Here is a 67,882-nt window from a genome sequence, read left to right on the forward strand (position 1 = left end):
CCTAGAGAGAGATCACTCACTGTCTTTTTCTTATTATTTTCTCAGTATGTCGAGTGGATGAAACACGTCTTGCCTCAGTTTTTGATCATTTCTGACGTTAATAAAACTGTTGAAGTGCTGTAGCTACGTGAGTAGGCAGACGACACGAAAACAACCAATTCAAATTATAATGATTGAATTTACATTTAATTCTTAAAATCAACACATACACATATTTGAGAAACATGATATTTTAACAGATTACTCAGGACCACCAGGGGTCGCTTGTGGACCACTGGTGGTGCACGGAACCACTCTTTGAGAAACTCTGGTTTAGACTTAATATGTTGGTAGTTTATATATTTATTCTACTGTAAAACCTGTGTCTCTATTGATTCTACTGTTTTTTTTATTTTACCTGCTGGGAATCCGCTTCACACTGAAACAGAAAACAGACGAGAATCAACGGCAGCCGGAGAGAAAAAAACATCCGTGTGCGCGCATTCACACACACACACACACACACACATACACAACACAACACCACACACACACACACACACACACACACACAAACATCCACACACACACACAACACACACAACACAGGCAATTAGAGTGTTGCATGGAAGACTAAAAATGTGTGTGTGTTCGTGTGTGTGGTGTGTGTGTGTGTGTGTGAAAGGAAATTAGGCTGCCTCATTATTCAAATTGGCTCGGAGGAGAACGCTGCGCCTCGCCTCGATTACGCCTCGACGGAGAGAGAGAGAGAGAGAGAGAGAGAGAGAGAGAGAGAGATCTCCCCCGATCTGTCACTCCTTGTCCCGCCTCCCTCCTTCCCCCTCCTCTGTCTCCTTCGTTCTGTCATTCACATCCCTTTGTCCTCCCCTCGCACCGCCGTTCCTCCCCGGCTCCCCCTTCCCGCCACCCCCCCCCCCCCCGCCCCCCCCCCGCCCCCCCCCCCCCCCCCCCCCCCTCCCCCGCCCCCCCCCCCCCCCCCCCCCCCCCTCCCCCCGCCCCCCCCCCGCCCCCCGCCCCCCGCCCCCCCCCCCCCCCCCCCCCTCCCCCCCCCCCCCCCCCCCCCCCCCCCCCCCACCCCCCCCCCCCCCCCCCCCCGCCCCCCCCCCCCCCCCCCCCCCCCCCCCCCCCCCCCCCCCCCTTCCCCCCCCCCCCACGCCCCCCCCCCCCCCCCCCCCCCCCCGCCCCCCCCCCCCCCTCGCTCTCCCTCCGGCAACTCCATCCCCCCTACTCTCTCCCTCTTTCTCTCTCCCCTCTCTCCAGTCACCTCTCACCTTCCTTGTCTGTCAAACCCCCCCCCCTCTCTTCTTCTCAAAATTACATCCTTGTTGCCGCCGTCGTTTCTCATCCGTCGCTGGGGGATGTCCGCCGAGGACGCGCAAGGCGGCCAAACGATTTGCCCACCATGCATCACTCCCGTCACGCAGCGCCACACCCACACACACACACACACACACACACACACACACACATTTCAGCTCTCTTCGTGTTGCAGAAATCCACAGCTGACTTGTTGATGGAACATGTGTGGAGTAAATTTACTGACAAAAATACAATTTCTGTGTTATTTCAGTTGAATTTTATGCTTCACAACCAGAACGTTTCAGTGACAGTTTGTCCTGACGGCGGCACCAGAGTCAACCTTAGAGTGCAAAATAGAAAACGTACTAAAAAATAGCCCTAAAAACATTTTCACCTGACCCAAAAACTCTTGAGAAAAACTCAGGATGCAACTGTCACAGCCACACTAAGCCATGAGCTCAATGTTACTCTGCTGACGTTAGCAGACGTTGACCTGATGGTGGCGCTGTAAGAGCAGTTGACTGATGTTGCCATGCCATGGGCTGCTGTTTATTGTCTAATAACCACATAGTTCATTACTGGAACCTGTTCTGTTTGTGTTCCACCAGTGAAGATTCGTCTCTATGCAGATGATGCAGTTGTCTATATCGGCCATAACTTAAATTACCAAAGATGTTACAGAGGAGTCTTTAAGTTTCATGCACAAATAAATCATAAAAGTCTATAATAATTTTCACAATCTGAATGTTAAAACTAAAATTTGTAGATTTTTTAAACGTCATTAACGAGTCGTTGACGGGTTCATCAGTTTGTAGAGTCGTTTGGAAATATTTTGAGCAATGTAAGAGGATGAGAGCGTCTCCATCACTGATGGTTTGATGAGGATGAAGATGATGTGAATCATATGTTGTGACCTTGTGTTGTGTCTCCAGATCTCAGTCCAGATGAATTATGGGAGATTTGGAGCAACATGTCAGACAGCGCTCTGCACCACCATCATCAAACACCACACGACTGTTGTATCTTTGGTTCAAAATTCATATAATTAAACAGTTAATTTACTAATTTAAATGTACATATTATACATAGGAAATCATTTATTTGCTGTATGAGGAATCATAATTGTGTACAGTGGCTAATACATGACACAAGATGGCAGAAACAAGTGTTGTAAAAATCCAGGAAGTAGAGTTTAAGAGAAAAAAATGAATAGTGCGAGCGAGATGAAACTTTGTCGACATAACGATGCAATCCCCACAGAGACTCTTCATGATGATTTGTCCTTTCATTTGTCCTGTTTTTAAACTCAGCTGCTGCAACAGGCGGCTTGAATGTGACTTAACCTCAGAAAAGAAAAACTCTGCTGCTCCACATCATGATTTACTGCCTCTTCTTTCTGTTATACAGCACAAACCACGACGACAAGAGCCACAGCAGAAAGAAGGGATGAATGAAGAAGAGGAGGAGGGAGACGCTCCAAGAGAAAGAAGAGACGAGATTAAAAGAGAAAGAGCAGCATCCGAGGAGAAAGAAAAGCAGAAAAAAGATGATGGAGAGAATAAATAGAAAGAAAGAAGAAAGAGATGGACGCTAATAGATGTCTACAGGGACACATAAATCACACACATCCTGTCTGACAAATTGATCGCTCTTCCACAAATCTCCCCTGAGTGCAGCGACTGACGGCCACTGTGTGTTTTCAGGACGACGCAGCAGAGCGGAGAAGAAGAAAAAGATGGAGGACAGACTAAGGTAAAGGTTGACGGACAAGGACAAAGATTAACTCAACTCCCTTTTTCTGTCGTCCTGACAACACATGGACTCAGGTAGAGTCACCTGGTAGGAGTTACAATTAGATTATTCTCTGCGATAAATTCTACGATGAAAGCTCCATATATAATGTTTTTTATCCAATTTTATGATTCATATTTTACTCTGATTCCACTTCTCCATGTAATACAAAATAAAATGTGAATTTTAACACTTTTTTAAAATGAATAATGTTTCATAATAATCATTAAAAGTTACAGATCCTCAACCGGAGCGCCCTCCAGTGGTTGATCCGAAGAGAAGACGCTCTTGAACAAACAAAAAGTTCATTCATCAGGATCGTTTGAGGTAATAAAGCGACACACTTTGACTTGAACCACCTGTCTGTGCATCGAAGCCTCTGCCCTGCTGACTGCGTGACCTGCCGGCTGTCCATCAAAACCATTGTAACCATGGTTACCACTGAGAGAGGCACACAGAGACACGTGCGTGTGTGTGTGAGAGACAGCAGTGTGACAGATGAATAATCAGAGCTGTAGCGCTGATCGTCACGGAAACGAGGCCTGACAGCACCGACAACGCTGGAGAGAGATCTCACACACACACACACACACACACACACACACACACACACACACACAGTATGGAAACACCACAGAAACATTTTCCTCTCACAGATCTGTCAGTGTTTTATGTTAATGTAAAAAACATTGATGTTGGTATGAGCTTCAAACATCCAGTACAAGACAGTGAACGCTCAACAGGAAGTTGGAGACACGAAACACAACACAGATTGTGCTGCATAGACACTAAACGCATCAAGTAAAAAAGTTACCCAGACTGCAAGTAAAACTGTGGAGACACTGAACGCACCACAAAAAGGTTATACAAAATTATAGGAAAATAGAATTAAACCAAAACTATAAAACTAAAAGTAAGATGAGGTAAAATCAAATAAATCTGAACTGAACTGACTTCTGCAGCACACACACACACACACACACAGTGACACCTACCTTGCCCGCCCCGACTCCTGCTGCCGACCTTTACCCTTTAATTGACACACGCTTCCACACACAAACATTTACACACTCACTAACTGTGTGTGTGTGTGTGTGTGTGTGTGTGTGTCAGACTGCCAATTAGTGGCTGACAAGTTTAGACTCAGAATAATTAACATACATACACACACACACACACACACACACACACACACACACACACACAGAGGAGATATAGTGTGTGCAGACAGGGGTGTAACCACAGTGCCCCCTGCTGGCCACAGTCAGTTTATCCCTCAGTAAATTTACTAATAAACATATTAAGTTAAGATCATTTTATGATATATTTATTTTTTAGTATTCTGGCTTTCATTTCCATGTCTTTTCACAATAAGAGCCTCCTGTGAGTATCAGTGTTTTGTCTTTCAGTGAATCTGAGGACGACTGAGCTGATTCAGTTCAAACTCAAACACTGTCACAGTTTGTTTGAAAGGTCTGAGAAAAGACAAAGACAGTCTGTGTTCTTTTGGTCTCACTTGAATTTCAGGATTAACCCTAAAATAAGAAACAACATTTTAAATTGAGTTAGAAAGTGACAACTGCCCCTTAACTAAATGCATTTATTAAGGATATATCAGATAAGTGGGCATGTATCTGCAACAGAATATGTTTCTAATTTACTAGTAACAAAATTTTAAAAAAGCAAACTTGAAATGAATTCATAAATTTAGTCTCACTCCAGTGACAATGCTTAAAATCTGGAAAGAAAACTGCCCAGACTTTCCTAAATATGTATGTATGTTTAAATCTCATGTTTTTACCAAATCAGTTTTAGAAACAAAGGTTAATATTTGTCCCAACAACAGGCCTGATGTTTTCTACATAACACAACATGCAGGAAATTCATTATGATTAATTATGTTGCAGAGACATGTATTTAGTTGTGAAAATGCTCCTCCAACATTTGAGGTATTCTTTCATCCACTGTGACATTTTTACTGTTAGAGACATTTCTAGGATAAATGTTTAATGATGGTGTATGGTAGAAGACAACAGGGTTAATACAGTACTTAATAAGTTGTTTCATATCTAACTTTGTTACATCAGTGTAACGTAGTGTTGTAGTGACTCAGTGTGACCACAGGGGGCAGTAAATACTCAGAGTATTTCTCTGTCAGTCAGTTTACAAAGAACAATTTTTATAATACATCCATGATTAGCCGTGAGTTCGACGGAGTCAGTTACTGGCAAGATTGCCACGGTGGTAGTTTACAGTTCGCGCTTCAGAAACCTATGGGTGACGTCACGGAGGCTAACATCCATCTTTATTTAGCCTAAGACTCTGACCCTTCTAATGCGATGCTGATTTGTCGTCAGAGAAACACATGGTGTTTCGGGTCCTATTTTTATCAGGAGGGGGCGCTATATTACACATTTAGTAACTTGTTCACAGTCACAGCAGCTTTTTAAAAGCAAGACTCATGTTTTTAAGGACACTGGTGACCGAGCAGCTTCGTCTTCAGGGCAGACTGGAGGCTACAGTGACAATACTGGCCGCGGCTAGCTGGTTAGCATGCTAACTTCATTTGAAGAAAAGACGTAACAGAGAGAAGAGTTGACACTGGTGTTTCTTTCAACCTCTGGAGACAGATGTTGGTGAGTAAAGGAATGAAGTTTGATGGTGAACTCACAACGTTTCTTCTAGACTGGTAAGTAAACACCTGCTAATGCTAACGTTAGCTATGTAGTGATAGCAAAAATCATACATAGCGCCTGAAACCCATAGACTAACGGATGATGGAACCGAAAGTACTATAATGCTAACTCATTCCCGCTGCACTCTGTTACCATAGCAACTATAAAACACAGTGAAAGTGACCTGGTTTCTCTCCAACAAACACCGACTTTTCACTAAACCTCCAGGAGTTTGGTTGTTTCTAAACGTTTGTGTCTCTAAACAAAGTCAAACTACAACTTAACATGTCCTTAACTTTTCTGTCGATAAGTTTCTGTTCTGTATTTTACTCTTTACTCCCCCGCCCTCCGTTCCCTAATTGAAGTTTAGTTTCACTTTCACCTACCATTGTGACGCTTATTATTTTCTCCTCTGAAGGTAATGTGAACAGTTTGTAATGGTTTACTTGTTAACACAATAATGTGTCCGCCATGTTGTGTTGATGTTTTCAGTAGAAGCGGTGGAATAAGAGTAGAAACAGAGTTAGTTGATGGTCAATAGTTGAACACAGAGTCGTTATTACTGTGTAGCTCCACTTACTGATGACTGGAGAACAGCTGTGACTTTCTCTGTGGGTGAGTGGTCTGTCATTAGATTTACATGGCAGGACTGATGTGGACTCAGTGTGGCGGGCTGAGGGGCTGACAGGGTTTTTAAGGCGCTATATGATGTTCAGAAAGACAGTTAACACCACATCACATGAGTCAGAGGCTCCTGGTTCTGCAACAGGAAGTAGTGTCGCTTCTTATGTTTCACATGAATATTAGCCTGATCAATTCTTACTGTTACTCCCTATCACTGATCAATACTGGCTGTTACTCCCTATCACTGATCAGTACTGAACATGTCATGTTGTTGTCAGAGCTTTACTGAGACTTTATTTATTACTAATTTCTCATTGCTGGATCAATAATCAGAATCAGATTCTTCAGAGTAACTGAGCACATGTACTCTAGTGCAGTTCTGAGGTACTTGTACTTCTCTGGAGTGTTTCCATGTTCTAGTACTTTATACTTGTACTGCATTAGACATAGACTGTCAGATAAACTCAGTGAGTCAGTAGATGTTAATGATCGTCCATGATCCCGTGTGTTTGCTGGGCTGCTCTTCACGTCACTGCAGCTTCATGACGCCATCTAGTGGACGGATGGTAGAAGTACAGCAGCTGATGGCAGCTTCCTCTGCCTCACACTCATATGAAACAGAGAGGAAGAGCCAATCAGTGGAGGAGCAGCTGGAGAAATGATGTACATTTGAGTTGATGTGCAGATGAATGATGTGTATTTCTCTCCACATGAAGGTAGAAAGTGTGTGTGAGCTGATGTGGATGTGAACTCAGCAGCATGGATCAGTGTGAGGACAAGCAACCATCAGACAAGAAGACATCTTTAAAGCCTCACCTGGAAGAGACGGACCAATCAGAACAGTGATGACAAAGGGAGTGGCTGGCATTGGGAAAACAGTCTTAACACAGAAGTTCACTCTGGACTGGGCTGAAGACAAAGCCAACCAGGACATACAGTTCACATTTCCATTTACCTTCAGAGAGCTGAATGTGCTGAAAGAGAGAAAGTTCAGCTTGGTGGAACTTGTTCATCACTTCTTTACTGAAACCAAAGAAGCAGGAATCTGCAGGTTTGATCAGTTCCAGGTCGTGTTCATCTTTGACGGTCTGGATGAGTGTTGACTTCCTCTGGACTTCCACAACACTGAGATCCTGACTGATGTTACAGAGTCCACCTCAGTGGACGTGCTGCTGACAAACCTCATTAGGGGGAAACTGCTTCCCTCTGCTCGCCTCTGGATAACCACACGACCTGCAGCAGCCAATCAGATCCCTCCTGAGTGTGTTGACGTGGTGACAGAGGTCAGAGGGTTCACTGACCCACAGAAGGAGGAGTACTTCAGGAAGAGGTTCAGAGATGAGGAGCAGGCCAGCAGGATCATCTCCCACATCAAGACATCACGAAGCCTCCACATCATGTGCCACATCCCAGTCTTCTGCTGGATCACTGCTACAGTTCTGGAGGAGGTGATGAAAACCAGAGAGGGAGGAGAGCTGCCCAAGACCCTGACTGAGATGTACATCCACTTCCTGGTGGTTCAGTCCAAACTGAAGAAGGTCAAGTATGATGGAGGATCTGAGACAGATCCACACTGGAGTCCAGAGAGCAGGAAGATGATTGAGTCTCTGGGAAAACTGGCTTTTGAGCAGCTGCAGAAAGGAAACCTGATCTTCTATGAATCAGACCTGACAGAGTGTGGCATCGATATCAGAGCAGCCTCAGTGTACTCAGGAGTGTTCACACAGATCTTTAAAGAGGAGAGAGGCCTGTACCAGGACAAGGTGTTCTGCTTCGTCCATCTGAGTGTTCAGGAGTTTCTGGCTGCTCTTCATGTCCATCTGACCTTCATCAAGTCTGGACTCAATCTGATGTCAGAAGAACAATCAACCTCCAAGAAGTCTGAACCAAGACGAGACGAATCTGCAGAGACAAACTTCTACCAGAGAGCTGTGGACGAGGCCTTACAGAGTCCAAATGGACACCTGGACTTGTTCCTCCGCTTCCTCCTGGGTCTTTCACTGCAGACCAATCAGACTCTCCTACGAGGTCTGATGACACAGACAGGAAGTGACTCACAGACCAATCAGGAAACAGTCCAGTACATCAAGAAGAAGATTGAAGAGACTCCCTCTGCAGAGAAAAGCATCAACCTGTTCCACTGTCTGAATGAACTGAATGATCGTTCTCTAGTGGAGCAGATCCAACAGTCCCTGAGATCAGGACGTCTCTCCACAGATAAACTGTCTCCTGCTCAATGGTCAGCTCTGGTCTTCATCTTACTGTCCTCAGAAGAAGATCTGGACGTGTTTGACCTGAAGAAATACTCTGCTTCAGAGGAGGCTCTTCTGAAGCTGCTGCCAGTGGTCAAAGCCTCTAACAAAGCTCTGTAAGTGTAGAGAGAGTTGATTTATTCATCATTATATAAAGACACTTCTGTCTTTTCAACAGGAGAGAAAATAACTTCCTTTCTTCTTTAATTCCTCATGATCATCTCTTCAGACTGAGTGGCTGTAACCTCTCAGAGAGAAGCTGTGGAGCTCTGTCCTCAGTCCTCAGCTCCCAGTCCTCTAGTCTGAGACACCTGGACCTGAGTAACAACGACCTGCAGGACTCAGGAGTGAAGCTGTTGTCTGCTGGACTGGAGAGTCCACTCTGTACACTGGAGACTCTCAGGTCAGGATCCATCAACCTGTTTATCTGATGACAGTTTAACAGAGCAGCAGGTGTTGACAGAGGGTTCCTGTGTGTTGTTTTGTGTGTTCAGTCTGTCAGGATGTCTGGTCACAGAGGAAGGCTGTGCTTCTCTGGCCTCAGCTCTGAGCTCCAACCCCTCCCACCTGAGAGAGCTGGACCTGAGCTACAATCATCCAGGAGACTCAGGACTGAAGCTTCTGTCTGCTGGACTGGAGGATCCAGACTGGAGACTGGAGACTCTCAGGTATGTAGAGGCCTGCTGCAGACACACACACTGTCTGAGAGAGGAGGGACTTTATGCAGGTGCAGACTTTACTATTAGACAAGGTGATGAAGTGTCTTCTCCATGTCTCCTCCCTGCTCTGTATCATTAAAGATGAAGACTCCGCTTCCTGTTTCTCTGTGGTCAATGTACATCCATACACACAAGCCTCCATCTGAACACAGTAATCAAACAGTCTGTGTATGAGAGCCATGTAATGTCCATGTGTGCATGCTGACAGAGAACGTGCTGGTCTGACCCCCCTCCTCCTTTCAGGGCGGAGCCTGGTGGAGTCCGATGGTTGACACCAGGTCTGAGGAAGTGTAAGTGTGTTTTTAATGTGATCGATGAAAACAAAGCAGCACATTCAACCATCTTCAAACTGTCACATCACTGATGTCAGGAGTCTTCATCAAACTGTCAATAACTGATCAGATGATCAATAACTGCAGCTGTGTCTTGTTCTCTCCATCAGATTCCTGTGAACTCACAATCGACACAAACACAGTGAACAGACAGATCAAACTGTCTGACAACAACAGGAAGGTGAAACATGTGAAGGAGGATCAGTCATATCCTGATCATCCAGACAGATTTGACCAGTGTCCTCAGTTGCTGTGTTCAACTGGTCTGACTGGTCACTGTTACTGGGAGGTTGAGTGGAGAGGAGGGGTTGAAATATCAGTGAGTTACAGAGGAATCAGCAGAAAAGGAAACAGTAAAGACTGTGAGTTTGGAAAGAACGATCAGTCCTGGAGTCTGTACTGCTCTGATGTTGGTTACTCTGTCTTTCACAATGACAGAAAAACATCTGTCTACTCCTCCTCCTCCTCCATCTTCTCCAGGTTGTTCTCCTCCTCCTCTGTCCCTAACAGAGTAGCGGTGTATGTGGATTGTCCTGCTGGCTCTCTGTCCTTCTACGGAGTCTCCTCTGACTCACTGATTCACCTCCACACCTTCAACACCACCTTCACTGAACCTCTGTATCCTGGGTTTGGGTTCTGGTCGTTTGGTTCCTCAGTGTCTCTGTGTTGAACGTAGCAGAGAGAGAAACGTTCTCACTGTTGAACAGATAGTTCAGTCTCTACATGTCTGTCTCTTTCACTCAAACACATTTTCAGGTTCATGAGTTAAAACAGGTTATTTTTCTCTCTTCTAAATGATTCTTGTAAACTTCTTTCTTTAAAGATGAAGCTACGATTATTACAGGATAAACATGTTGACTTTTATTTTTAAGATTCCGTCATTTTCTTGTCTTTTGTCTTTTTAAAGTCCAAGCACAGGTGAGTTTGTTAATAAATTATTTGCACTTTTGTCTTTTGTAAACAGGTGTTTTTAAATAAAGCTAAATCAAATTTACGTTTTCAGTGACGTAATCACGCTGTTGTGCGCAGCGGTTGTTGTCATTTCACTTCTTTCAAGTCTTTGAGGACAGCGTCGTCAGCTCAGACCGGCAGCGGACAGAAATGATAAAAATGTGGTTTTAAAATATATTTTTTTTCACTTTTTACCCAGCAGACAGCGCGTGCTTCCCACCACATGAACCTGCCGGAGAGTTTACGAGCGTTTAACAAGAAGCCAGACATCAGCTAACTTAGCTCACCGGCTAACTAGCAGCTTAGCTCCGCCGGCTGACATAAGGTTGGTAAATTTAGAGTCTGAAAGCTGCCTTAAGTTTCTGTTAACAGAGCTGTCATTGCTCAGTTTCATATAAATATTCAACTGATAGTTAACACTTTCCTTTGGCTGAGGTTTCAGTGGAGCTGGGTTTTTACTGAGGCTACCCCCCAGCAGGATCCCCGCTAACAAATATCGCCATTCAACATTTTTCCAGTAAGATGAAACAAACACACACAGTGGGATACGAGTAAAGACTTTATATTAAAGTGGAAGACCTTCTGGTAAATTCGGCTCACAAATAATCCACTAACTAGAACTTATACTGTAAAAACATGTACTTTTATACATGATTCGCGCGCTCAGCTAGCGACCGCAGCATCATATTCAGTGGTTGAACTGAGACTAAAATGACCAAGGCCTGAATAATTTTACACTCAGTTTACGTAAATAGCTGTTTTGGTGAATTTCACCCCAAACCCAAATGACAGAATAAATCCTGATAGTTCAGAATTTCAAGTTTTATCATAATGAGCGATGCTGCGTTAAAAAACCTTTTGTTTTTGAATGTTTTGTTGGGGGAACTGATCGTCTCCCTGCAGCAGCCAGATATGATTCTCCCAGTAGTTTGTGTGTTTCCTGTTAAAGGACTGGCTGCTGTGATAGGTGGCGGGAAAAGGTCTCAGGTTCAATTCCTGAGCTCCAAGAGTCCCCGAGCCAAGCAAGACTGAAACTGCTCCCTGAAGAGTAAAACTTATCTGTCAGCCTTAGTTGTAGGATAAATGTTTAATGATGGTGTATGGTAGAAGACAACAGGGTTAATACAGTATTTAATAATTCATTTCAGGTCTAACTTTGTGAGCAGAAGCACAAAAACCAGATTGATCCTCTATTGTTATTTGGTTTGTCTCATTTTTGGATTGTTATTTTCTGCGCTAGCATCTGTACAGAAACAGTTAGTTTATTGATCGAAGCGAGGTCTCAGTTTTGAGTGTTTTAACCATATTTCATTACATCCGGTAACACCACGTTACAAAGTCTGGTTTTTGTAATGGATGTTGGCATGGTGACCTCTTTCAATTGCATGATGTCCACACTGCAGCCAGATGGGACTGTTGCAGTAGTTCTGTATGTTTTCTGTTCGAGGTCTGGCCTGAGTGTGTTTTCTGTGTTGTTGACAGGATGGCGTCTGTCTTCAAAATCCCGAAGAAGAAACAGCCAACAGGTTCTGACTCCACCCATGTGCACCTGCAGTCACCACTTTCCCGCCTCCAGAGCCCTGCCCCACAACTTAAGGTGGTATTATTCATCTGTCAGTGTCTCTGTAAGGGGTCTGTCCGAACTGTAGGGTCCTTTTAAGGTGGTATTACTGATCTGTCATCTTCTCTAAAGACAGGTGGTTCCTTTAAGGTGACGCTACAGATTTGTTAATGTTTCTAAAGGTGGTCTTTTAAGGTGGTACACTGTATTTGAAGAGAACACAGAGACTAGAAAGAGTTGGATTCAGGCCCGTCTTGTTTTGTCTGAACAGGCTTATGGGGATCAGTCCAGCAGAGGGGGAGCTGACAGGATGCATGCTGGGAACACACTTGGCTCCTCTACAAACAGACAGAGGTTTGTACAACGCCTCCTATAGCGTGTAGAGTTCATCACACCAGAAAACAACACTGAAGATTCAGAGGCGTACTGAACCTGATGTGAATTAAAACACTTCTAAAGATGGTTTTTGTCATGTCCGTTCAGAACGCCGTGTAAACCTCTGTTCAGGAACGTGGTGAAAACGCTGCTGGGACTCACCTGCTCCAACAGAGGTGCAGCATCAGCAGCCAATCACAGATCACCAGGAAGCTCGAGCAGCCAGTCACAGCCGCGACAGAGAGCGGAGTCGTCTTCACTGTGAGTTCACAGAAGCTGGTGTCAAAAGTTTCTGGTTTGAATCCCTGAGCCTGGAGTCTGAAACTCTCACACCACGTCTACACAGAACCAGGAGACTCACGCTTCACTTCCTCCGCAGTCTTTACACAATCAACACAACAGATTCTCCACTGTGGAGAATCTTCATACAAAAATTCTTGTTCCAGAAACAAGTCCAGAAAACAAAGTAGGAGCGCCACAAGAGTCCAGAAACTTTAAAGTTCCTCCTGCCTCTCCTGTCTGCTATCACATTTTTAACTCAACAACTTTAGTGCTTTTCAGCAGGTTAAAGTCACATCCACTTGTCTGTTTTAAATGGAGATCTGTGCAGTGAGTTGTTTTCACTGAACCTTTGTCCCATGTTTCATCCACCAGATGGCGTCCTAAGAGAGCGTCACACCGACTGCTGCAGCCTGAAGTGACCTCAGAGCATCTGTCTCCACCACAGAAGAAGAAAACTGATGAATCCTCTGGTGAGATTTGAATTGGCAGCTTCATTAAAGAACATTAATGAAGTAGATGTGCACATAAACACATGGACATATAATATTATTATTATTATTGTTATTATTGTTACAGTATTCATTATTTCAGCAGCAGTTTTCCATAACATGTGAAAATCACTTTTCACCAGAAACATTTACACTTTCAGTTTCTGTTTCACTTGTGAAAATGAAACTTTTGACTTTTGCAACTTTATTGCAAAAAGTTTGTTTATTTGTTTGTTTATTCTCAGACATAAAAATCAGTTATTACATCTTTATTAGCTGGTTGTACAGGACGTTACCTTTAAAGTAACTGATAGTCATCTCGACTCCAGGTTCGTCCTTGTCAGGTAACAGCATCTCTGTGGCGTCCGTGGACTCTCTGGCAAAGCTGCGAGGTGAGGAGCATGCTGGGAGTCGGAGTCCTTCGCCGCTGGGAGCCAGACAGTGGAGGAGAGTCGAGTCAGGATGGGATGCCGCTGAGGGGAAGGTAACGCTCAGAGGTCGGGAGCAGGGTTTCACATGAGAGCAGATGATTGACAGCTCTGTGAACTCACCATCAAACTCTCAAACTCTCCACCAAAACTGAAATGAACTTCAGTTCAGGAAACTGATGCCAAACTGGTTTTGTTTTAGTTCAGGAAGAACAGACTCACTCACACTTCACTGGGACGTGTTTGAAATTTAAGTGAAGTTATGGTCTCAGAGAGACAGTTCATGGTTTCTCAGCTTGGTAATTAGTCATTACATTACATTACAATTATATAAGAGGGAGCTCAGTATCAGCTTTATGGGTAAAAATAGTTTTATTTTGCTGTTGTTAGAGCATCTGTGGAGCAACATCAGGCCAACAGGAGCTTTAAAGCAGTTTACAGCAGAGACTCAGATGATGTGATATTTTGACAAAAAGCTGTAGCTTTAAGGAAAAAACAGTGTTTTATGAAGAAGTTTTTTTAGTACATTTATTTTTACATGTAGAGCTGAAATATTGTGAGAGTGTTTTTTAGTTTTATGTAAAATCATGACGCTCTACAGTCATAAAATAAGAGAAACGTTAGATTTTCGTTCTGAGGTGAAGTCAGGACATTAACTACCAGAAAAAAGTTTCACTGACGTTTAACAGTTTGAGAATAAAGTTGTAACTATGCAAGGAAAACTCATCATCATGATATTAACAAGTTAAACACTAAATAGTCATAAGATGTTTAAAACAAATGAATGACATTAGATGCTGAACTCAGTGTCCACTTACTGTCTTTTTGTGGCTCTTTACACAGTGTTTTCCTCTGTGTGTAGAATAATAAACCAAATGAATGAACCCTGGTTTCAGAGCGACTCTCCTCTGAAGAGACACAACTCGTCTGTCTCGGGTTCAGATCACACGTCAGAGGATGACTCCGTCTCCCCGTCTACAAACGTCGTCCACAGACCTCCCTCCTCCTCCTCCTCCTCCTCCTCCTCCTCCTCCTCCGTCTCCTCGGTGACGGCGCCAGACAGGAGGCGGAGTCTGGACCAGACGGCGTGGATCGCCGCCGGGAGCAACCTGATGGAGGATGTGAGGGAGAAGGAGAGACAGAGGTGGAGGGAGTTCAGAGAGAGGAAGACAAACCTGCAGCTTCGACTGAGGAGGAAACCCAGACAGAGTCCAGCCGAGCCCAGTGAGTCAGACCAGAACCCAGAGACCAATAAAATAAACTGTTTCTTATTGGTATTAAAGTAGAAGAAAATATGATTGAATGGAAACAAAAATCAGAATCTCTAACCTGTCGCCATCAATCCAGTTATTGATCACATCCACAACAGACGCTCCAAGTCCCTGTAAATATTCACCTGCAGCTCTTTCCTTCAGAATTTATATCAGATAAATTAAATAAACAAATATTCACATGACTGAATCATTTATCATATTTAAAGATATTGATTTAGATTATTTGTCATTTATCTTCAGTTGTGCTGTCGAGTGAGGAGGAAGAGGAGGGGGAGGACGATGGAGACGCAGCAAAGAGGACGTCACAGAGCGCCAGCCGGGCGAACCAATCCCATGGTGGGAACTCAGACAAGATGCAGGTAGGAGACACACCTGTTCGTCCTACAGCAGAGCTTCCTGTTAGAGGTCACAGGAGAAAGATTATCTCTGCTTGTTATTCCTCCACGCCGGCGACAGTCAGAGCAGCCATTTTGTTTTCAGGTTGTCCGTCTGTCACATTCTCGTGGACACAATGTCTCAGTAACACCTTGAAGGAATACGAACATTCACCAGGACTAAAGGATGACTTGATTAGATTTTGGGGGTCAAGGTCAAGGTCAAGGTCAGTGTGACCTCAAAAAACCCTTTAACCATTACTCAAGACTTCACAGAAATTATGACAAAACTTCACACACATGGTTCATGTTTTCTCTGACTCTGGATAAATAGGATGTGACCTGGAGCTGGTCTGAGTGGCGGAGGGATACGACCACGAGGAGGAGGTTCTAGTTTTGCATTCAGATGATTTTACCTAATTCACTCTTCTGCTCAGCTGGTCTCACACAACCAGTGGCCAAGTTTCCATCCAGACTTATCCCAAAGAGTCAAACCAGAGTGAAGTCTTGACTCCTCCTCGGAGTGAACATGAGGCGACTGGTTGATGGAGGTAAACAGCAGGTGGAGCTGGTTCTCCACTCACTGCCATTAAACCACCGACCACATTCAACAGCATCCTCAGGCTAAAAGTAGCTGCTAAGATTTATACCAGTCCAGGTTTTAGTCTAATCAGCTCACAGTGTGTCAGCTGCTGCAGGTAATGCATCTCATTGTGTCTCTGCCTACCTGCCTACCTGTCTCAGGTGTTTACTAAAGGTTCTAAAGGTACTTATTAAAGGTACTAGAGGTTCAGGTTTGGTTCTTTTCACATTGCTCTTTCAAGGTTTCAAATGAGGTGGTGCCAGTTCTGCAGGTCAAGATTCAGGTATCAGTTTTAGGCCATGTCCCCCCCATCACTCACAGGACAAAAACCAAGTCTATTTTCAACAAATCTTTTAACTGTTTTGCAAACATTTTGTGGCAATATGATAAAATGTTGGTGCTGCAGGAGGATGTGATGAAGGGACGGACCTGGTCATGTAGTTCTCAGATCTTTACAGTGATGATGTAACTGATAGAAATGATGAAGAGAACTATGAAAACTTTATAGTCATCCTGGAAGTCTTTAGAGGGAGAAGGAGCGGCGTGATTATCTCTTGAAGTCTGCTGAAAAACCAGCTTGACTTTGATGCGTGCCATCTGTGTGAATAACAATTAGTATCTGGGAAACGAAGACCCGGAGTCATGTAGAGCACAGAGGCTCCAGGATTAAATAACCCAGAAGTCAGCCAGGTCGTTCCTCAGACTGGAGCATCGAAATCTCTCCGACAGGCCAGCGGGCTGCAGGTTTTAATTTACTGAGAACACCTGCAGCTGTTCAGACACCAGAGACCTCAAAACCTTCATCTGGTGGACTCATCTGATCCCCCAAACCCAGAAACTCAGTTTAGTATTCTGTCAAAACAACAGATGAAATATCTGCATCTATCATCTCTTTGTCTTCTGTATCTCAGAGCCCTGAAGTCCTGACACAGGATACTCATTATGATGATCAGGTTATGTTTGTTCAACAACATATTGATAGAAAACAGGATCATTTTGGGCTCTGGTGATTACTGTCTCTGGTCTGTGGTCTGGTCTCTGGTCTCTGGTCTCTGGTCTCTGGTCTGGTCTCTTGTCTCTGGTCTGGTCTCTGGTCTGGTCTCTTGTCTCTGGTCTGGTCTCTGGTCTGGTCTCTTGTCTCTGGTCTGGTCTCTGGTCTGGTCTCTTGTCTCTGGTCTGGTCTCTGGTCTGGTCTCTTGTCTCTGGTCTGGTCTCTGGTCTGGTCTCTTCTCTCTGGTCTCTGGTCTGGTCTCTTGTCTCTGGTCTGGTCTCTGGTCTGGTCTCTTGTCTCTGGTCTGGTCTCTGGTCTGGTCTCTTGTCTCTGGTCTGGTCTCTGGTCTGGTCTCTTGTCTCTGGTCTGGTCTCTGGTCTGGTCTCTTGTCTCTGGTCTGGTCTCTGGTCTGGTCTCTTGTCTCTGGTCTCTGGTCTTTGGTCTGCTCTCTTCTCTCTGGTCTCTGGTCTGGTCTCTGGTCTCTTGTCTCTGGTCTCTTGTCTCTGCTCTGGTCTCTGGTCTGGTCTCTTCTCTCTGGTCTGGTCTCTGGTCTGGTCTTTTGTCTCTGGTCTGGTCTCTGGTCTCTGGTCTGGTCTCTTCTCTCTGGTCTGGTCTCTGGTCTGGTCTTTTGTCTCTGGTCTCTGGTCTCTTGTCTCTGGTCTGGTCTCTGGTCTGGTCTCTTGTCTCTGGTCTGGTCTCTGGTCTGGTCTCTTGTCTCTGGTCTCTGGTCTCTGGTCTGGTCTCTGTAGACCCTGTAGAGCATCAGAACCCTGTGGGGCTGTGAGCAGATCCAAATGGACTGAATGGACTGTCTTAGTGTTTGTTGTTGTGTTTACTGAAACCAGCTGACAATCTTAATGACAGTGTTCACCAGCTGAACGTGACCCAGATCTGTTTCCAACTAAAGAAGACGAAATTCACTTTATTACGTTTTATTACTCGCATCAAGTCTTTTTCTTTTCTTACTCTGTCTAAAGTCGTTAGGGTCGTTAGTGTCTGACTGAAACACAATGGTCCTAGGTCACTTGACCTTCTGTTTGATGTCAACACTTTCCTCTGATGAAAGAAGTCATCCTCACTGTGGGTGAACTGTTAACACCTGAGGACTCTCCTCTGGTGACCCCACAGGAAACAACAGATAAACTTCTTATAGAAACTATTGATACCTGATTATTAATGTTATTGATTATTGACATTGGTAGTGGGAAACTCTGCATCATCAGACTGAATCCTCCTCTAGAATCACTGCAGTGTGAATGTGCAGCCTGACCTGAGACATCCTGAGGGAAGTACCCGTGTGTTGACTGTGTACCTGGGTGTCGTCTGACAGGGTCAACAGGTCTGTTCGTCCAGAGCTGAAGGAGGTCTCGACAAGCCGCTGCTGACGCCACCTTCCTTCCTGCAGCTGGAGTTCTCCTCGCTTCACGCCGGCCTGACACACGCCGACGCCAGCGGGACGATAATGGTGAGTACAGCTGACGTTTACCAGATTTTTACTTGACACGTTAGAAAAGTGTCTTCAGAAATCTATGAGGTCGTCTCCTCGCCGATCATGGACTGAACCACAGCGTCTTCACACCCGACAGATATTTACATTTTCTACATGTTGATTTTTCTATTTTACAACTTCTCTTGTTCTATTTCTCCAATAAATCATGTTTCATAAAGTTTTTCAGAGCAGTGACCAGGAAGAAACATTTCAAGAAAACTTTATTTATATTTTTATATATATTATCACTTCAGTCACAAACCATGTTAAATGTGTGCTCAGGTCAGTATGAACACTTTGAGTGGTGCATTTACTGCCAGGCAGCTGCTGTTGGACGTTCCAGAGTTTCTGCACCAACTCAATGTTTTCACCGTCTTTTCTTTTTCCATGTCCTGTTCCAGATCTCTCACACACACACGAACACACACACACACCCATAATTGTATTCTGTTGCTTGTACTGTAGTTTTAATAATTCACATGTGTTTTCCAGTGTTTATGTTTGTTTTATTTTGTGTGTGTGTGTGTGTGTGTGCGTGTCTGTGTGTGTCTGTGTGTGTGTGTGTCTGTGTCTGTGTGTGTGTGTTCACACCACCTCACTTACACTAAATCCGTCAGTATAATGAAACTTGACTTTCAGCCAAAACTCTGACAACTTTGGATGAACTCAGGAGTCTCATTGGAAAACACCTAAATCGTTTTGGCATAAAACACCAAACCATCGTCATGGCAACGGCACCTGAAAGCCCCTGTGGCAATGCAGCGGGAAGAGAGTCAAAGTGTGGCGTAAGAGCAGAGAAACTCCGAACTCCCACGGAGGCTGTAAAACGCTAAAGTTTCAGTCATTAACGAGCAATGAAGTCGCAGCATGAGGTCTGATGGCGCAGCGCCGGCTTTAATTAGAGCGCCGTAAAAACCAGGAGGGCAGGACAGGAAGAGGTTAGTGGGTCAGCGTGTCAGAGAATCTGCCTGACAGTATTTTATTTGATGGTCGTGATGTCTGGTAGTTTATCTAACACTTTATCCAGAGACCTACAGCCGACTGCATGAAACATCCTGAGACAAGCTGTGAAAGTCACGCCTCGGTGTGAGAGAGGTCAGAGGTCAGAGGACTGCTCACATATGTGCATTTACACATTTTAATATCCAACGAGCTCATCAACAAACAGCAAAACAAGAGGAAGAACACCGCAGCTACACTCAGACAGAAACACTAATTATAAAACACACACAACCGTAATAACGAAGACTGACATAATGACAACGACCAAAGACACGTTTGTCTTTTATGTCAAATTTCCTCCAAGAAGTTTTATTAATAATTTGATTTCATTTAAAACAGACAGTGTGGAGGATAATTAGATAACAGATTGATCTTCTCTCTCTCTGTGTAGATCACTGAAGACGGCATCACTGTTCCTCTGAAAGGTAAAAGTCCTTCAACACATTCTTTTTATTTGAGTAATACTCAGATAAATATATAATATGACTGTTTTTCTCTCAAGATATTATATTATATCTATATATTATATTTAACAAATATTTTATCTTGAAATTCTGACTTTTTCCATCAAACTATTTCAACTGAAAATGTCACAAACTTTTTCTTGAAATAATTTAGTTTTTATTTCAACATTTTCCATCAAAACATTCATTTGTTTTTCTTTAAATTAAAACTCTATTTTCAAAATATTACATTAATATGCTGTGTCACTTGTTCCCTGAACTGATTTGATTTGACTCTTTAACGACTTTTACAGAAATGTTTAAACTTAATTGGCGACAGCTGAGATTTCTTCATTCGTCTGAAGTTTAACAGCTGGTTTCATCTGAATAAATATGATGAAAGATTCAAAGAAGAAACATGTCTCATGTCTCAGTGTCAGGATTGGAGCAATGGGAAGTGACCGTGGTGGCGTCTCAGGTTCGAGGTTATGGCGTTTGGGATGGAGGCGTGGCTCAGGGCGGGGCTCTGCTGACCGGTTGGGAAGGTCCGGCCCCCTCGCTGCTCTTCCTGTGGGTGACGGATGCTCAGGCCAACCTGCTGCACAGAGAGCTGTCGGCCATGCGGACCTCCACTGCCTCAGGTAAACAAGCCCCTCCCCTCTGATACACCTGACACTTCACTTCAGCTCCTGTCAGAGTCAGAACAACACGACCTACGGCGATGGCTCAGAGCGGGTCAGATGAAGTCATTTCCATCACACACTCTGTTTTTGATCAGTCAAATAAAATGCAGGAGCGCTCACTCTGACGCCGTTTCCCTGAACCAGAAGAGTCATCAAAAACAATTTCTGCATGAACTGACATTAATGTAGTACTGGTACTGGTCAAACTGGGCTGACACTGGTTGTTGTCTGTGTAACCACTGGTTACACTGGTTAAGCTGGTCAGACTGGGCTGATAGATGTGCCAGTACGTCTTCAGACTGGTCATAGACTGGACCAGTTGGTCAAGAGATTGATCAAATTAAATTAAATTTTTGTTTAAATTTTAATGAAAAACTTAAACTTGTTTTTAAATCTGTAATATTCATGTTGGACGAAAACCTCCTGCCTCCTCCTGGTCCCTCCTGGTTCCTCTTGGTCCCTCCTGGTTCCTCCTGCCTCCTGGTTCCTCTTGGTCCCTCCTGGTTCCTCTTGGTCCCTCCTGGTCCCTCCTGCCTCCTCCTGGTCCCTCCTGGTTCCTCCTGGTTCCTCCTGGTCCCTCCTGGTCCCTCCTGGTCTTTCCTGCCTCCTCCTGGTCCCTCCTGGTCCCTCCTGGTCCCTCCTGCTCCCTCCTGCCTCCTCCTGATCCCTCCTGGTTCCTCTTGGTCCCTCCTGGTCCCTCCTGGTTCCTCCTGGTCCCTCCTGGTTCCTCCTGGTCACTCCTGGTCTTTCCTGCCTCCTCCTGGTCCCTCCTGGTCCCTCCTGCCTCCTGCCTCCTCCTGGTCCCTCCTGCCTCCTCCTGGTCCCTCCTGCCTCCTCCTGATCCCTCCTGGTTCCTCTTGGTCCCTCCTGGTCCCTCCTGGTTCCTCCTGGTCCCTCCTGGTTCCTCCTGGTCCCTCCTGGTCTTTCCTGCCTCCTCCTGGTCCCTCCTGGTCCCTCCTGCCTCCTGCCTCCTCCTGGTCCCTCCTGCCTCCTCCTGGTCCCTCCTGCCTCCTCCTGCTCCCTCCTGGTTCCTCTTGCTCCCTCCTGGTCCCTCCTGGCTCCTCGTGGTCCCTCCTGGTTCCTCCTGGTCACTCCTGGTCTTTCCTGCCTCCTCCTGGTCCCTCCTGGTCCCTCCTGCCTCCTGCCTCCTCCTGGTCCCTCCTGGTTCCTCTTGGTCCCTCCTGGTCCCTCCTGCCTCCTCCTGGTCCCTCCTGCCTCTTGCCTCCTCCTGGTTCCTCCTGGTCCCTCCTGGTTCCTCCTGGTCCCTCCTGGTCTTTCCTGCCTCCTCCTGGTCCCTCCTGGTCTCTTCAGGTCCTTCATGCTCCTTCCTCCTGGTGGTGTTGAAGGAGCAGCTGCAGGAGCTCCATGCTGCCCTGCTGGCCTCCATCCTGGACATGGAGGAGTACAAGAAGGGACGCTCCTCCTCCTCCTCCTCCCCCTCCTCTGGCGGGCCGACCTCCCCTCTGGACTGGACCGACGGGCTTCTGCTCCTTCACAGCTGTCCTCCTCCTCTGGACCAGCACCTCCTGGGACTGTTGGGACACTCTGCAGTAAGACTCCTTCCTTCCTTCACCTCCTGCCTCCTCCTCTTCCTGATGGGGGTGTGTCATCTGTCCTCCCGCCTCAGTTAAATGTTGATAGATGATGTTTTGAAATGTGATGCTGAAGTCGTTTAGAGCTGCATTGATTAGTTGATCAAAACAAACCTAATCAGCCATGTTATTGATAGTCGAGTCAGCGATTAGTAAAGTTGCTGTTCCCTCCTCTTCTGCAGGAGAAGTCCAGGGAGGTGAGGAGCAGTCAGAGGAGTAAGAAGTCCAGCCTGAACTCTTCTGGTCTGCAGCAGCTTCCTACCAGGTCAGACCAGCGAGTCCTGAAGCTCTGAGCAGGTTCTGGTTCTGGTTCTGGTTCTGGTTCTGATTGAGATTGATCCCTGTTCTTGTTCCTCAGGCTGATCCAGTATCCTGCAGCGCCCTGCAGAGGCCGGATCTCTGTGACGAAGGAGGACCTGGCCTGTTTGGACGGCGGCGAGTTCCTCAATGACGTCATCATCGACTTCTACCTCAAGTCAGTGAGAGTTCCTCCGACTGTTGATTCTCACCTGGTGCTCACCTGTGTCAGTCGTTAGAAAGTCATTAACAGGTCTGGTTTTTACCTGTTTCACTCAGAGACTGAACTGAGCTGTACTTCCTCTCAGTCTCCACTAGAGGGGGGGTCAGTGTGCTGAATCGTCTCCTCCTGCTGCAGGTACCTCCTCCTGGAGGGAGTCGGCGGCGCTGTAGCCGAGCGGAGTCACGTCTTCAGCAGTTTCTTCTACAAACAACTGAGCAGACGCAGAGTGGCCGGAGAGGACGACACCCCCTCCGTCCCGTAAGACAACCAATCCAAACCTCTCCTGACGATCTGAGGATCTTTGTGGACTCAGTGAATCTCCGTCTGTTTTTCAGAGATCGTCACATGAGGCATCAGAGGGTGAAGACCTGGACTCGCCATGTCGACATCTTCACACAAGACTTCCTGTTTGTGCCTGTCAATCAAGAGTAAGAGAATGTCTGATTGGATGTCTTGTGATATTAAAGCGTAGAGGAGCTGGGTGGAGGTGGTCTGTGGTCTGCTGGAGGTGGAAGTGGTTCCTCTACAAAATAAAAGCTGAGGGGTCCTGGATGCAGCGGCGCTGAGCTCAGCTCTCTGCCCCAGATTCAAGGAGCTCTGTCGGGACAGTTAAATAAAATCACCTCATCAGCTTCTCCCCCTGCCAGCAGGAGAACACACTGACCGCCTCAGTTGCCTCCGCTGGGTCATTACTGATGACTTTACCAGATCTTCTCTCAGCTGTTTCATCGGTGTGTCACTGAACTCTCATTTTACCAAAACCAGAAGAACCCAGGTCGTTCAGGAGCAGCTCCAAACCTTCACCTTCACCAGTCCCCTGATCATTTAGATTATTGTTTCATCTCTCTGCTGTTTTTCACCGTTTATTCTGAGATTTGTGATGTTGTTTCATTTTCTGCTGTTACATTTCAGTTTCCTGTCATTTTTAAACCATTTTTGTTCGTTTTCTTGCTCTTTTGTATCATTTCTGTAATTTTCTTGCAGGTCGGCTCCTGATGAACTGAGTTCCTGACTGACATGCTGTTGTTTTGTCGTAGAGCTCACTGGTACCTGGTGGTGGTGTGTTTCCCGGGTCTGGAGAAGGTTCAGTACGAGGAGCTTCAGAGCCGAACAGGTGAGCTGCTGATTGGGGCATCTGGGGCATCTGGGGTATCTGGGGTATCTGGGTTATCTCGGGCATCTGGGGTATCTGGAGCAGAGTGTTCCTTCAGTGCTGATTAAAACTCCATGTTGAGTCTTTTACACCAAACATGGAACAAAGGATTAAATGTTCTTCTCCTATGAAGATCAGAGCACCAACATTTGGTTTTAGAGACATCTCTTTATTTATTGTCTATAATTAAACTTAGAAAAAACATGGTTTCTGGTTTGAGTTTGGACTCTTTCGACTTCCTGTCTGTGAACACGTCCAGCCTTGTGTCTGAGAAGAAGCCTCAGTGACTGTATGTCTTTTTCGTGTCTGTACCTGCTGCTTCTTATTAAACACAAGAAACTGCAAGGCTTTTATTGTGAAGCAGCTACAGGAAATGCTGAGGACTGACCATGAAAAGAAAACAAGCAGTTTTTATTATTTCTTTAAATCCTTTTCTGGTTGTGACCAGATGTTTTTCCTGTTCTAATCACATTTTTCTGTAGGTCGTTCCAGGAGATTTGAATTCTCAGTAAGTTTTAATCAGTTGGCTAGAACAGGCTAACGGGACAGCAGAGCGTTTCCTCAGTTCATAATGTGGTGCAGAAATGTCAGAAACAGGAAGGAGCAGGTCATGACAAAGACCAGGAAACCTTCAGAGAGAATTCAGACTGCTCTTCATGGAGAAGAAAACCTTTCCTGTGTCTGGGCTCTGATTTAGAAATGTGTTTCCAGATGTTCATGATTGAAAAAGAAAAAAAGAGAATTCAGTTTTGACTTTTGTAAGAAAAACTGTTGAACTGCAGAGACTGCAGCTTGTTCCTGTGTTCCAGGTGGATCAGAGCGAGCGGCGGGAAAACCACACATGAGTCTGAGACCACAACGACCTCCGGTAAATACATCAGCGCATAACGCACAATCACACGCCGACTGTTTCATGTCTTAATGAACAAGACAGAAAACTATGGAAGCCCTGAGGGGCCACACAAGTGCTTGTTGTTGTAATACTCCTTTCAGCCACAAGAGGCTGAGGTAACCCTAACTTAATGATAATAACAATTTATTATTGTGAACACTCCACATACAAAGACCTCCACGCCAGTGACAGTCAGAGCGGCAGCCATTTTGTTTTCAGGTTGTCCTTCTCATTCTGGTGGACGATATCTCAGTGACACCTTCACAGATCTTCTTCAAATTTAGTAAAACATTCACCTGGACTCAAGGATGAACTGATTAGACATGGTGGTCAAAGGTCAGTGTGACCTCAACTTCACACCAATGGTTCATATTCTCTCTGACTGGACAAAGAGGATGTGACCTGGAACTGGTCTGAGTGGAGGAGGAGGAGGTTCTAGTTTTTAGGTGTCAATCTGAGCTGAGGTTGAACTCACATGTTATCTATATATTTGTATTTGTAGTTCCAGCTGCTGTGAAACAGCTGGTTTGAGCTCTGTGTTTGCTGTTGATCAGTCATGTGAGTGTGTCTTCAGTCTGCGTCATGAACACCAGGTCTGTTTGGTTTTGTAGGAGTGCACTGAGCAGGGCCGTCAGAGGAACAGACTGCTGAAGAGGTGAGTCTCTGGGGCAGAGGCCGATTCAGAGAACCTGTGAAAACCTTTATTTTGATGTAACGTGACGGTTTCCTTGATCCCCTGCAGGCCGTGCATCCTCGTCATGGACTCGCTGAAGCTGTCGTACCACGAGAACGTCTGCCGACTCCTCAGAGAGTGAGTTTCTGTCTCTCGCAGCCACAGTGTTCAGATAGAGGTGAAAAACAAACCGTCTGATGCCTCCTGCTGTTTGTAGCTACCTGCAGGTGGAGTGGGAGGTGCGCAGGGGGACGCCTCGTCTCTTCACCTCGGACAACATGAGGAGCTCCAACTGCAGAGTTCCTCAGCAGGACAACAGCAGCGACTGTGGACTGTACCTGCTGCAGTACGCCGAGAGCTTCCTGCAGGTAAACACTCACCTGATGCTGTGTGTGAGTCCCAGGGAGGGAGGGGTCAAAACAACAACAACAACAACAACAACAGACAAATATAACCACAGGTGATAACTACAGGTAACAAGGAAGGCCCGCTGCTGAACAAATGCGTCAATTAGTTAATTATCAGTCCATCAGTCAATGAATCAATCAACCCAAAGGTTCTAGTTTCAGGAAAGTGAAGATGTTTAATAGACAATGATCAGTCATTCATCATTAGCTGCTGATCAGAAGTGACTGAAAATAACAAGCTGACATCTTCAGCAGATAGAGTCTCAGGGTTTAGACGGTCTGAGTCAGGACAGCGTCACAGTAACTTACACAGATGTTCAGGTGAATAAACGAGACCCTGCGGCTCCTTCGCCAACACAGTGAAACTTGATGCGACGCATGAAATCCAAGGCTGAGAAACACACAGCAGCTCAACATTTCCTTAAATCATTATTAGAATAAATCGAGCTCTCTGATTGGCTCCGCAGAATCCCGTTGTGCACTTCGAACTCCCGGTACATTTGGACAACTGGTTTCCGCGGCAACGAGTGCGACAGAAGCGCAAGGAGATCCGGAGTCTGATAATGAGGATGCACGAGAGTCAGCAACATGACGAAGAAAACTGAGACCAAAAACCAGGAGCCATTAACTCACCTGTGCAATAAATAATTTATATTTTTCTATATTAATTTTACATGTTGCTATAATAAACTTTCTTACTTAAAATGTTCAATTGTAACGTTTTGTTCCTCTTTTATAAAATAAAATGTATTTATTTTGATGTTTTCAGGAGTGTGGCTCTTATTTTGTAATCAAACTGATCAATTAAATATTTACGATCAGACTGATCGTAAATATTTAATTGATTTTTTTGTGTGTGTTTCTTAATCAACAGCAAACAAACTGATTAATAACAGATTCATGATGTTCTAATTCATGCTCATTAAATTGTTCATTTTAGTTTTGAGCCGTCAGTCTTTTTTCACAGGCTTTAATTTTAAAATTTATTGATAAAAAGCAACATACAGTAAAAGTAGAATCCTTGTGAATCACTTTCTATCATCATCAATGCGTGCGAGGCGGCTCATTGTCATTTACTGTCATTGTAAACCTTCACTGGCAGAGTTGGCCCTGTGTGTCAGAGGAATGTAGCTCTTATTTTGAAACTCAGACTCGTCCAACAGTAACAAACGTTCTGTGGTTTTGGAGGGAAAATGGCTTCATGTTAAAGAGCCGAGTCGCTCCAGAAACGTAGAATTCAATGTAAATAAAACTGAGCTGTGATGGAAAACTGTTGTACATGATAAAACACGGGAGAGAAGCTGAACTGATTCAACAACAAGCTCCTTAATGGATCCCAGATGTGTCCTAGAAAACACAAACTTTATTTCTGTTCATTTATAAAAACACTTCTCTATGAATGTCCAGCTGCTGTGAGCTCACACAGAAAGATGCTGCACCACATTATATTTACATTCAGAGGGGTTCCTAATATTCTGAGGACAAAACAACAGACACATCTGGTCCAGTACGACAGCAGCTTCAACTTCAGCTCAGGGACAATCAGTGTTATATAATCACATCAGTATTATTATTATTGATATTTATTACTTGATAAAAATGAGATTATTTAATGTCATAACTGTTTATTTTCTGTGTCAATTTCATCAACAATAAAGATGATAATATTATTTATTAAAATAATTAGGGCGGCATGGTGGTGCAGTGGTTAGCGCTGGCACCTCACAGCAAGAAGGTTCCGGGTTCGAGTCCCGGCTCGGGCGCGGGGTCTTTCTGTGTGGAGTTTGCATGTTCTCCCCGTGCTTGTGTGGGTTCTCTCCGGGTACTCCGGCTTCCTCCCACAGTCCAAAGACATGCAAATGGGGACTAGGCTGATTGGTTACTCCAAATTGACCATAGGTATGAATGTGAGAGTGAATGGTTGTTTGTCTCTGTGTGCCCTGCGATGGACTGGCGACCTGTCCAGGGTGTACCCCGCCTCTCGCCCAAAAGGATGCTGGGATAGGCTCCAGCCCCCCCGCGACCCTACTAGAGGATAAGCGGTAGAAAATGAATGAATGAATTATAATAATTATAAACATATGAGGAAAGTAATCATGATGATAATGGTGAAGATGGTGATGATATTGAATTAAAATTACATTTTAATTTAAAGAAATAATTCGATAAGTAAATGTATAGATAATAACTAATAACGATGTCGCAATTTCACAGATAATCATTATATAATAGTTAATATTGATAATTACAGTCGCAGCAGCTGCTGGTTCTAGTAATGAGATAGAGTTTCCAGCTTAATGAATTAAGTAGTTAATTAATAGTTAATCAGTGTTGATGGATCAGAGTTGTCTCCCAGTGAGGAGAGTGTGTCCTTGTCTAAGCCGAGGTCAAAGGTCACAGGGTTACTCTGTGTGTGTGTGTGTGTGTGTTTCAGGTTCTTTTATCATTTGTTCATTTTAACTGACACACAGCGTTTCTGTTGTGTGGTTCGCGTGCATTCAACTGTGTGTTTGTGTGTGTGTGTGTGTGTTGGCTGCTTTGGTAATCTTGTGGTTTTATTCGAGCGCCCCCCCGCTGTGGACCAATCAGCTTACAGCTCATTAACTGGATCAGACTGGAGGGGTACAACAACAACAACCACAACACAAAACAGGTCCTCCTGAGAATAACTCATTATTTATTTATAATTATCATTATATTAATTATTAATCAGCATTACACTTTATTTCAACCCCATTTAGAACTTGTGATAAATATATAAACATAAACACAGTCAGTATAAAGTAGTTGTAAACAGATGTAGGGATGTTTTAATGTGTTTGTAAATTCATATGAAGCATGAATAATATATAATATAATGATAATAATAATAATATGTAATAGATGGTTGATAAAATAAGGTAGTTGTAATCACACTCAATGATGTATTTAATGAGGTTTGAACACGTGTATAAAAAGTTTAAACCCAACAGTGAATGAATGTGTTCATTTATCATTTATTATGTTTTTAATGTCAGGAAATCATGCTATAGTGGCCTGGTCTGGCCCTGGTCTGGCCCTGGTCTGGCTCTAGTCTGGCTCTGGTCTGGCTCTAGTCTGGTCCTGGTCTGGTCCTGGTCTGGCTCTGGTCTGGCTCTGGTCTGGCAGTCGTCGTGGTGTGGTCGTGTTTAGCCCTGTAGAGGAGGCTAATCTGAGCAGTGGGAGGTTAAGATTAGACAGTTTACAGCCTCTTTGAAGACTCCATCCTGCCTCCCAAAAATAATCTGAGTCCTGAAGATGGAAAACTGATCCTGATCCCTGCTGGACTCTGAAGGATCCGTCTGGGAGATGTGGAGGACTCAGTAGTTTCACTGTTGGTTTCAAACACACCGTAAACAGTTGTAATTACAGCGTCAGCACCTTTAATCACTTTTACTAACAACATTTGTGTGATTTCAGAACATTTTCCTCTCCTTCCTGTTTATCCCATCATCCAATAAAAGATGTCCGCCACTGTTGACTCTGTGATGCAGAGGGGAGGTAAGGGTGTTGGCGGGGGGGGGGATGGCACAGTCTGGATGAGGACGGGTCTAATTATAGGAAACTGATCGATAGCAGCAGTTCAGATTCTAATTTAACGACCCGTCTATTTGCAAGTTTTCTTCAGGTTATTCTGTTTGAATGTGATAATATAATATTATATGTATAATATAATATAATGTAATATATAATAATGATTATATGATTGGTTTTATATGGATGGTCGGTTTTTATCAATATTCAAACTGATGAAGTGAAAACAGGTGAAAACTGACAGAACACTCCATTATCACCTTTGACCTTTTAATGTGTCATGTGACCTTGCAGCGTCTTTCAGGTAATCCACTCTGATCAGTCTGCCGTGAAGACCACCTGGCTGACTCCTGGCTCCGTCGGCACTGATTGGAATCCCGGCTGGATCCCGGCTGGATCCCGGCTGGATCCCGGCTGGATCCCGGCTGAATCGCAGTAAGTAATCCAGCCAGATTTTGGTTTTCTGTAACAGATATTAGGACAATGTTCATGTTGATTATTATTCATTATATGTTTTACACTGACCTCAGCTTACACCTACATTTTACTGTTATAAACCATTTATTACATGTTTATATGCTGATTATACAGACTGAATATAGAGAGTTACTTACTAATAATCAATAATCATTCTTTAATTTCATTTAAATAAATTCATGGGCTAAAGATCAGATGAATTATGATTTGAACACATTTGTAAGAACCAGTCTGAAGTTGTGTGTAACCAGTTTTTGGACTAGAGCATGTGCCACTTACACTGGTGAATCATGGGAAATTAACCATTTCAGAGCTGTAGCAGCGCCCAGGTATGAACTCACTTGTCACACCTGAAGTCTCTGACATTGATTATCAGTTAGATTCAGGTTTTTGAAGCTGATCTGTATGAAATGAGACTGTTTGTGTGAATAATCAGCATGTTATTTGACTTCCTGTCAGCAGGACTGAGCGGTGGCTCTGGTGCACCGTGGCTCTGACAGTCATCCACTCCAGCAGCTTAACAAATAGGATTAGAGCAAAGAGAAAAAAATCTCCAGCACCAGCAGCAAAGTCCCATCTGCTCACCTGAGCCCGGCGACGCCGCGTCAGGACCGTCCTGAGATTTCCTCTCTGAGTTTTCTGACAAATGCCATGCGGAGCAGTGGATGGACGACCGTGAGAAGGAGGCCGCTGATGAGCTGAGGAGGTGGGAATAAGAAGCAGCGAGTCCGGGCCGGAGCTTTGGAGGAGACTTCTCGAGAAATGGCTGGACAGCGTGGGAGGTTGATGCTGTGGGCGCTCGGGGCCGTGCTGCTTTCTGGGTACATGTTCATGGAAACAGGTCAGTGTGAAGGTCTTCGATGTTTCTGTTTGTCTCCGTGGTGGAAGAAGTTTTTAGTAACAGCAGCAGCTCACTGACGTAAAGTCCCGCTGAAGTTCTGATAAAATGATCATTTCCACAGCTCCTGAAATGAAACCATGGGAGAGGTTTAGAGAGGAAACTGCAGCGATTAGTCGCTCAATCGATTAGTTGATTGACAGAAAATCATCAGTTAATGGTTGTGAGTCATGATCCCAGCCTCCACGGTTTGAAACAATGGAGTTAAAGATGTCACATTGGGAAGGACTGTTTTCCTTACATTTTATAGCCAAACGATTAATTGATTAATTCATCAACAGAAATTTAACCATCTAACCTACCAACTATTTCGATAATCAAACAATGATTTTAGTTGATTTTACTGAAAAAATCCCAAAACATTTTTGCTGGATACAGCTTCATGAATATGACGTTTAATGGTTTGTCTTTGTTGGTAACATCTGTGAACCGTTGGTGACACGTCTCTCTGACCTTTGGGATGTTGGAAGTTATATTTGCTTTTTTACTGTTTCTGACATTTTATAGACACAAGATTCATTTCCTAATCAAAAAAATCACAGGCAGATAAATAATGGCTGGTTGCAGCAGTAGTGGAACTGCTGGCTGCATTTCAACGTACAAAATGAATCAGTAAAGTAACTATAGCTGTAAAATAATACTGAAGGTGTGTTCAGTAAACGTCTCATTGCGTCTCTCTGGGTTTTGGGATGACTCGTAGGTGCCACTCGTGACTGGAAGCTGGATTCGGAGCAGCATGGACATTTGGGCGAACCGACGGCAGACTCAGGCCAGCTTTTATACCGACGTCACGCCGCGCTGACTCGAAGGAAACGGAACATCTTGTTTCCCAGCGGCGTCAAGCTTTGCACTCAGGAGACGTTCGACCAAGCTGTCACCAACCATCTGAGCTACTTTCACCTCAGAGGTTCGTCTGAGTTTCATGTTTCATGTGTTTGAAGAAGCAAGAAACGTCTATCTTTAACACTGGAGGTGTTTCACAGAAGCCCTTATCCAAACGGACTTACGAGCTTAAACTCCAAGTCTGCTGTCATTAAAGGCAGCCGATCCCACAGAGGTCAGAGGTCATGCAGAGCCAAAAACACTGAAAACATGACCTTCTTAACCCGCCCCAGCTTCCTTTGGTTTTTTGCTTCAATGCTTCAGTTTGTTGTGAGTCTGAGATGTAGAGAGAAAGATCAATTTCAATGACAACTCTCTGTGGTGAGGAAGACCATGTGATGTGATTGAAAGCCCCAGAACAATTACTCGTTGCTGTTTGCTGATCTTAAACCACAGTTGTCAGTTTCAGAAGATGTTTACCTATTTATCTTGATTTATATTTGAGCCACAAAGATCATTGAAATGTTTCGGTTCCTTTGTTTTCACTCACTGAGACGAGTCTCCAAATTAATCTAAAACATCCGACGACTTCTCACGAATTACTGTAAAGGTCGAGGGACGATCTCCCGTCTTCTCTCCATAGATAGAACTCAGTATTCAGATATCACGTTCTTTGCTGTACACAATAGATTAAATACATTCCTGCTTATATGATCATCAGATCTCTTTAATTCAGAACAACAGCAGGAATTGATTTATTTATTTCTGAAGTGAATGTATTTCACTTGCTAGTCAAAGATATAAAGTAAGTTGACGGTTTAAAACTTCAAATGATGATGAATCTGTACACCTGACAGGAACTCTGAAGCGTGGTGAATGGTTTGACCTGAAAGTCTTATATATGTAAATAGTGAACTTCTACAACGGACCAACTCTCTGAACCATGTTTGATTTCCAGTGTAGAGGGAGTTCAGCTGCTGGAGGAGTCGAGCTCTTAGGAAGCATCTGTGAATTTATCCTTCAGTCCAGAACTCAGAGACTTTTCATTCACTATCGTATGTGACAAAAAGCTGCAGCAGCATCAGTGGTAAATAATCATGGTCCACATCCTTCCTACAGGAAACAGGTCTTACATCATGTCGTCTGCTTCTCGAGGTTATTCGGTCTTTGTCCAGGTCTCTGCTGCTGATGGACAGAAATGATGTGGTTTAAATCCAACAGGTGAAACAACGTAAACTCTCAGACGACCGTCAGTGTCTGGTTAAACTCAGTGAACATGCAGTTCAAAGGTCATCAGATACCAGATGACTGCAGGTCAGACCCAGATGGAACAAGGTTCTGGTCCAGGTCTGGTTTGTCTCATGACGTCACCAGCTGTTCTCTCTCAGGACGAGGCTCGTGACTCGTCTGTGTGTCTCAGTGTGTCAGGAGACGGTGTGGGAGGCCTTTAAGATCTTCTGGGACCGGCTGCCGGAGCGGGACGAGTACCAGGACTGGGTCGGTCGCTGCATGGACGGCTCCGTCAGCGTCATGGACATCGGCAGCTTCTTCAGCCAATCAGAGGAGCACATCGACCTCATCAGGAGCGTGAGTCCGCTATTTTGTTTTCTCTGATGTAAAACCAGCAGCTTTCTCTGTTTTGACTGTGATTGTTCTTTATTTTATTTTAACTCATATGACACAAACTATAAAACTCATCGTTCACATATCACAGAAATACAAGGCAGGATGAATGATTAATGATAATTAATTAATGTTTATCAGATCAATCAAGTCTTTGGGTCTTTAAACCAAAGATTAAAAGTTTGTTGTTTTAAAATCTTCATAAAATATCCACAGTTCACAATTCATCTCCAGTTTGTCTGTCATGTAGAGAGCTGATAAAAACACAAAAATACACTCAAAGTTGTAATATTGACATTTAAGGTGTATTGATTGGTCATCAATCATACTTTCAGTTACATGCAACAAAACATTCCACCTTAAAAGATGGCAGAGGTAACATCACCATAAAAAACGAGCCTTAAGTTAACGGAGTGGTTGTCATGTTCTCTGCTGACGATGTGCGTCTGTCTTTCAGAGAGTTGCCATGGCAGCCGAACAGGTGATGAACAGGTGAGTGTGCGACTGTGTGACGGCTGTTCCAGATTCAGATGTTGTTGTGTTGATGAAACTATTCAAACATATCGATGTAACAGTGACTGACGTGTCGAGGATCTGAATTCAGTTTTATATATAAACATTTTAAATCTCCTGTTTCCTTCAACTACACTGAAGGTGCAGACAGTCAGAGAACTCTTAATAAACCGACTGGTCGACACGTTGTCACAGCATCAGCAGGAAATGAGGGCACACACACACACACGATGAGGCAGAGGTGTGATTAACTCTGAACCTGAACCTTTGGGTCAATTAAGATAAATAATGTCTGTACAGCTTCAGATGTGATCGAATGTGAGACACAGAAGTGATGGACCAGGTGGGCTTGTGGGTGGTTTCAGAGCTAGGTGGTTCATTAACTAAAGGTCTCTGTGGTCGTGTTCTGACACCTGTGCTGTGTTTCGTCACCTGCTGCAGTGTGCCCGTCACATCAGGCTCTCCTCCGTGCAGGTAGGCCTGCAGACACCAAACACACGCCTACAGAGCTGGAGTCAGTTCAGGAACAACACACGACTGTGTCTCTTATCAACATCCAGAACAGAGTCACACACACAAATCAATAATAGAGATGTTTTACAAGTGAAATGATGAGAATTCATCTGATGAAACACAAAACTATCACAAGAGCTTTGCTGCTTTCTTCACGCTCAGCCAGACGACCTGTCTGTGTGTGTGTGTGTGTGTGTGTGTGTGTGTGTGTGTGTGTGTGTGTGTGTGTGTGTGTGTGTGTGTGTGTGTGTGTGCGCGTGCGCGTGCGTGTGCGTGTGTGTGTGGTTTCTGTTAGAGCTCAGTGTAACAACGCCTCCATCCAGCTGTGTCGGAGTGGCTGCATAATAATGAATTTAAAGGGGAACGCCAACTATTTTAAGGACTCGCAGATGTTTGTTGACAGTTAATGAGACTCCATGTTTGTTGACTTGTAGAGTTTATGTGAGAGTTCCTGTGTCCAAAGTGTTGATGGAATATGAAGGTTGTTTTAGTGTCTCTTTGACGTGTTGTTGGAAACAGCAAGAACATAAAGGAACTCTTAAAATAGGTGAAATTCCCCTTTAAAAATCATCAATAATCTTCTGCTCTATTCTGCTTTTGCGCAGCTCACTGACTTTACTGATGCAGGACTCACGTCTAAAGATTTACTCTTGAACACAAGTTTTATTCTCTATTATTATTTAGTTATTTTGATATTTTAATGACTGATTTTAATTATTTGACAACACCCATGTTCTTGATTAATTAATCGTCTGTTTAGTCTTTGTAGTTTTTAATTTTAAGTCCAAACATATTCAGTTTACTGTCATCAGCTGATGGTGGAGCTCTAAACTGATCTTAAAATGCTTCATGTGCTTCTACTTGTGGTTGAAGGATTTTCTCTCTTCCTCCTGCAGCTCTGAAGAAACGACGGTCCAGACCGGAGACTCGGTGACGGAGCCAGGTAAACACTTCTCACCTTGACATGTGTAGAGGCCATTTCAGTTTGAGGTGAAGACACTCTCAGATTCTGCTTCGTCTGCAGCTGCAGGGACGTTTAAATAAAAGCAGAGTGTTCTAGTTAACAAAGACCTGTCGTGCCACTTACTTCACACATCCTCCATATTTAAAATCTACCAGGTGATGTATATATGTCTTTTTATCACAGTCTAAATTTGTTTTTATCCCAGATGAAATTTAAATTGTAAATAATATAATACTTTAAAAGCTGGGAAGTGTATTTTTACTGAGGGACTTAAGCTGACACCAGATGGGTAATATCATCTTATTGATGACCCCCTGGTGACCCATTGAAAGTCTTCACAACACCCCTGATGGACAAGGAGCCAGACTTTAAGAAACAAACCTTAACAACCGTCCAAGTTGTAAAGTCTGTCGTCTGCAGTCCCTCACCTTAGACCCCGATCTGTCTTATGTGAGGGAGGAGTGGGTGCAGGAGGCTGATTCCCGTCACACGCTCTGCGCTCAGAATAGATCTGTAAGCCTATTTACAGGCAGCAGTCTGGTCAATGGAGGGAGGCTGAGCAGAGGACCAACAGCAGAGATGTAGACGTGACTGAGTTAGTGCAGGACAAGTATCAGGGTTAGTGAGATCACAGCTACAGGTGCTGCCAACGTGGGGCCGGAGGCAAAGTCATATGTCTCTAAAACAGCAACACTAAGTCTTCCCACTCAACAGACACAAATACAACTAATTATTTATTTATTCATCACACCTTCGAGTCTTTAGAGAGGGAGGCTTTAGAGTTTAACTTCCTATCAGGCCAGTTTAGAGATGAGTTGTTTGTTCATGTGGATACCATGGAAGATGTCCAGCGGAGCTTTAGGCAGAGTCCTGTTAGCTAACAGCTGTAGAGTTCACAGTTCAGACATAATCGCCCTCAGTTTCCTCATTCTGTCATTTTACAGGGGAGGACGGTATCATCATCTCAACTGACCAAGACAATCCTCCACCAGGCTTTGAGGTCACAGCTTGGACTCCTCCACTCTCAGCCACCGATGGGTCAGTCGAAGACGTTCCTGTAACGCCATTCGCTAAGATTCCTGTGGATTTGACTTCTGCACCGGCCGTTGCTGCTGCACCAATAGACTCTGAGGACGTCCAGGAGTCTGGAGGTGACGTCACTTCAGAAAGTCAACCTTCAGTCGTCACTGACGCTGTGATTCCCTCAGAGTCTGAGGATGGAAATGTTGCGGACATGGCTGAGGATACTGTGGAAGTTGTTGACTCTGTTACCCACAAGCCCTTTGATGGGAAAGAAGACACAACTGTCCCAGATACAACAAAGGAGGAGACTGTGGACTCTGTAGAGGAAGATGACATGATCCTTGATTTCACTCCTGAAGAGTTGGATGTTCCTGATTCAGAGGTGATTCAAGTTACCCCACAAGGTGAGGAGCCACCCTCAGAAGCTGTGGCTAAAGAGGTCCTCACAGAGGCTGGTGTTGTGGTTCTGACAAAGCCCACTACAGCACCTGCGACAGAGGCTGTCACAATGGAGGAGTTAGGGCAGGGAGTATCTCCAGAACCTGGTGCTGAGGCTCTGCCGGATGTCGTGACTGTGGCAGTCCCAGCAACAGTGGCAGTCCCAACAACTGCCACAGCCACTGTCGAAGTCAGCGTGGGCCGAGAAGTTGAAGAAATTCCAGACAATTCTTTGGATATCATCCCAGAGGAAACCTTGACTGATGAGATTTTAGAGGAACCCACTGAGGATCCACCAGAGCTAATCACAGAAACAGCACCAGATGAACCGGATCTAGTTGAGGCAGCAATTCTTGAAGAACCTGAATCACCACTAGAACACCCTTCAGAGGAAATCCCAACTGTATTTCTGATAACAGATCCAGATTCAGAAGAAGATAAAACATTCATGAATGTGACTCCAGAACAAGAGCCTGTCTCAGATGAAGAAGAAGCTCCATCCCAGGCCTCTATTCTGATGACAACAGACAAGACAGAAGTAAAACTCAGTGAAGACATTACAGAGGACAAAACACCAGAAGACGAACCGACACTAATGGCTGAGGTTACTCCTGAGCCTGTTGTCGTGATCTTACAAGATGACAAGGATGAAGATACTGAGGAGATAACACCAGATACTACAGCAGTACAAATAGAGTTAACAGAGGAAGAAACACCTGACCAAACTGTCACAGAAGAAGAAGCAGTGGAAGCAACAGACAAGCCACAAGAAGAGGTAGAAGAAGAAATCAAACACGAAGAAGCTACAGGTGTTTCTGAAGATAAGATTACTGAAGTGAAGTCTCCTGAGGGGGAAACAACAAAGACAGAAACAGTTGAAGAAGAAGAGGAAGACGGGGAAATGGTGGAAACGGCAGAAGAACAACTACCTGAGGAAGCAGAGGGGGCAACACTTACTGTGGAGGAACCAGGTGAAGCTGCATTAGAGCCAGTGAAGACAGTAGATACACAAGAAGACGAAAGAACAATAGAGCCGACAGGAGAACCTACTGACGGTGGAGAGGAAACACCTGACGCACCTATAGAACCAGTGGAGGAGGAAACAGAAGAAACTGTAGAAGAACCAGAGCCTGCAGAAGAAACCGTGGACACAACAGAGACAACAGAAGGTGCTGTTAAAGAAACAGAACCTGCACAAGAACCAGAACCTGAAGAAGATATTGTAGAAGAGTCAGAACCCACAGAAGAACCAGCACAAGAACCAGAACCTGTAGAAGAAATTGTAGAAGAGACAGAACCCACGGAAGAACCAGGTCAAGATGTAGAACCCATAGAGGAAATTGTAGAGGAGACAGAACCCACACAAGAACCAGAACCTGTAGAAGACATTACAGAAGAGACAGAACTCACAGAAGAACCAGAACCTGTAGAAGACATTACAGAGGAGTCAGAACCCACGAAAGAACCAGGTCAAGATGTGGAACCAGTAGAGAAAATTTTAGAAGACACAGAACTCACAGAAGAACCAGCACAAGAACCAGAACCCGTAGAAGACATTACAGAAAAGTTAGAACCCATGGAAGAACCAGGTCAAGACGTAGAACCCGTAGAGGAAATTGTAGAAGAGACAGAACCCACAGAAGAACATGAAGTAGTACCTGATGAGGATAAAACTGATCCTGACGTTACATTTGTGGATAAAACTCAAGAAGCAGTCGGAGGCGAAGCATCAGAGGAGAGAACGGAGGAAGAAGAAGAAGGTTTTGGAGAACCTGAAGCAGAGGGAACTAAACCAGAAGTTACAGAGGAGGTCACACCAGAGATCCCCTCAGAGTCTGACGAGGAGATCACTCCTGTTGTTGTTGTTGTTCCAGAGGACACTGAGGGATTGTTGCCAGGGACTGAAGTGGAGGAAACACCTGAACCACAGGTCACAGTGGAACTTCCTGGAGACTCTGAGGAAGAAACCTCCAGGGAGAGTGAGAGTACCACCCAGGTGGTTGAGCTTCCAAGTCAGGTCCCAGAACCTGGATACTTTCCAGAGGGGGAAGAAGAAACTGTCCCAGAGGCTCCAAGTGAAACATCTCCAGAGGTTGTGACTCAAACCCATCCAGGAACGACTTCAGAGGTAGAAACCCCTGAGGAGCTTGCCCCAGAGGTCGTCCCTGAGGAGGATGGTGCTCCGAGTGAAGAAAGTGTTGCTCCCGCGGAGGTTCCTCTAGAAAACGATGAGGGTATCTCTGTTGAAGATGCAGGGAAATTAATGACGGAGGCTCCAGCTGAAGTCCCCTCTGAAACCACCCCAGAAACTGTTGTGGACGTTACTGCGGAGAGTACCGCCACAGAAGAGACGACCCCTGGTGCCTCTTTGGAAGTCACGACCAAGTACGTAGTGGAGTACAACAACGGAAACTTCCCCGATCTAACGGAGAGACCTCGCGATGTCGAGGACAACTTATTGGGAAACAACGGCTTCGGTTTTGAGGATGAGGAGGAGAACTCGGTGAGTAATGGTAGAAAACCTGAATACACACTGATACACACACTACCTTTTCAGGACCAATACTGACTTCTGTGTGTGTCCCTGCACGTTCAGATCGCTAACGAGATAGACGACACCTTGTTGCGGCCCCCCAGGCCCCTGAAGGACCAGGTGGTGGAGCTGAGCATCAAGCTGAGAGGAGAAACCTACAACGACGCGCTGAGAGACCCGAGCAGCTTCCACTACCAGCAGCTGGCCAGACACTTCACACACAAGGTCAGACCATTTAACAAGGCGCCACTTCACCCACACGACAAGCAGAGGTTACACTTTTACCTTGTGATATGTTCCAACAATCATCAACAATAATTCCTCATGTTAGTCTGGGGTTACCTGTGCGCCAGCTGCCTGAAGAAGTTCTTTTCTACATGGACACAGCCACTAGATTGATCGAGGGTCTTCCAGCTCAAAGTGAATGTGTGCCTCCTGTTTCAGACGTCAGCTGGAGCTTCGCATGTTCATTAATTTGAGTCATAAAGTCGTAAATGTAAAGTGTAAATGTGTTGCTCATGTTAAGAAGAGCAACAACAAACTAAAGATGTTTTCACGTGGATTAAATGAAGCCGTGTGTCAGTCTGATTCACGTCATTGTCGTCATGTTGTTTGTAGAGAACGATGAGTGCACTGAGCTGCGGTTTGTTTATCAGCCAGTTTTTGTGATTCTTGTGGTTCCCGCCTTCCCCCCCCCCCCCGCCCTCACTCCTTCTGTCATTTCTCCTCCTTTACTCCTCTCTCTGACGTCCAGGATGCACGCTCATTACCAAATTGACTTGCTTTGTGGTTTCCTACAAACTGCAGACTCAGGAGTTTGGCTCTGCTTTAAAGGCCTTCGCCTGTTTTTCACGCATTAAGGATCTTTACACTGTAAAGCTCAGTTTCCTCGGCCCTGCCAGCGAGCGGCTATACAAGCCGCCGAGGCAGAAACGGGACTGGAAAACTTCAGAGGACCTACAGTATACGAGCAGTGAGTCACTGCGAGTTGGTGGAAAAATGACGGCTGCCAGGAAAGCAGAGAGCGCCGGTGTGTTCCCGTACCGCTGGGAGGTTTTCAGGCTCAGTGACGCGGGAAGCCGGTTTATGGTTTGAACGCCGGGGTCAGGGTCATTAATGAGGGAATATGAAGTGGATAACAGGGCTAATAGAAGCAGCAGGAGTTTGACTTCAGCAGAGCAGAGTGCAGCCACGGGCCACTGACATCTGAACAATAAGAGTTTACTAGAGACACATTGAAACTCCATCATTCATAATCATGACGTCACTGCTCTCACGTCTTACATGTTGCCTCTCTGTGCTGATCCTGATGAAGACACACGGATCAGGACATCCAGCTGTTCTTCTGCTCATCACTAACAACTACACTGCAGCCAGCTGACAACATGTGTATGTCATAAAATCAACATAAACATGACTGGTTGCCCTCACAGTTCAACACACAGTGGTTGTCATGTTGTCAGACTCAGGATGAAGCTGCTGCTGAAGATCATCAGCAGCAGCAGCTTCACACTGATCCATCAAACACAAACCACAGTGACTGAGGATCACACACAGGTGGTGATGTCACTGACACAGCTGATGTTTGTCCAGGTAACTGTAGACTCAGCTGTTGTAGAGACAGATCACACAGAAGCTGACATCACATGACCAAACTCAGACTAAACTATCCCTCCCGTCTTTAACGTCCAGATTGAAGACGCCTTCGAGAGGCTGCCAGGCTTCAAGAACGTCTACATCGTCGAGTTCAGGTGAGGGCTGTTGGACACATCACTCACATTCAGGTTTAAACGTGTTTAATTATACAGTCTAATTACCCACAGCAGGTGGAGCTCGTTATAACAGCCTTTACTTTGTGTCTGTCCTCAGGCCACAGAAGGACCTGGAGCGGTAAGTCTGACACACTGTCCTCAGTTTACCTCCTGATGTTTCTGACCCAGTTCATCTCTGGACCCTTAACATCTGTATGAAATCTTTACCTGTAGCTTTAACATCTGTATGAACTCTTTACCTGTAGCTTTAACATCTGTATGAACTCTTTATTTGTAGCTTTAACATCTGTATGAACTCTTTACTGTAGCTGTGAGGTCTTAGAGACGACTTGGTGTTTTCACATTCTCCCTTCAGATGAAGGGTCATACGATGGTGGTTGAAGAGCTCTGAAACTGGTCTGATAAATCCACTTTACTGCTCAGTCCGCCATCCCTTCACTGTGCAAGGCATGATGGGAAATTCAGATCCTGAATCCTGAACCTCAGACCTTAACTACATGTTGACCTTGTGACTACATGGAGACAGATGTGATCAGACTGTAGTTGGTTTACAGGGAGGTTCAGAGGGATTTCTTAACCTGGTGGCCGTGTCCCCACAAACCCCCCCCCCCCACCTGTGGCAGTAAGTCACAGCTCTGCTCTACTTTCCACTTAATGTCCTTAACAATAGTCACTCAGCTCTTAAGTGGGATAAGTCTCTGCTGCTCGCGGCCACCTGCAGCTGTCGAAGGATTACTGTCCAAGGTTTACGGCAGGTTCGCTGCCCCCCCAACCCCTCCGCTGCAGGTCAGCCTGTCACCGTGTGACCACACTGGCGAGGTGACTTTGTGAGCTCAGAGAGGCTCTTAAACTCACCTGAAGCCTGACGCTGCCAAGAGGAGAAAAGTGATCGGGTCATAAAGTCGTCAGGGTCTGGTTTTCTCTAACGCTTGCCTCAGAAATGAGTCTGAGAGCGAAGCAGCGAACAGATGTTAAACCACAGGACGGTCGTTATGTCAGAGCATGTTCTTGTGGACTCAAACTTCAGGAGCTGACTGTGATTTAAAGAGATAAAATCAGTGTTAAAGACACTGAGGTGTCTCAAGTTTTCATGTTGGAGTCTCGGCCTCTGATTGTTCCTCTTCCCTCTCAGGGGTCTGGTGGTCCTGGTCCACTATGCCATCACTCTGGAGGTGGACAGCGGCGGCATTGCCAACGACACGCTGGACTTCATCTCTCTGCAGAACAACCTGGTGGAGAAGAACTACCCTGGAGCCGCCGAGCAGCCCACCGTCGTCTACACCATCACCGACTTCCGCAACTACATCACAGAGGCGCTGCACAAAGACAACTTCATGACCAACAGCAGCCTGGAGGCGCAGGCCGACCCGTTGCAGCTGGAGAACGGTACCATACGTGTTGTTGATGCTGCTGCTCTCAGACCGTAGACCAGCTGTGACTCTGACAGGCTTTCACTCTTTTCTGCAGCCGACAACTTGCTGCCGTCTGTGAAACCTACGAGCCGACCGGCAGACGCCTTCGACAACATGGTGAGTGGAACAGAGATGCGAGGACAAGTCAAACTGGATCTGTGGGCGGTTACGATGATCAGTTCTTCCTCACCTGTAACGTCCCTGACACAGGGAAGAAATAAACAAATACAAAACCAAACACTGTCACAAATAAACACACTGGTTTCTACTCTGTCTCACCAGACAACAAATCTGAGTGAGGTATTTACATTTACAGGTTGGGTTTGATCAAAGTATTTAAGGATGAAACTGTCACTGAGCATCAATGTGTCTGTTTCCAGGACAACGTGCTGGCGGCAGAGAAACCTCCCGACGCTCCGAGCCACGAGGTGGACAGCAGTGACGTCTTCCTGAAGAAGGATGAATTCCTGTTCGACCCCTTCGATCCGTGGAAAGGTCCCCAGAGCAGGGGGGGGAGCGAGAACGATGTCTTCATGTTCGAGGAGAGCACGGCTCCTCCTCCGCCACCGCCCGCCGATCAGACATTAGACCTGGAGCCGGCCACTCGAGACAGTGAGTGAACGATTCACATTTTTACCTGTGAGAATAAGTGAGATCAGATCAGGTCCAGACCATCAGTCAGCCTTTTTCATATAAGAATTACAACTCAAATGAAATTTAACTTATTGTTCATCATCGTCATCGTCACGGCTGCAGAACAGAAATAGAACTGGACATTTTCAGAAATATTATTTTGCATCAGTCATGTTTTCAGCTCAGCTCCATCCCGTGTTTGTGAAAGTTACAGCTTTAAATGTGATCAAAGAACAGGAAGAAGGTGTTGATGTAAACAATCTCAGACTCAAACAGACGACAGGTGTTGGTGGAAACAGGTAGTTGATGTGATTAAGATGATGAGTCACACACAGGACTCGGACCTGCGTCCCGTCATGACGTGTCTCTGTCTCAGCCTGAAGCTCTCCATGTGTTTTTCTGCTTCACAGATAGTGGAAATATTGAAGACGAGGGATTTCTCCTCAATAATGCTCCCGGCGCCGTAGACGACGCCGCCCGAGGGGACCACGCAGTCAGTCCCGGAGGCTCCTCTGCGGCGCCCCCTCCACCACTGAAACCTCAGACGGGCTCTGAGAGCACGTTGGACGATGGATCTGGCTCCGGTTTCTCTGGAGACGGCCAGGGAGCTGATCTCTGGTCCTGGCAGCCCGTGGCGACATCTGATGGCACCGGCTTTTACCCCAGGGGGGATGGCAGCCTGGAGGTGCTGCCGCCACCTGATCTGGAGGAGACTGATGAGGAGGACGGAGACCAGGATGAGGAGGGGGTCGTAGTTGAGCTGCCAGCCACTGACAAAGATGATGTGTTTGCAATGGGAGTAGAATTCACCGACGCTCCCCCTACAACTGTTCCTGCTTTTGACGAGTCTTTGCCAGCCGGAGACTTCCAAGAACCTTTTCTGGATCAGGTCCTGGTCACGCCGCACATCAGCACTGACCCGCGGTATTCAACCACAACCCAAGCGCCTGTATTCTCACCCAAAGGAACCTTGACTGTCGAACTTTCAGTGCAAACAATGGAAGCCTCCGGTATCTATGACGACTATGCCTTGACGAAGCCACATTTGATTTTGGCGCCAGTCACAGATTCCCCTGAACCTGAAGCTTGGACTCGTGAGGCAGGACCAACAGATTCAGCAGTCGAGCTTCAAGAAACCACCTCAGCGGAGAAAGGAAAGACTGCAGCAGAGACGGAGCTTCCTGTTTCATCAGCAGAAGGTGTAGCTGAGGAGGAGGAGGAGGAGGAGGCCTCTGATACTGACGCCGCCTCAAACGAAGAGGCGCCGACCTCTGTGGAAGAACCCAGCTTTGATGCGTTCACAGAGCAGCCGGCAGAACTCGAGGTTCTCACGGACAAACCCAAACTGCTGCTGCCAGAAGCAGCTGATCAGGAGGAGGTTGAGATCTTGGAAGAGCAGCACATAGACTCCTCTGACACTACAGCAGCAGCAGAGCCGCCGCTCGAAGTAGACAGAGACCTCGTTGCGGATGAAGTCATGGTCGTCACCACAATGACTGCTGCTCTGGACCCAACTTCATCTGTAAGCTCAGACCGTGGCGGCGGCGGCGGCGGCGGCGGCGGCGGCGGCGGCATCGCGCTCTCACCTGAGAAGGACTCACCTTTCACTCGAGTATCAGACTCTGTGCCGGAGGACGAGGACCTGGTTCACCATGAGCACCTGAACCACGAAGATGTAGACGAAATTCCAGTAAGCACTCTGCCTTCAGATGTAGCTCCGGGTCTGACGGTGGGGGTCACCAACAAAACAGGAAGTGCTGTAATAGACGCCGCAGAGACGTCGCCATGGGAACCTGAGCAGGATATCGACTTGGTTACAACAGATACAGAGATCCAGGTTTTTGAGCAGGACTTCTCTGACGTGCCGAGCATCGACGTCAGCTTCGACGTGTTCCAGTACGGCGGCATGGCGACTGAAGGCGACAGCAGCGGCTTCTCCAGCGGCGCTCAAGGGTCAGATTTGGACGCCATCGCGTTACCGACTCGACCTGGCAGGGCCCTAACTGTGTTCTTCAGCCTGAGGGTGACCAACATGGCGTTCTCCATGGACCTCTTCAACAAGAGCTCCCCGGAGTACAAGGCCCTGGAGCAACGGTTCCTACAACTGGTGTGACCTCACAGAATCTGGTGTCAGGGATTAAAACTTCCAGATTCAGACGAAACGTTCTTTACACCTGTCTTTGTGTGTGTGTGTGTGTGTGTGTGTGTGTGTGTGTGTGTGTGTGTGTGTGTGTGTGTGTGTGTGTGTCCAGCTGGTCCCGTACCTGCAGTCCAACCTGAACAACTTCCAGAACCTGGAGATCCTCAACTTCAGGAATGGCAGCATCGTGGTCAACAGCAGGATGAGGTTCGGTAAACCGGTTCCCAGAGGCGTCACCAACGTCGTCTACCTGATCCTGGAGGACTTCGCCAACACCGCCTACCAGACCATGAACCTGGCCATCGACAAGTACTCGCTGGATGTGGAATCAGGTAAAGTTTCACCAGACACTGATTCAAAACTTTTACTCTTTTGGAACAGTTTTTTGTCAGCTCTGAAACACAATAAACGAATGATATTTAACTGGTTTCTTCAGAATGGCTCATGACAGACTGAGGCTTTAGTTTGTCCTTGAAACAAGTCAGAGCAGCAGGACTGATCACATGACTCCATCAGTGCTGAAAAGAAAACATAATGTAGAGTAGCAGGTCGTCTCCTGTCTCCAGAGACACTTGAGATGTTTGACGTGTTGAAGTGTGGACCTTCAGACTGTTTGTGGACGTCCTGTGTTGTGGACGTGTTGTGGACGTCCTGTGTTGTGGACATGTCAGCGTCATTATAAGACGTTTCCTGCTCCTCGGGCTCAGCTGAATCCTCTGTGTATCAGCAGCAGCTCAGCAGCTTTCACAGTGTTTCTAATACCTGAGATAATCTGTCTGTGAGGAACGTGAGCAACAGCAGAACACACACACACACTGACTCACTGATGAATCAACATCATGGCCGCTGTCTGAGCCTGAGCGCTGTGCTTCTTCATACCTGCAGCTTCACCTGCTCTGTGTGTGAAGGCTGTGGAGCCTCCAGCTGAGATCGATCATGAAAACATGGAGGACCTGTGACACAGTAACAACTGGAATAATGTCGTTTTTATTCAGTCATCACACAGAAAACAGTTTCAGTAAATATAAATAATATAGACAAAGACAAAGTCTGTCTGATTAATGAATCCACCAATAGAAAATGAATCATTCACACTCCGAAACATCTCTGTAAACCACTCCTTATAATAAAAGGAAATTACACTTTTCATATTTAAGTCTTGATCGTTCCATAATTTAACCTCAACAACAGAAAGTCACAAACTCCTCAGATCAGATTTCTCTCTTTTTGTACTTTGATTGACCTTTGAACTTTATTTGTTTTATTTTATAATGAATTAAATCATTAAATTTCATAGCATGAGATTATAGAAAGAGTGGATCAGTGTGATCAGAGTAATCAGTCTTATTGATAATACGTATGGCTCATTGTTGTAGTGAAGGTCGACCCCCCCACACACACACACATGCACACGCACACACTTCTGCACAGTAAGTTATATAGGGAAGAATAGGAGAGCAGTAAATTAAACAGGAGGCCTTATGACACTTGGTTCTGACCCAGTTTCATCAGTAGAAGAAGAAGAAGCAGATGTGTCCCAGTGTTGGAACAGATCTCTGTGGAGGAAGGACTTTTATTTTGACAGGCGTCCTGAGGCGGCAGGAAGTGGCCACAGAGTCCAGGTGTGATTTACACCTGAGTGTTGTAATGGTTGTTGTCCAGCTGAGAGAAGCTGTTAACGTGAGGTGAAGTGTTGTGTCCACCTGTGCTGAGCTGCAGCTCTGTAATCCGTCTGAGCCAATCAGAGGAGCTCCTGACAGCCTGATAACCTAATCTACCACGGTGAGTCACTGTGGACTCCATAATCGCTCCACCATTCTCGTCTTCACCGCGCTCTGAGGGACGTTTTCCATCGCACCAGCACGTGGTCGACTGTGCTGAGCTCCACGCCGCTGGATCTCACCTGTCACCTGGTGGTCAGTGTTGGAGAGGCGGAGTCTCACCTGCATGCCGCCCATAGTGAGGACACACCCTGATATGAACCTGAGATGGTTGAGGGTCAGTCAGATGCTCTCTGTGGTTTAGGAGCAGGTCGTTCACTGATCAAAAGGTCGGTGGTTCGATCCCCGGCGCCTCCGGTCCTCGTCTCCAAGTGTCCATGAGCAAAACACGACCCTCAAAATGTTTCATGAACGTGACGAGGAGTTTAAACTTTGAGTGGTCGCTACGATCAGACAAGTCTATATGACATCTATATACATAAATGTATATAATGTATATATACATGATTTATAGTGAGGTCTTGATGTCAGGAATCACTTGTGTCAGCAGGTGAGGGAGGAGGAGGAGGAGGAGGAGATGCGAAGAAAAATCTGATTTATTTTTTGAATTTCTGAGTTTTGCTCAAATGTTTCTTCAATAAATGTGTGAATCTCCTTCTTTCTCCTCCTCCTCCTTTTCCTCTTCTTCCTCCTCCTTTTCCTCTTCTTCCTCCTCCTTTTTTTCTTCTTCCTCCTCCTTCATCCTGATCTTCTTCTTCCTCCTGCTCCTCCTCTCAGGTGACAGGGCAGACCCCTGTAAGTTCCAGGCGTGTAACGAGTTCTCCAGGTGTATGGTGAACAGGTGGTCAGGCGAGGCCGAGTGCGTCTGTGACGCCGGCTACCTGAGCGTGGACGGTCTGCCGTGTCAGAGCGTCTGTGAGGTGCAACACGACTTCTGCCTCAACGACGGCAAATGTGACATCATCCCCGGCAAGGGCGCCATCTGCAGGTGGGAGGAGCTTCACACTCTGTAATGTAACATGTTACATGTAACATGTTACATCTTACATATGAATCAGTTTTTAGACTGAAATTCTGAATCAAAACATCAGTCCTCCAAACTCTCTGTCTCCTGTCAGCACTTCCCTCTCAAGCCTGAGATGTCTGACTGTCCTTGAATGCACCAATACTTTAATATTTCTAGAGCTCAGAAAAACCTCCAGCATCACCTGGAGCCACACCTTCAAAATAAAAGCCTCCATATAGTGAAGGTTGTGTCAGTTTGAAAAGGACATTAAACTTCAGAATCAGAACATTTATGAAATGTAGAAATAAAAAAATATCAGAGTCTTCACTGGGAATCGAACCTGTGACTCTCTCCTGCAGATGTCGGGTCGGAGAGAACTGGTGGTACCGTGGTGAGCACTGCGAGGAGTACGTCTCTGAGCCGCTGGTGGTGGGCATCGCCATCGCCTCTGTGGCCGGTTTCCTCATGGTGGCGGCCGGCATCATCTTCTTCCTGGCAAGGACGCTGCGAGAGCAGTACGACGGGGAGGACACGGAGGACCCGCTGAGGTGAGCGACCACGTTTACGTCCAAGCTGAGAAGAAAGAAGAAACATTCAAAAGATTCAAAAGATTTGAATTTAAACTTTCCCTCCTCTAGACGTGGAGACAGTGTGCCGACGCTGGAGCGCGCCACCAAGTTTAACCCCATGTTCGAGAGCGACCCCGTCACCGCCCAGTACTACCGCCGCTACGAAGATGACACGGCACAGCACTACCGCCGCCGTGACCCCAACCTGCCGGAGTACAGCAGCTCTGCGAGTGTGGACAGCTCCAGAGACGTCAGCAGCGAGGAGATACGACACATCTATCAGAACACCTCGCTCACTAAAGAGGTGAGAGACACTTTATCTTATAAATATTTATATGTACATATATATATACATATCATACATATTTACATACATGTGTGATCATCACTGAACTGATGACGACTCAGCACTTAGTTCTGTCTGGTTTTAATCTTTGATTTGAAGCCATGACAAAGTTTCTGTGTGTGTCCTGATCACTCACACTGTAGCTGCAGTGGATAAAAGGCAGTTAAGCCTCAATACTAATAATAGTGATAATGATAACTTTATTGATATAGCACCTTAAAGACAGAGTTCAGTGAGTCCCTGAGCCGAGGATCAGGGTGATGTGATGTCATCTGTTAAAACCAGTCAGCACGACCTCAGCTCATTATGTATGTGACTCAGTAAAGACTCCTGTACAGGATAATGAGGGTTAACAGCCCATAAAACAAGAACACAGAGGAGGCGGGGCCTTTGGCTCTTCACCTGTACCTGGCTTTACTTCCTCCCCCTGTCCAGCTCAGAGACTTTGACTCTTTGGAAACAGTGAACGATGTTGTGACATTTTTTTGGCTCAGTGATTTCAGTCTCAGCAGGAGGTCAGTACTATACAGACAGGTATTTATACCTGCAAGACCTCCTCCTCCTCCTGCTCCTCTGACCTCTCAGCCCCACTGTTACATAAACATGATTTCTCCCTGACCTCTGACCTCTGCAGGAGATCCAGGAGCGTCTGAGGATAATCGAGTTGTGCTCCAGGGATCAACACTTTGCAGACTTTGTGCGACAGACTCAAGTGTGAGTGATTAAAAGTGTGTTAACATGTTGTTACCATGAGACGGCCACGAACACGTCACACACATGAACTGTTCACGTGTTCATTATTTATCCATAGGGTCAAACGAAGACTTTGTTTAATTAAAATAAATAAGATTTAAATGTCGTACAAAAAACAAGTGAAAAGATGTAAAACTCATTTCATCTGAAATTTAAAAAAGTATCTATTTAACATTAACAAATATCATTTAGAAAATAAATGAACAGATTAAATTAAAATAATATACATTTATATATAAATTAAAAAAGATCTGTATAAAACTGTGGAATAATTAAACACATAAATTTAAATCTAAATGTAAACAACCACAGCTACAGTTAAACTTAAACCACCAAAATACAAATATGTAATCATGATAAATGAAAATAAAATAAATAATAATAAAGAATTATAAAGCAAATGCACATTATAATAGTTCAGTGTCCTACACAAGATAAAAATATATTAAATGAAAGAAAAAGAAACTTTATTTATTTACATACAGTATATGAAATATATTATAATACACGTTACTATAATCATCCTTATAGGGATTACACACATTGTCCAGGTTCACACAGCTGAGGGCGGGGCCAGGACTCAGACTCCACCTCCACCTATCAGCTCAGTGTTCCTCCTCGGGGTCGTCCACACATGAATAAAATACTCTGGATATTGTAACGAGTTGGACACACGGACTCTGAGCTGAATGTTTTCATTCATCACAGAGAACAAAGAGCTTCGTCTGTTTCTGCTGTAACGAGCCTGAAGAAAACAAGCTGTAGTTGTGTTGTTGCTGCAGTCTGAACTCAGTGTGGAGGTGTCGTCCACCTGCTCCAGGTGTCCGGTGACAGACAGACAGACAGACAGACAGACAGACAGACAGACAGACAGACAGACAGACAGACAGACAGACAGACAGACAGACAGAGTCAGACAGACAGTCAGAGTCAGACAGACAGAAAGAAAGAAAAAGTTCCTCCACACATGGAAATGTGCTGAGGCCAAAGACCAAATGAAAGACGAGGAAGCGACTGTCCAGACGTCGGCGAACACCGTCTGTCAGACAGAGGAAAACAGTCTCACTGCTCCTCCAGGACCTTTACATTTTCCCCTTCCACACCACGAGGTCCATTTAGTAGCTGCTCTGGAGCTTTTGACCATATCACAAACGGTCTTCCTCAGCAGACACAGAGAAATCTCTGACTCCATCTGCTGCTGAAGACCATGTGATGTGGATAAAAAAGCTCCTGAGCAGCTACTAAATGGACGTTATTAGGACTGAGTGGTTCCTGATACTCACTCATCTTCATCTTGGCTGAAGAGCTTCCTGAGCTTCACCTGCTCCTCCACATGTTTTTACCTTCATTCTGATTTGACATCGGGTTTATTTTGAAATCCACAGAAGGAAGACCAATCACAGATCAATGGATCAATTGTTGGTCAGTTATAAGAGGAGTTCATGGAACAGAGTTCAGTGTGCAGATGGAGGATTAGACCAAAGAAAAAACAGACTGAGGTCCATCTGAAATATTCATTGTCGTGAAACACCAGATTTTAATTAGATTAACATCTGTAAAGAGTAAAAACGAAGCACAGCTGACAACCACCTGAGAGTGACTCAGCTGTAATCATGATGTATGATAATACTGACTGTGAGCATCATCGTCATTTTATTGTGAAATTGTGAAATTTTTCTTGTAACTTTCAGAGAAAAATCTTGTTGATCAGAAACAGGTTTAAAACCAGAGAAAACAAAGATACATAAAATAATAAGAGCTGATGTTGAACATCAGAGACTGTGGGTTTTTTTTTTTTTTTTTTAGAGCAAACAAACTTCAGTTTCCACCAAACTGATCCAAACCTGCAGGATCAGGATCTGAGTCGAGGAAGAAAAGATTTAAAAATAGCAGCAAACAACACTCGTCTGTTTATGTTGGGGCTTTTACTCTGATGGTCTGTGGTCTGGACCAGAACCACCAAACTAATCCAGTGTTGTGTTGTTGTGTGGGGCAGATTCCTGGAGCGGAGGGGCAGCTCCTCCACATAGTGAACGGAGACGTGGAGACCTCCAGGTACGAGCGCCATGTTGTTCTGACACTTTAACCACTTCATTCATCGCTGTTTATTATAGTCCACATGTTTTACAGCTGTAGAAACTACACTACCCATGAGCCTCAGCGGACGTTACAGTAAAATCAGACAGAAACTGAATATGAGGCTCTCTGATTGGATGTTTCTTACCTCAGCTAACACCTGTGTGTCTCCACAGAAACCTGCCTTCGTCTTTGACTCAGGGAAGGAGGAGGAGCTTGTCTTCACCTGGCTGCGTCTGATTGGCTGGCCGGAGCTGAAGGTGATGACAAGCTGAACCTGTTGGGAGTTTACTTTCTCAGGACTCTTCCTGCTCTGTCGGACTGGTTTCCTCTTTCTGGGACCTGAACTGAACTTTGACCTCTGCAGGTCGCCTGTTCCTCTTCCCTTTACCTGTTATCTGTTCTCTGTAAATACTGTCATCTGTTGTTTCTGTTGTTGAGTAACACTTCAATCACTGCTTTCACTGTTTTCACTGCTGAGTACCTCTGTCTTACACTTTCATCTGTAGCCTGAATTCAAGGGTTTCTGTTTGCGTCCCGTCCTGCACGTTGCCGCTGCCGTAGAAAGAAAACACGTGTTTAGAGATGACTGACTTTGCGGGCCGGTCGTCGTATTCTTCTTCTTATTTAAATTTCTCCGACGTGGTTTCTCCTTCACAGCCGTGACTCCTCCCCGTCAGTGCCTTCACCGCTCACTGCTTTTTTGGGATTTGATGCGTAGAATCTCGGAGCCCTTGACGTTAAATCATCATTCCTGTAACTCCCCGACAGGTGGGATCAGTAAACCCTCTTCTGTTTGTCCAGTCAGCTGCTTACCGAACGCCTGCGATTCACACGAATGTTTACATTTCTCAATCGATGCTGGAGTGTTAACTGATGTGTAGTTCATGTGTAGACTGTCAGTGTCTTGTATGTGCACGTTTTTTTAAGAAGTCCTACCTTCGAGTGTTCGCATGAGGGAACTCCAGGAACCTAAAGGTCCTTCACATTCAACAACTGGAGAAATGTTTTCAGAGAATATCTCCTTCATGGAAGTTATGACCTACAAGTTATCATCTAATTCGCACAAGATATTACCTCATTTATCTTTTCAAGAGTCAAGATTTAATTTGTTAATTCCAGATATGATCTTGTTTGAAAAAGTTATCTTGTAATGTAGATAATACACAACATCTAATCTCACTCCCAGATTCAGAGTCTTGTTTGAACGAGATAATAACTCGAGAGTAAGAAAAAAGGTTTTTGATCATTGAACGAATGAATGAAATGAAACTTGAGTAATAAAACATTCATCCCCATGACGAACAGCAACATGTTTTTAATGAGAACTGAATTTTCGTTGTTTTGAATTTGTACTTAAATCAACCATCTGAATGTAGTGATGTTTCCAGTGAACAGCTGATGTTCTTGTGTGTGTAGTTACTGTGTGTTGTGTATGTACACGTCACACGTGCAGCAGCAGTGTGCAGATGTCTGTGTGTGCAGGTCTGCAGGGCTGTGTTGTTTTCTATTGTGTTTTTTAAGCTGTGCGTTTAATTAGAGTGCGAGGAGAAAAAACAAACTGTGATGTGCACGTGCGAGCGGGCACATCACATTTTTCTAAAATAAAATCACAATATTTTTTACACAGTGGTCTGTGGATATTTATATGTCTTGATAAATGTAGATAGATAATAGATGAGTCTGTTTTCTGTTCTCATGAGAAAGAAGCTGTGAAGTGTTTTCAGCCTCAGGGATCCGTCTACTTACTGAGAGAAGACTCATGGAGGAATGTGAGCTCAACACACACAGAGGGGGGGTGAGGGGTTCTCCACCTGTCAGTCAGACTCATCGTCATGACGACCTGATGACAGCGGAAGGGTGTGTAAATAAAGGTTTGAACAACGAGGGGATTTCATCACTAAGATGTGAGACAGAGGTCACTGTCCTCCTCTTCATCATCTTCATCTTCGTTCCTCTCTTTTCTTTTTCCTCCTGTTCTTTGATTCTTCTTCTTTTATTCATTTTTATTTATATTATTATTATTTATATTATTTAAACAAAACTCATTTTTTAATTATTGATACTGTTTTTATTTCTTTTATGTTCATCATGTACTAACCAGATGTGCTGGAGGTTGACAGGTGGGGCAGTGGTCACAGATGTGTCCCAGTGACAGTGACATCAGAGAGGAAGCTGAGGGAACATCTGGAGCAGATGTGGATGGTAAAGTCCAAAGTGGTCCCACTGGGGATCCGGGGTTCAGGTCTGAGCGCTCGGTCCTCGGGGACTCTGCTGCCGCGTTTGAGGTTGTGTAATCGGCTCCTCGGCTCACAGGTGATGACGGATCTCACCTGTCGTCCAACACGGAGACGACAGTCAAACAGAATAAGACAAACTGATGACAGCGCAGCAGGAAGGAATGTGTGAGGGTCCAACACCCGACCAGAGGGGTGGATTGTGTAACAGGCAGGACGGGTGGTGTCCTTGTTGTGTCAGTGCGGTGTAGCTCTGAACCCGAGGAAGACCAGACTGACGGTGGCCCTGAAGCTCAACACACACACACACACACACACACACACACGCTGCAAACTCATAATCATCTTCATCAGTTTCAACAACAGGAAGTGTTTCCAGGGGACACTAAAAAGTGATGCACCTGACTGTGGCTTTTGAGTGAAAAGCGCTGAACAGCAAGTGCGTCACGGCAGGTCTGTCACATTTTAGTGTCCCCTGGAAACACTTCCTGTTGTGTTGTGAAACTGAGGAAGATATTTCTGAGTTTGTGTGTGTGTGTGTGTGGGTGTGTGTGTGTAGGTGTGTGTGGGGGGGTTCATGTTATGTAACAGTGATGTTGACTGAAGCTCTGTCAGGACGTCCAGCCTCCTGTTTGTCCCTGCTGTTGTTGCTCTCGATGAGTGGACGTTACCTCTCTGTTTATTTCCATAGTGATGATGAAGATGTTTCCACAGTCTGATGTTCGGAAAGTTTGTTTCAACACTTTGGAGACTCTCGGCTGGTTTGTGTCAGACGTGTGAAAACCTGAAGCTCCTCCACTTCTTTTCTGTCTTAGTGTTTTTCCAGTTGGGTTTTGTTTAGAGGAGAAATTCGCTGCACATTCTTCCTCCTCTTCCTCCTTTATGTTTTCATTTATCTGCTCTGAGTTCACGCTCTGACGCAGTGTGGTCACCTGCCCAGACAAAAAGAAAGGATGTAAATTCACAGTGTGAACGTCCTGCTGATAAAAACAGGAAGTGGACATCAATGATCCTTGCAGCAGGTGTGAACACACTTCCTGTGTTGTGTTCATACCTGCTGCAGTTCTGTCTCTACACAAAGTTTACAGCTGCTGGACGTTGATTTCTCTTCATTATTAATTCATTTCTGGTTTATTTTGACAGAAAACGTCTGTCTCCACGTGCAGCTGCTACAATAATCAAAAATATATATATTTATTTTGTTCATGTGAAGTGAACTGTAAGTTTATGTGATGTCACTATGACATCATCAGGTCTTTTCTCTGTCTGTTTCTGCTGCGAGACGAGTCACGTGAAAAATAGACGAGAGGCTGAATCTCTAGATCATGTGACACAGCCACGGCAGCGTGTTGCTCTAACCTGTTGACATGGACGCTGGAATGAAAACCAAGACGTAATTCATCCAGTGTGTTCCTGGTCTTGAAATCAGACAAGGAGATACGTGATCACATGGTTCTGTTGGATCTGCAGTCTGAGGATGATGATGACGAGGGGAAACCCAGTTGTGATGTTGTTGTTGCTGCTGTAGCTCTGACTTCATAAATACAGATCATGTGGACTTTATGTTCCTGCTGGTCATTTTCCAAATCGTCCGACCACACGCTGATCGTGGTTTAGGAAGTGGAAAGTGTACAGAGGTGTAGTTGAGCTCTGTGCTGGAAAAACCCAGGAACAGTCCTTTAGTGAAGTCAAACAGGGAATCCCCAGAAACCCTGATGACTTCAGCTCAGTCATCGAACTGAAACACAAACTCATGAGGAAACTGTGAGTAAGTTTTCTCTTTTATTTTCTCATTAGAACCAAAAGAACCTGGATCCGTTTGAATCTTGGGCCCAGAATACACCAATGGCTGAGGGGAAGACTCAGAGGCTTTGTGAGAAGAGAAGGATTTAATGACAGTTCTGTTCTGAATGTCCATGTCCAGCAGACACATCAAAACATCACAGCTGATTAAAACTTTGAAGAGAGAATGTAGAGGTAACCAGAGGTCGTCTTCCTCTGTTTCCCTCTTTATGAAGCTGGTTTGAGTTTGAATTAAATCTGAGCCGAGCACCTTTCAGTCACCTTCACAGAGGAAGTTTAAAAAAACACGTACAGGCTGCCAGCTTCAGACAGGACGTCGTCTCCACGCTTTTATTTTGGCGACGGTGCGGAGCAGAAGGACAAAATAAAAGCGCCAGAAGTTCTCGTCTTCTGTCCTTCCAGTCATTTGATTCTGATTGGACAGATATCAGCCGACACTGTCCTCGGCGAGGCCTCCATGACCCCGACAACCAAACCAGTCTAGGATCTGGTCCAGGATCTGAGCCCGGCCAAAACCTTATTACATAAACTCATCCACGCTGCAAAAAATAAGGTCTGACAGGCCGATGATCAAAAGCAGTGGCTTCATGTGGGACTGATCTGACCTCAGATCAGAGTCGTCACCACGTCTGACTTTCATCCAGGATCAGCTGCAACACAAATATAAAGTCTTTTTCACATCAGTCTGGTGTGAGCTTCTTCTGGAGGTTTCAGGTGAGGAGTTATGTGATGATGTCATCAGGCAGCTGTTTCCAGGTTAGTGAAACTGACGCTGACTCAGCTGATCCACCTCTCAGACTGAACTGCTGTCAGATCTTCATTTAGGTTTCCATCACTTTACGACTCGGCTCAGAGCTGAACGTGTAAAATCAGATTTTCTCCAGCACACATCTGAAGATCAGCTCAGACTGGGGGATTCTGGGATGCCGTTATCATCTCCGTCTGTTATATAACTGTAGCGAGGAAGAGTCTCTGTTTTTGTTTTGGAAGTTTGGCAGAGCGACAAGCGTCTTCATCACCTTTCCACTTGAACGAGCGCTCTGGCAGTCAGGTGTTTCCTAAGAGTTTTTTTCTGTGTTTTATTACCCACAATGCTCGGCTGCTGTTTGGGATCCTCACCATGGACACAGTTATGTAAGATCAGACTTTGGATGTGAGGAGGAACAGATGAGATTGGCATCTGAGGCCTCGTTGGACGGGAATATCAGCTGATCCGAGAGGAAATGACATCATCACTCGGTCAGAAAATTACTTCAGTTTGACACGAAACAAAGTTTCTAAGAGTGGATTTTATTGTTGTAGTGTCTCCACGAGAGAACTGTGCCTCCCATTGATTGTCTTGTTTTAGCCTGAGTCTGTTTATATTGAGTCAAACTGTCTCTTTAACAGCAGCTGAATCAGCTGTGATCAGATGATCAGTTGTGACCAGATGTGATCACTTCCTGTCTGCAGTGTATCATGATGTTTCAATGTGAAACTGAAGGAAACTTAAAACAGGATTCTGATTTCTGCAGACTCTGTTTCTCTGGAGCTTTATTGTGGAGGGACATCAGAGATAATGACATCCTCAGGAAGTGATGTCACTGACTCATATCAGTGAGTTTCATGTCAGGTGGTATTGTAAAGGATCAAACCCTCTGGATTAAACAGATGTAACGTGTTGATCTGTGACGTTAAAGTAGGAAAGTGACTTCAGTCTTTAACAAACGGAGCTGCAGCTCGTAAATCTGCAGTTGTTTTCACTAATCTAAAAGTAAAGTCTGTGTGTGTTTGGAAAGCCGCAGGAAAACCAGGACACTGTGCTGACAGTTAAATCAGCTCATGAAGAATCACTGGCTGGAACACGAGACAACTCTTTACTCATTTCAGGCTGAATTATGAATCCAGAGGTTTGTTGTGTTTGGCGTTGGCGCTGCGGTGAAACCAAACCGCTGCAATAACAACCATCAGTCAGTGGATTCACTCTCTCTGACTCTAACAGAGGCTCCACCGCTCTGCAGTCAGACGCCTCCGCAGGTATTTACAGGTGAGATCACCTTTAACCACCCTCTGCTCGTTATACCGCGCTTGCAGTTTCCTACATTTCCCAGAATGCTCTTTGATTACTTCTCAAAGGACAGTAGATGGTTAAAGTGAAGGTTTTTCACATTAAAAGCACCAAAACTGTGGTCATTATGTTTTACACAAATTACACACATTTTAAAATATTTAAGAAGTTTTATTGAAATTTTAAAAAATCTTATTTTTTCATCAACTATATTTCAGTTTTTAAACTTCAGTTAACAGATTATGTTATAAATTAAATATATAGATTTAAAATATCTATAGAAAATCATATAAAATAAATAAAAAAAAACATATATATATATATATATAAGTAATTAAAATAATAATAATTAATAAATGAATGCAATGACTATAAAGTGTGTGTACATTTTTATATGTTCATGGAATTACTACTTTTTAGTCATTTGGGTTCTTCTCTGGTCACAGCTGCTGTTTTGTAATTAGTGATAATTAGTGATGTGAAAACCCTAAACACAAATGTGTCGTCCATGAGTCTCTGGGAGGGAAACTGTCAGACTGTGGAGGACAGATGATTAAAGTCGTCATCAGCTCCTCTTTAATCTCAGGAGAGATTTCCCAGCCTGCTTTGTGTCGCTTTATTGAAACCAGGCCGTGTGTCGGGCTGCAGCCGGCGGCAGGTGGCTCACACGTGGATGTCCAAGAACAGGATTCGTGTTGACAATCTGAGGATCATGAATATTATCTCCTCCCTGTCGTTGGGGCCCCGGGGCCACACTGAGGCTCCGACAGCTCTTAACCTCTGGCCCCATCAGCTAAAGGACGACTCTGAGGCCTGGAACCTGACGCTAATGACGGGATAAACTTTGAGAAGCTTTAAAGGATGAGTGGGGAAATTGAGGGAAACTTTAAAGGAGCAGTCTGACTCATCTTCCTCAGAGCCTGATGCTTCTGACCTCAGACTCATCTCTTCTTCTTTTGCTGTTTTCAGAATCAACGACGAAACTTCACTCAGTTCCTCCTGTCCATCTTCAAATGTCCAAAACCCAAACACTGATCTCCTCTCTCTGTTGTTCCTAGTCTGAACCTGGCAACTGGGGAGGACCGAGCAGCTGTAGACGGGAGGGATCAGCAACTGGGAGACTGGGAGACTAGGATCGAGAGACTGGTGAGTCAGGGTTGGGCGACTAAGGGGTTAGGATCACGGAACCAACATGGCAGGATTGAGGGCAGGATGGGGCACCAGACAGGTCAGGATCGGGTTTTCACTTCACGTGGATGTGAGCTCTGTGAGCGTCTCCTCCTGAGCAGGAACCAGTAAGAACTAGCTGTAGCTCACCTGCATGTGTACCTGGGGGGTTAAAGTTCAGAAACACTCGTCTGGGTTTTAAAAGCCTGCGTGCAGCTTCACGTAGGTTTTTCACCCCTCTGCTCGTACGTGAGCTGGCTGCACAACAACGTGGAGTTGAACCTGGACGCAGCCAACGTTGTGATAATGCATCATTTCCAGGAGGAAGAAGCTGAGGAAGGCAAGCCAGAGTCTCAGCATCTGGCAGCAACACAAAACTAGGTTCTGGCTGTGAGGGAAGATCCTGAGCTGATCTGAGGTTCACAGCGGTTTCGGTGGGACAGGTGCCTCTTTGAAAAGTTATCTTACAGTGACTGGAAAGTATCTGGACTTGGCTGTGTGGGGGTTTAATGGGAAACACAGTCCTCAGTGAGAACAAGTGCCCCTCTGATTGTTTCCCTCCTCGGTCTGGATTCAGACTCGACCGACCTTCCTGTCAGAGGTGGTTAGCTTCGGTTGCGTAACTGCTTCACAAGAAGAGAAAAAACAAAGACCCTGAAGCGATGAAGCGTTTTTCTTCTTCTTCTTCTTCTTCTTCTTCTTACAGTTTGAGGCGATCGGTTTCATATAATGGGAGGCAGGTTGTGTTTCATAGACTGGAAAGAAGCAGAATTCAGGGATGAAATAACAGTTTGACGTCACCTCAAACTGCAGCTCATCTGAATAGGTGACGTCTGTCAGGAGCTTTAATGAAGACGACGACAGAGGTCACAGGTCACAGCGTAGCTCACCTGAGCTGCAGTGTTACATCACCTCCTGATAGCTGCAGCGTTTACTCTCTGCTCTTTAGCGCCAAATACTGATGTAATAACTTGTGATTCTAGGTGTAAAATGAGGACTTAAAGAAGAAAGTATTTTCACAGGAATGCAGTTGTAACTTTATGAATAATTTAAATAAGTTGTGTCTCTCTCTGAGTTTATGACTTTTATTCTTTCATTATGTTCACGTTCAGTTTTCTTCGTGTTGTCAGCAGTCTTTTGGTCTGTAGGTAGTGGGTGGGGCTTATCACACTCAGGTGAGGAGCCTCTCATGAGCCACTTGTGATGCAGTTTATTAGGTACAGTGAGCAGGTAGAGGACAGAATGTGTTTGTGTGATTCATGAGCTGCGGTTTGTTAAACAGCATCAGATCAGTAGCTCCAGAGGTTGTAGCTGCAACACGAGTCACACGCCGTCCATCAGCTGAAGTCACTTTGTTAAGACGGCGTTTCGCTCTTCAGACCTTCATCAGGCAGAATTCAACATTTATTATTTATTTATTCATGACATTTATTTCAAACCCAGATGATTTCAGACGCTCAGTACAACCCAAGGTTTCACTTCGTGGTGAGGCGACCTCTCGTGGCGGCTCAGGTTGAAGTCTTCAGCAGATCATCTGATTGTCATCCATCTTTGTTTTCTGGGCGACATGTGATTCAGGCTCGGTCCTCCTCCGGTCCAGAAGGAGGAGGTGACGCACCTGAAGCTGTTTGGTAACTGACAAAAACACCAGAAGAAGAAGATACAAACACAAACTCCACGGATCAGATAAACATTTTCCTGTCGCCGTAAAGATCGATCGATCGATCAGGTTTCTGGTTGTTTCTGTTTCATCAACTTGCAGAGAGTCAGTAACAATCAGTGTCGGAGAACAGGGAGTTTTCTCTTCTTGTTGCTTCATGAACTTGAACTCCATCAGATCCGTCCTCTCAGAACTGTAAAAGCAGCTACAGGATCAGATCTATCTGGTATTCTGGGGGATTTCCTGACGTTCTGGAAGACCTGGTCTTATTTATGTCTTTCAGCACCATGTGAAGAGGAGGATTATTTGGGTATAAACTCTCTGTGAGGTGGCGTTCGCTCCTCTCCGGCCTCACAGAGCTTTTTCTTCATGTAAGTTGGCATGGAAAATAAGCCATCCTCTTCTCCGCTCTGCTTTCCAAACCTGAGACGTTCCAAGTGGGGGAGCTGACATGGTGGCGTTGGCCCGCACAGGCGACATCTGCAAACACTTTCCAAATCACTGCACCAGCTGAGCAGCAAGAGGAGGAGAAGAAGAACAAAAAAAGATGTTTTTTCTCATTTCTGATGCGTCGTCCATCTTAGGAAGCTTGAGGAGAAAGTCCATAAATCTCTGCCCTCGTGGTCGTGGAGCTTCATGCTGAATTTCAGATTCTGCATGTGTCATTTCCACCTTAAACCCTGTGGCCAAAACACTTTTACACAAGGTGAACGTAGCTGAGGTGCGTCTCCAGCAGGGAGTAACTTTCCACTGGTCTGACGTGGTCCTCCTGTGCCACAGCTGAAAGATGGAAGCAAAAAATGTCAACAATAGTTGTGGAGATGATGCAGCTGTGCAGGGTGTTGTGAGTCTGCTTCAATAAATAACCACTGGACTCAACACAACGATTGTTGGGAGCAGCTGCTGCTACAGCTACAAGAGAACAGTGACTGGTTTGAGTCAAAGAGAGAAACAAACAGTAATTCATCCTGATTATCGTTAAACTTCAGCTCATTCGTTCACGAACAGGGAGAGAACCGCAGGGAAACGTGAGCTGGACCAGATCCACGTGTTAGTTTTACTCAGAGGTCAAAAAGAAACAGATGATTTTATTACTGAATATGTTCAGTCAGTTAGACCCAAGACACTCAAGTGACATCACTGTCTAATCCCCTTCCTGTGACCAACCGACCAATCAAAACTCTCCTCGATTAGCGTGTGGTCAACTGACGGGGCAGCCATATTGATTTCTGAAAGGCTGAATGAAAGATTGCACTGAGATACAGAAGCGAGTGGAGCGATCCTAGACAGGAAGTGACATCAGGACAGGATGTTCGTGCTCAGATACAAGATGCAAAACATTCAGATCATCAGAACAGAACAAACCAAAGGTGCAACATGATTTGACAGATTCTCACTGAACGCATCACGTACTGTGGCTGAGATGTGCTGATCCAGTTTGTATGTGTAATATAAATGTAAATCAGACTGCAGTGCATCCAGACTACCAACCAACCTGCTCGTGGACGTATTGATCTGCATCTGATTTATTGAACAGTTTTGTGGACGATCAGATTCATCTCCATACTGGAGTCAGAAACATCCACTCAGTGTAGACTGTGTCCTCCCACTGTCAGCGTCTCACATTCAACTTATTTATGATTCAGGATTTTTAAAGCTCAGATTTGAGTTTGGAACATCCTGATATTTTATTTTGAAGAGGTCAGTTTGTGACCGTCGTTGACCTTCAGTGTAAAACAGTCGACAGTGGAGCTGTGACCTACATAACCCAGTGAACTACATCAGAGAGGAAACAGCACGGAGGTTCCTCCATGATAGATGGAGTTAGAGCTGATTTATAGCTCCAACATGAGAATTAGAGGCCGGCTCCTCCACACTGGAACGTCCTCTGGGTTTCACAGGAGTCAAGATTTATTTAGAGGCTTCTACGTCTTCATACTGTGGAGTCTCTGAGAGCTGCTAATATATAACTGCATATAAATTCACCAGGAGAGAGGATAGGAAGGTCTCTTACCTGCTTCCTTTACTCCTTTCTTCCTCTAGCCTCACTGTTCTGACATCAGAGACAAGACTATGTTAAAGACTGTGTGACACCATATCACCTTTAATTACCTTCATAACTTCATCACTTGTGCTATTTGTTAATGAAGATAATAGTAGTTTGAGGGAACAACATGTGGAGCAGGATGTGAGCATGTGTCAGATGTTGATGTATTTCAGAGGTGCAGGTCAAAGGTCAGATCATTTAACCTTTAAACCGTCCTGTTCTCATTCCCCTCGTCTGTCTTCCAGTTTCCCAGCAGCTCCTGAACGTTGCACAGTCGAGGACTAAAGACCTCTTTGTGTTTTTAAACTTTCCTCTTTCTGCCCCCCCCCCCCGACAGGAATCTGAGGCTCTGCACACTCTTTGGCTCAGACTCCTGCAGACTCCACACGAGTCTCTGGGAATTCGTTCAAGGTGTTCGGAAAGAAATACCAAACAATCACTCTGGTAATTACCTCATTACCCAGCAGCCACCTGAGAGCTGGCCGAGGGGAGGGGGGGTTGTGGAGCGTCCTCCAACAGTGACTGGCAGGAAGGTGATACTTCCTGACAGTTTAGTCATGGAGTGAAATGAAACTGGTCTTTGCACCTCAAGAGGAGCAGGTGGAGACGAGACTGAAAGGTCAAAGGCTGGATCTGATGTAGCTGTCAGCAGGGCAAGAATGTCTTCTTCAAAATGTCCTCTTCAAAATGTCTTCTTCAAAATGTCCTCTTCAAAATGTCTTCTTCAGAATGTCCTCGTTTGTAGCTAGCTGGATAGCTGCTAACAGTTGCTGTTTGTAACTAATCAATGTTCACCAGCATTAAGATGCATGTAGGAGGAAACTGATAACACGTGTAGCTACTGAACAGCTAGCATTTAGCTAACAAGGTAGTCACCGATCATTCATCATCTGGTTTTGTTGACAGCTGCTAAGATATTGTTTATTTTTCTTTACGAAAATGCAGCATGTGAAAAAGACAAAAAAAGTTCATTAACTGTGAAATTGAGTCCAGATGAAGCTAATCAGTCAGGGGTCATTAAAGGCATCAATTTAATGGCTCTTTTCACGTTAATAACCCTGTAAACTGCACAGTTAAGTCCCTTAATTATTGTTGCCTCCATGATTCAAACAATGAGAAATCCCTTAAAAGCCCCTCTTACATTTAAAATGCATAATGAGTCCTGATGAAGGAGAGCAGCAGTTTGAGTTGTGGGCTTCTCCTTGTGTTTAAAGGTCTCTGTGCTTGTTTGTGTTGAAGCTGCTGCCCAGGCCCGAGGGCAGACAAAGGCAGTATTGTACAGCAGGAGCAGTTTCCCCTTAAAGAAAAAGAGCAGCAGGATGAAGGAGGTTATATAAGCGGCGCTGGGTTTTCTCCTGCTCTGGCTTCAGCGCTCATCACCCTGATGTGATGCAGGTGCCGCGTGGGCTCTGGCACGCCGGATCAATGCCGGCGCTTTGGCAAGGAGAGACGTTTGATTGGTTTAAGAGCTCCCTGTTCCCGGGAACAGCTGGGCCTATCAGCTGAGGATACACTGTAAAAAATGTCACTATAGACTGACAGAGTTTTCATAATAAAATCCTGCCTGTTTAATTTCAGTTATATACAAGTGTTTATTTTATTTGAAGTCTTCTGTCTGTTCATGTGTCTCTAAACCACTTGAGGAACAGTGTTAATCTCTCTTTTCCCTCTCTCCTCTCAGGGCCTCGGCCTGTCCCGCCTACACACCATCACACTGTACTGCTGGACAGAAGTAACCGCCCACTGTTCTGATTGGCTGAGTGCAGATCGCCTCTCAAGGCGTCCTGGGATCAGATTTTGTGGAAGGCTTCAGTAACCATGGCAGCAGGACGGTAAGACCTGAGCAGCAACATAAATCTACACGAACTGCTGCTTATCTGCTTTCTTACTGGCTGCTAAAGCTGGGGGGGGGTCTCGATGTGGGGGGGCTGGAGGAAGTAGAAACTCTATGATGTTTACGTTGCTGTCAAAGGAGGATGTCCCAGATGTTTACAGACATTTCCCCACAGACCTGATCCTCCTCCAGGGACGGATTCATCGTCCTCCAAACGCAGCTTCCTTTTCTGAAACGTTGTTAACGTGACGTCAGACTGGATTCATCACCTGACGAAGATCCTCTCAGATCGAAACGTCACCATTTTATTACATGTCTCGGAGTGTCTCTTTTTTTCTTACTTTGGTTGCACGAGTTCAGGAACATTTACCTTGTTTTTGGTGTTAACATCAATAATTCAGATCCATGTTCCAACATCTTCATCTTTTTGTTTTCTTTTGAGAAAACTTAAAAATAGCATCAGTTTTAATTCTGTGTCATACTTTACCAATGACCACATGGTGGCGCCGTCTGCACAGAAAACAAACCATTTATTCCTTTATGACTTCTACAAAAGAGCTATTGTCACTGGATCCAGTGAATCTGGAAGCTAACGTATTAGCCACGTTGCAGTGCGACCTTTTGTGCCACATTGTAGTTACCATGGTTACTAGCCTCCCACTTGGAAGCAGCGTTCACATCAACACACAGTCTGATTGTTCTGAAACATCTTGATTAAACAAACTAAGAGAATCAGACCTGAAAGATGAACCTTTAGTTTTAATTTGTAAATTGACATGTTTTCTGGTTTGACGTAGGATAACAGTTACTTGTTAGCCTAATGGGCGGTGTTAGCCTCGTTAGCCTAATTAGCGGAGTGCAGTGGGAGTTGTGCCTCGACAAGCGAGCATGTTTGTAATAACAGCGTCCTTAATTAGCCTGGCCCGTCCAGCCTCGGCGCCATTTGATGTGGGAGCGTTTAAGTTTTACGGGACGAGGCGTGGAGCCGCTCGGCTGCTCGCCGCCAAAAAACAAGCTTTATGAACGCAGACGTGAGGAGGAGGAGGAGAAGAAAGAGAGGGAGGAGGAGTGAGGTGTTGACTTTGGCCAGCAGCGTGTTGAAGCCTGTTGTCTGCAGCTGTCAGACTCTTTACTGCTGCAGCCGTCACACTTCAAAGAAACAGCATGAAGACCTGAGCCACTGTTCACGTCATGTGATCAGGAAACTGCGGTCTCATTGGCTGCATACGGTCGGACCCGGAAGTCAGTCAGGAGACGTCGTTCCAACCAGTGGCTCCTCCCCTAGGCCGCCGTGGTTAACTGGTTAAACTGGTAGAAACATGTGTGACACCAGTGACGACATCTGATACTGTCTCAGCTCAAGATGAAATCCTGAATATATTGACCATTGACCCTTAGACCTCACAATGAGGTGACATCATGCAGCTGATAGTGACAGGCTGAGGTTAATGAGTCAGTCATGAAGGTAGAATGGAGGTGAATGAGATGAACACTGACTGGAAGCAGGGACAGAAAATGCATTGATTAGAAATGTATTGATTAGAAATGTGATCATTTGATATAATATGGAGATGGCAGAGAACAGGACACAGTAAGTCAATGGGAAGGAATGAGCTGCTGAGTTGGAGTTCGATACGTTCACAAGCGAATCATCCACAGATACGGTCGTTACCATGAATCACAGGTGGCTGATGGGAAGTATTTTCACACCTTCGTGGTTTTACCTCGTCTGTCGTCGCGTTCTGTTTTTAGCTTTTCTTCATCTGCGTCAGCTGCTGTTTGGCAGCGTGGCTTCTTCCCTCCATCCTGTCGCATGTGACGGCACGTGTTGGACTGACTGCGCCCACAGACCTGAGTCCAGGGCCTGTGTTTGGGTTTCCTCCTCCTTCTCCTCTTCATCATCATCATCATCATCCCTCCTCCACTCACTCTCCAGCTCGGAGAAAACATGTCAGCAGTTCTGGCTCTGGGGCTGTTCCCAGCATGCACGTGTGAAGCAGGCGGATGTGTTGTGATGCGAGAGGGGTTTGTGTGTGCGTGCGTGCGTGTGTGTGTGTGTGTGTGTGTGTGTGTGTTTGTGTGAGAGAGATGTTGTGGTGTTTCATTCTTCCCATCATGCTCTGGTCCAGCAGTGGTGGGGGCCACTGAGGACGCTCTGATTTCATGAGATTTTTTGGAAACATGTGGAAAAACCTCAATGACCCAAACACTGCGACCAACACGGTGATTACCCAGCAGCAGTGTGAGTGTGTGTGTGTGCTGACAGACAGGCATTACAATCATTTGTTGAGAACGTCCACAGCTGATTTGGGTTCCTGTAAGTCCAGACTTCAGCTCCTCGTCATATTCGACCTGCAGCTGCTGCTCGTCCTTCAACAACACAAACTCTCACTATTACACAGTAACAACACACACTAACAACACAGTAACAACACACTAACAACACAGTAACAACACACTAACAACACAGTAACAACACACTAACAACACACACTAACAACACACACTAACAACACAGTAACAACACACTAACAACACACACTAACAACACACACTAACAACACAGTAACAACACACTAACAACACACAGTAACAACACACACTAACAACACACAGTAACAACACACACTAACAACACAGTAACAACACACTAACAACACAGTAACAACACACTAACAACACACACTAACAACACACACTAACAACACAGTAACAACACACTAACAACACACACTAACAACACACACTAACAACACAGTAACCACACACTAACAACACACAGTAACAACACACACTAACAACACAGTAACAACACACTAACAACACAGTAACAACACACTAACAACACACACTAACAACACACACTAACAACACAGTAACAACACACTAACAACACACAGTAACAACACACACTAACAACACACAGTAACAACACACACTAACAACACAGTAACAACACACTAACAACACAGTAACAACACACTAACAACACACACTAACAACACACACTAACAACACAGTAACAACACACTAACAACACACAGTAACAACACACACTAACAACACACAGTAACAACACACACTAACAACACAGTAACAACACACTAACAACACAGTAACAACACACTAACAACACACACTAACAACACACACTAACAACACAGTAACAACACACTAACAATATACACTAACAACACACAGTAACAACACAGTAACACACTAACAACACAGTAACAACACAGTAACAACACACACTAACAACACAGTAACAACACACAGTAACAACACACAGTAACAACACACAGTAACAACACAGTAACAACACACAGTAACAACACACAGTAACAACACACAGTAACAACACACACTAACACACTAACACACTAACAACACAGTAACAACACAGTAACAACACAGTAACAACACACAGTAACAACACAGTAACAACAC

General features: G+C 45.1%; 2 protein-coding genes across 4 annotated transcripts; both read left to right on the plus strand.

Moving 5' to 3' along the window:
* Positions 1-9,395: 9,395 nt before the first annotated feature.
* LOC111235550 (stonustoxin subunit alpha-like) lies at positions 9,396-10,609 on the plus strand. Its single transcript, XM_022764021.1, has 3 exons — positions 9,396-9,476; positions 9,569-9,650; positions 9,803-10,609. Exons 1-3 carry the CDS (start codon positions 9,396-9,398, stop codon positions 10,360-10,362), a joined length of 723 nt encoding a protein of 240 aa, XP_022619742.1. The 3' UTR covers positions 10,363-10,609.
* Positions 10,610-10,765: 156 nt separating this feature from the next.
* Positions 10,766-26,603, plus strand: LOC111235563 (sentrin-specific protease 7-like). 3 transcript variants are annotated; one of them, XM_022764040.1, is made up of 22 exons: positions 10,766-10,968; positions 12,126-12,240; positions 12,476-12,558; positions 12,688-12,840; positions 13,234-13,331; positions 13,679-13,833; positions 14,674-15,001; positions 15,292-15,410; positions 18,330-18,464; positions 19,882-19,915; positions 20,368-20,574; positions 21,928-22,166; positions 22,391-22,473; positions 22,567-22,683; positions 22,864-22,986; positions 23,064-23,156; positions 23,766-23,842; positions 24,673-24,749; positions 25,385-25,428; positions 25,516-25,584; positions 25,664-25,814; positions 26,321-26,603. In XM_022764040.1, the coding sequence occupies exons 2-22, from the start codon at positions 12,127-12,129 to the stop codon at positions 26,456-26,458; spliced, it is 2,637 nt and encodes an 878-aa protein (XP_022619761.1). In that variant the 5' UTR covers positions 10,766-10,968; position 12,126; the 3' UTR covers positions 26,459-26,603. The 3 variants fall into 3 exon arrangements, with proteins under 3 accessions (XP_022619761.1, XP_022619762.1, XP_022619763.1); XM_022764041.1 differs by having other exon boundaries at positions 24,691-24,749; XM_022764042.1 differs by having other exon boundaries at positions 12,712-12,840.
* Positions 26,604-67,882: the final 41,279 nt, after the last annotated feature.

Source organism: Seriola dumerili, unplaced genomic scaffold (genome assembly GCF_002260705.1).
Source record: "Seriola dumerili isolate Sdu_G_001 unplaced genomic scaffold, Sdu_1.0 BDQW01000513.1, whole genome shotgun sequence".
Taxonomy (NCBI): Eukaryota; Metazoa; Chordata; class Actinopteri; order Carangiformes; family Carangidae; genus Seriola; species Seriola dumerili.

Coding starts and splice junctions, on each gene's coding strand:
- LOC111235550 (XM_022764021.1), top strand. CDS start 9,396: ATGAAGTGTCTTCTCCATGTCTCCTCCCTGCTCTGTATCATTAAAGAT. Junction 9,477..9,568: donor CCTGTTTCTCTGTGGTCAAT/GTACATCCATAC, acceptor GCATGCTGACAG/AGAACGTGCTGGTCTGACCC. Junction 9,651..9,802: donor GACACCAGGTCTGAGGAAGT/GTAAGTGTGTTT, acceptor TCTCTCCATCAG/ATTCCTGTGAACTCACAATC.
- LOC111235563 (XM_022764040.1), top strand. CDS start 12,127: ATGGCGTCTGTCTTCAAAATCCCGAAGAAGAAACAGCCAACAGGTTCT. Junction 22,684..22,863: donor ATCATCGACTTCTACCTCAA/GTCAGTGAGAGT, acceptor CTCCTGCTGCAG/GTACCTCCTCCTGGAGGGAG. Junction 24,750..25,384: donor TGAGACCACAACGACCTCCG/GTAAATACATCA, acceptor TTGGTTTTGTAG/GAGTGCACTGAGCAGGGCCG.